This window comes from Lepidochelys kempii, chromosome 9 (genome assembly GCF_965140265.1).
Source record: "Lepidochelys kempii isolate rLepKem1 chromosome 9, rLepKem1.hap2, whole genome shotgun sequence".
NCBI lineage: Eukaryota > Metazoa > Chordata > Testudines > Cheloniidae > Lepidochelys > Lepidochelys kempii.
In genome coordinates this window covers 23,056,358-23,128,446 of record NC_133264.1, presented here as the reverse complement: position 1 = coordinate 23,128,446, position 72,089 = coordinate 23,056,358, and the positions used below count along the sequence as shown (strand labels likewise).

General features: G+C 39.5%; 2 protein-coding genes across 6 annotated transcripts; one reads left to right on the top strand and one right to left on the bottom strand.

Moving 5' to 3' along the window:
* The first annotated feature begins 16,947 nt into the window (after positions 1-16,947).
* On the top strand, positions 16,948-52,501 carry MFSD1 (major facilitator superfamily domain containing 1). Of its 5 annotated transcripts, XM_073359546.1 has the most exons (17): positions 16,949-17,196; positions 20,694-20,746; positions 23,608-23,720; positions 26,942-26,984; positions 28,309-28,376; positions 29,409-29,517; positions 30,715-30,817; positions 31,849-31,947; positions 32,945-33,056; positions 33,996-34,052; positions 34,953-35,109; positions 37,681-37,778; positions 38,539-38,651; positions 39,214-39,261; positions 40,549-40,609; positions 45,005-45,116; positions 45,401-46,991. In XM_073359546.1, exons 1-17 carry the CDS (start codon positions 17,046-17,048, stop codon positions 45,458-45,460), a joined length of 1,557 nt encoding a protein of 518 aa, XP_073215647.1. In that variant the 5' UTR covers positions 16,949-17,045; the 3' UTR covers positions 45,461-46,991. The 5 variants fall into 5 exon arrangements, with proteins under 5 accessions (XP_073215648.1, XP_073215651.1, XP_073215647.1 ...); XM_073359549.1 differs by lacking the exons at positions 45,005-45,116; positions 45,401-46,991 and adding an exon at positions 43,919-44,035 and having other exon boundaries at positions 16,951-17,196; XM_073359548.1 differs by lacking the exon at positions 16,949-17,196 and adding an exon at positions 19,228-19,800 and having other exon boundaries at positions 45,005-46,997.
* Positions 52,502-53,140: 639 nt separating this feature from the next.
* LOC140916989 (P2Y purinoceptor 3-like) lies at positions 53,141-54,148 on the bottom strand. Its single transcript, XM_073358885.1, has one exon. It carries the CDS (start codon positions 54,146-54,148, stop codon positions 53,141-53,143), a length of 1,008 nt encoding a protein of 335 aa, XP_073214986.1.
* Between the last annotated feature and the right edge of the window lie 17,941 nt (positions 54,149-72,089).

Here is a 72,089-nt window from a genome sequence, read left to right as displayed (position 1 = left end):
CACGTCAGTAGTGTTACTTTCATAATATCAGGAAATACTAGTCTCTCATCGCTGTTTGTTCAAAGTTTGTTATTAACTTTTCCTTTTCAGTAGAAAAACCTGGATATACATCTGTTTTTTTTCTAATGCTGTAAGTAATACTTACAAATTTATTTGTACTTCTAAACCACAAGGTGATTAACATGAAGGTGTAAAAATGCAAAGCACTGTAATCTCTAAGGAATGAAATTTTGAAATCAGCTGCTGAGCAGGATGTTTTTAAGGGACAGAATATATTTTGTGACTTATTCTACTATTGTACCAATAAAATAAAAACCAGCAGGATCTTATTAAAGGGAAAAAGGCAAAATACCACATTTATTGTGAATACAGAAAGAATCATAGTAAGCAGTTAGTTATAGCTATAACATGCCATTCAATCTCATATTTAGTCACACATTCATTCATACAAACACACACACACACACACAGGTTCTGCAAGGTTGTTATCATAGTTACCAGCCTTAGAGTTGCTCATGCCAAGCCACTGGCCAGGTGGCCTGGACATGAGGAGGGAGCAGGGCCTTGTCAGATGCTCATCTGATGCTCCTGGAAGTTGGTTTGCAGAATCAGACCCCAAAGTTCTCACTTTTTAGAGTCTATTTTTATAGGAATTTCTTCCTATGCCAGTCTATGGGAATTGCTTCATCATGCTGTTGCTGAATCAATCAGCAGATAGCACATTCCTGACGGCTCCAAGATGTTATCTTGTTCTTTGGTTCTCCCATCCTTGAGGCTGTTGGGTGGATTCCAGTCTGCCCTCCGGGGGGGGGGGGGGTCCTCTGGTTATTTCCACTTGACGCCTTCTTCAGCCGATGGACACTGGATTCTTAGGCTGGCACCTCCCTGATCATTCAGTTATTATCCACACCAAGCATCCATCCACATACATCCTCTATCTCTATTTTAATCACAATTGTTAATACAACAAAAGGGCCGGGAGTCTCTGGGTGCTGTTTCTGTTGTGACAGAGTATTGCTTTGAGTCTCTCTCTCTTGTGAATTGCTTTGAGAATAGACTCTGTCTTAGAATGTACTAACACAATTAGCAGCTTGCAAGTTTCACACATAGAGGGAGAGAAACAGTACCAAAAACCAAGAGACCTCTTAATTAGTAATACCCTGGAATTTAAACTCTGGGGAATCAAACTCATTTGTGATTTTAATACAGAACTTCTTTAATATGATCCAACATAATCCCCCTTTTGACACTAAGATTTATAATCGTCAGTGTCACTTTCTATGTAGCCTATTCAAGAGAAAGTACTGTGAGGCAATTTGAGTTTGTGATTCCAATTCATGCCACATACATGATCCTAGTGATGTATCTTTACTACAAGGTTCTGGGGCAACAGGCAAGGTGAGGCACACCCACTTTTGAGGAGTCCATTCGGTACAACCTCTAGTGTCCAATAGCTTCCCTCCCTCCCCAGCCCACTGGCTCAAGGTCCAGGGTAGCCAAAAGGATCCCATGTGTAATATGGGGAGTGGGTTAACCTTCAATACCTTTGCCTCCAGGGACTGTTGGTGTGCAATTTTGACAACAATTTCTCCCATTAACAAGTCTGGTTTACAATAGTGGAAACATGTTGCATCCATTCATATTGATAAGTGTCAAACAATGATCTCTTTCTTTTTTAACAAATGCATCAAACCCTTAATATTTCCCAATATGACCCAGAACATTTTGTGTTCCAAAGTAGCTAGTGCAAGTATCTGCATTTCAGTGCATCCCATAGCTATGGCTGTGTAGTTTCCTATTTCTAATATTTTTTTTTTCTTATGGATAAGCCATATGGTAGTATTAAGCCATTACTAAAGATTCCATTGGCCTTTTAGGTTACCCAGACCAATTTAGACCAAGTCTACATTGGCATGTACTTGTTTTTGTATCAGGCTGTCCTGTAGCTGGGACAGAAAGCTTAATTTATTTTTAAGTTCCTGCAGGTCTTCTGTATTTTTTTTTTTAAACACACAACAGTGCTAGCAACAACACAAAACACAAGACAAAACATAGAACACAGAACACAATTTCTATTGTGACAGTAGATTCATGGTATTGGGTTGCTTTTCAGCTGGCAGCTTTTCCTGATTTTCTGAAAGACAAAAAAAACATGTTTCTACCCCTTCTGGGGTGGCAGATTATTGCTTAAAATATTTCTTTTACAAATACCCTTGCTGATTGCAGGTGTCATAAATATAAAGGGAAGGGTAAACCCCTTTGAAATCCCTCCTGGCCAGGGGAAAGCTCCTCTCACCTGTAAAGGGTTAAGAAGCTAAAGGTAACCTCGCTGGCACCTGACCAAAATGACCAATGAGGAGACAAGATACTTTCAAAAGCTGGGAGGAGGGAGAGAAACAAAGGGTCTGTGTCTGTCTGTAGTCGTCTTGGCCGGGGACAGAACAGGAATGGAGTCTTAGAACTTTTAGTAAGTAATCTAGCTAGGTATGTGTTAGATTATGATTTCTTTAAATGGCTGAGAAAAGAATTGTGCTGAATAGAATAACTATTTCTGTCTGTGTATCTTTTTTGTAACTTAAGGTTTTGCCTAGAGGGGTTCTCTATGTTTTTGAATCTAATTACCCTGTAAGATATATACCATCCTGATTTTACAGGGGGGATTTCTTTATTTCTATTTACTTCTATTTTTTATTAAAAGTCTTCTTGTAAAACACTGAATGCTTTTTCATTGTTCTCAGATCCAAGGGTTTGGGTTTGTGGTCACCTATGCAAATTGGTGAGGCTTTTTATCCAACATTTCCCAGGAAAGTGGGGGTGCAAGTGTTGGGAGGATTGTTCATTGTTCTTAAGATCCAAGGGTCTGGGTCTGTAGTCACCTAGGCAAATTGGTGAGGCTTTTTACCAAACCTTGTCCAGGAAGTGGGGTGCAAGGTTTTGGGAAGTATTTTGGGGGGAAGGACGCGTCCAAACAGCTCTTCCCCAGTAACCAGTATTAGTTTGGTGGTGGTAGCGGCCATTCCAAGGATAACGGGGGTAATATTTTGTACCTTGGGAAAGTTTTGACCTAAGCTGGTAAAGATAAGCTTAGGAGGTTTTTTCATGCAGGTCCCCACATCTGTACCCTAGAGTTCAGAGTGGGGGAGGAACCTTGACAGCAGGCAAAACAGAAAAATTGCCCCCATATTTTCCTGTTTTTGTTCTATAGGCAGGCCAGGTTTTAAAGGCTTTTATCTTTTAAGGGTTATGGGGAAATTATCCCACTGTTTAGTCATTAAATCCCTGAGTTTTCCTTCTTATACAGCAGACCAAGTTTATAATGTTTTTCCTGCTGTGTTAAGCTTTAAGTTTTATTTACAGGTAATAACTGAGAAGCATCATTACCATACGACCTTAAAGGATTTTTCCAAAAATCATACACACTATATGTTGTTACAGGGATACTTATTATCATTAAATTTATTAAAATTATCTTGTTATCCCATGCCTTTTATTTAGACAATTTGTTTGCTGACCAGGTATGTCCTTTATCTGCAGCTCCTTTGTGCTGCTAGTTCTTTCCTTCCTTTATCATTTAGGTAATTTGCATTTTCACAGAAACTTCCTGCTTTTGGATTTAAAGCCATCAGCAGCTCAGAGACTCTATCTTAAAAGGGACACAATCAACTTTCACCGGAGTTTTGATTACTTTTAACTTCTGCTTCCAAAACACACAGCAATCTGAAAAAGAAAACCCAACCTATTGTGGCTCCCTTTGGAGCCCTAATAGCATTTTAATTAAGTAGCATGGTATGTTTGCATTTCTTTTGCCCCTTCTACAATATACCCTGCACATGTTCTGGGGCAAATGCACATTCCTTCCATAGTTTAACTTCTATAACATTATCCAGATCCATTTTTACATAAGGTGTCACTATTTCTTTTTTTTGCTTACAGAGTTTTCATGTACCTTTATCAAAGTGACAGTTCTGATTACTCAGAGCCATTTTAAGACTCAGTATTTCTAACATTGCTTCTTTTTGTTTTGTGCACCTCACCCCTGCTGTTGCTTCAGAGAGGCACTGTCTTTTTTTAATTTTTTTTTTTACTACAACTCTCATCTGCTATTTTGTTACAAAAACAACCAACAAAAAACAAACAAAAAGAATCCAAATTTTTTTTTTATATTCTCCTGATTTTGACTGCCCTGCTGCAGCCACAACTTAAAAACATTTTAAATTTTGTAAAGCACTGAGTTACCTTTTAAGGGTTAAATGCCAAATCCCAAAGCCAAACAACACTAATTACCTGTGTCTAGCAAAAAAGGTCTGTCAGTTTTGCAACTTTGAATTAAAGAGTCAAATGGATTTTTAGTGGCATTATTTAAAACAAAAACAAAACTAACTGGTCCTTAGAACTTTACATATTTACACACACACAGACAGATACATACACATTTTCTTTTCCTTAACATCCCTTCCACACTGCTCTGTTTTTTACATCTTACATTCCCTTTATACATTTGAGGCAGTTAAGTTCCAATAGAACCCTCTTATGTTCTTTTAGCAAATTTGACTAAATTGTCCAGTCAAATTATTTTAATCAGATAGTTTATTTTTGCCTGGCTAATTTACAGACATTCCTTTGGAAAAGGGCCCATTTTTCTTTCAGAATGGCTGCAAAGAAACCAAGAATGCTCTAACACTTTTCCTTTTTAACATTTTCGGTTAAAAGTTGTTTGGGTGAAATACAAAGTTTAACTGCTTAATTCCCTCCAGGCTCTGCAGAGTTAACTTTTTTTTTTTTTTTTTTACTCTCTTTTCTCTTTGTAATTATGCCTGGTGGTGCCGTACATAGGACCTTCTCCCCCTTTACCTGCCTCCCTCCAGCCTCTGCAGAGTTAACTTTTTCACTCTTTTTGTATTCCTGGAGTGCCTCTTTCACTATTTTCAGCTGGCTTTGGGTATTTGTAGCCAGCACCTTCCAATTGTCTGCTCCCTTTTCCATTTGTGCCTTTTCCTCTTTACATGAAGACAAGCGGAGGGAAGAATCCTTACATGCCTCCCACAACAACCAAATTGCTGCTGCATCTCTTTTGGCAGCACTAGAAGGTTTGTATATGAGGATATACTGAGCCAATCTATCCTCTAGGTCCGAAATAGTGCAGACATCAGCTAGGGCTTGTTTAGTCCAAGGACTGTGCCCAAATTTTTGAAGGATTTGTTTAAAAGGTGTAATTTCTTTAACAAAAGGTGAGGTTGGAGTTCCTTCTGACTCCATTCCTCCCTCTAGTACTGGCTTACCCTGTTTTCTTTTAAACATCTTAACATGGATATTTCAATCTCTTTGTCACTGCTGGTATTACTTAGCAAGTGACACAGCTTAGATTCTGAAATCATAGCTTAATCTATGCGTTTTTCCCCTGCTACCTTCCCGGAGGCCAGCAGGTCCCCTGCTACCTTCCCGGAGGCCAGCAGGTCCCCTGCTACCTTCCCAGAGGCCAGCAGGTCCAGTTAACCTATTTCTCCCTGCTACCTTCTCGGAGGCCAGCAGGTCTGGTTAACCTGTTTCTCCCTGCTACCTTCTCGGAGGCCAGCAGGTCCGGTTAACCTGTTCTTCCCTGCTACCTTCTCGGAGGCCAGCAGGTCCCCTGCTACCTTCCCGGAGGCCAGCAAGTCTAGTTTAATCTGTTTTCCCTGCTACCTTCTCAGAGGCCAGCAGGTCTGGTTTAATCTGTTTTTCCTGCTACCTTCTCGGAGGCCAGCAGGTTCCCTGCTACCTTCTCGGAGGCCAGCAGGTCTGGTTAACCTAATAGAAATGCCTAGCTCAATAGAGCTGGCGGTGTGCACACCAATATTTACAATAACTGAGGTTTTTTACCAATATTCCCCCTTTCGCAATTCTCCACCAAAATGTTGTACCAATAAAATAAAAACCAGCAGGATCTTATTAAAGGGAAAAAGGCAAAATACCACATTTATTGTGAATACAGAAAGAATCATAGTAAGCAGTTAGTTATAGCTATAACATGCCATTCAATCTCATATTTAGTCACACATTCATTCATACAAACACACACACACACACACAGGTTCTGCAAGGTTGTTATCATAGTTACCAGCCTTAGAGTTGCTCATGCCAAGCCACTGGCCAGGTGGCCTGGACATGAGGAGGGAGCAGGGCCTTGTCAGATGCTCATCTGATGCTCCTGGAAGTTGGTTTGCAGAATCAGACCCCAAAGTTCTCACTTTTTAGAGTCTATTTTTATAGGAATTTCTTCCTATGCCAGTCTATGGGAATTGCTTCATCATGCTGTTGCTGAATCAATCAGCAGATAGCACATTCCTGACGGCTCCAAGATGTTATCTTGTTCTTTGGTTCTCCCATCCTTGAGGCTGTTGGGTGGATTCCAGTCTGCCCTCGGGGGGGGGGGGGGGGCGGGGGTCCTCTGGTTATTTCCACTTGACGCCTTCTTCAGCCGATGGACACTGGATTCTTAGGCTGGCACCTCCCTGATCATTCAGTTATTATCCACACCAAGCATCCATCCACATCCACAGCCTCAGAAACAACTCTGACATCATAATCAAAAAGGCTGACAAAGGAGGTGCTGTTGTCATCATGAATAGGTCGGAATATGAACAAGAGGCTGCTCGGCAGCTCTCCAACACGAGTTTCTACAAGCCATTACCCTATGATCCCACTGAGAGTTACCAAAAGCAACTACAGCATTTGCTCAAGAAACTTCCTGAAAAAGCACAAGATCAAATCCGCACAGACACACCCCTGGAACCCCGACCTGGGATATTCTATCTACTACCCAAGATCCATAAACCTGGAAATCCTGGGCGCCCCATCATCTCAGGCATTGGCACCCTGACAGCAGGATTGTCTGGCTATGTAGACTCCCTCCTCAGGCCCTACGCTACCAGCACTCCCAGCTACCTTCGAGACACCACTGACTTCCTGAGGAAACTTCAATCCATCGGTGATCTTCCTGATAACACCATCCTGGCTACTATGGATGTAGAAGCCCTCTACACCAACATTCCACACAAAGATGGACTACAAGCCGTCAAGAACACTATCCCCGATAATGTCACGGCTAACCTGGTGGCTGAACTTTGTGACTTTGTCCTTACCCATAACTATTTCACATTTGGGGACAATGTATACCTTCAGATCAGCGGCACTGCTATGGGTACCCGCATGGCCCCACAGTATGCCAACATTTTTATGGCTGATTTAGAACAACGCTTCCTCAGCTCTCGTCCCCTAAAGCCCCTACTCTACTTGCGCTATATTGATGACATCTTCATCATCTGGACCCATGGAAAAGAAGCCCTTGAGGAATTCCACCATGATTTCAACAATTTCCATCCCACCACCAACCTCAGCCTGGTCCAGTCCACACAAGAGATCCACTTCCTGGACACTACAGTGCTAATAAACAATGGCCACATAAACACCACCCTATACCGTAAACCTACTGACCGCTATTCCTACCTGCATGCCTCCAGCTTTCACCCTGACCACACCACACGATCCATCGTCTACAGCCAAGCTCTGCGATACAACCGCATTTGCTCCAACCCCTCAGACAGAGACAAACACCTACAAGATCTCTGTCAAGCTTTCTTACAACTACAATACCCACCTGCAGAAGTAAAGAAACAGATTGATAGAGCCAGAAGAGTTCCCAGAAGTTACCTACTACAGGACAGGCCTAACAAAGAAAATAACAGAACGCCACTAGCCGTCACCTTCAGCCCCCAACTAAAACCCCTCCAACGCATTATTAAGGATCTACAACCTATCCTGAAGGATGACCCAACACTCTCACAAGTCTTGGGAGACAGGCCAGTCCTTGCCTACAGACAGCCCCGCAACCTGAAGCAAATACTCACCAACAACCACATACCACACAACAGAACCACTAACCCAGGAACTTATCCTTGCAACAAAGCCCGTTGCCAATTGTGCCCACATATCTATTCAGGGGACACCATCACAGGGCCTAATAACATCAGCCACACTATCAGAGGCTCGTTCACCTGCACATCCACCAATGTGATCTATGCCATCATGTGCCAGCAATGCCCCTCTGCCATGTACATTGGTCAAACTGGACAGTCTCTACGTAAAAGAATAAATGGACACAAATCAGATGTCAAGAATTATAACATTCATAAACCAGTCGGAGAACACTTCAATCTCTCTGGTCACGCAATCACAGACATGAAGGTCGCTATCTTAAAACAAAAAAACTTCAAATCCAGACTCCAGCGAGAAACTGCTGAATTGGAATTCATTTGCAAATTGGATACTATTAATTTAGGCTTAAATAGAGACTGGGAGTGGCTAAGTCATTATGCAAGGTAGCCTGTTTCCTCTTGTTTTTTCCTACCCCCCCCCCCAGATGTTCTGGTTTAACTTGGATTTAAACCTGGAGAATGGTCAGTTTAGATGAGCTATTACCAGCAGGAGAGTGAGTTTGTGTGTGTATGGGGGTGGGGGGGATGTGAGAAAACCTTGATCTATGCAGGAAATAGCCCGACTTGATTATGTAAAGAGTTGTCACTTTGGATGGGCTAGCACCAACAGGAGAGTAAATTTGTGTGGGGGGGTGGAGGGTGAGAAAACCTGGATTTGTGCTGGAAATGGCCCACCTGTTGATCACTTTAGATAAGCTATTACCAGCAGGACAGTGGGGTGGGAGGAGGTATTGTTTCATGATTTCTGTGTGTATATAAAGTCTGCTGCAGTTTCCACGGTAAACATCTGATGAAGTGAGCTGTAGCTCACGAAAGCTCATGCTCAAATAAATTGGTTAGTCTCTAAGGTGCCACAAGTACTCCTTTTCTTTTTGCGAATACAGACTAACACGGCTGTTCCTCTGAAACCTATCTCTATTTTAATCACAATTGTTAATACAACAAAAGGGCGGGGAGTCTCTGGGTGCTGTTTCTGTTGTTAGAGTATTGCTTTGAGTCTCTCTCTCTGTGAATTGCTTTGAGAACAGACTCTGTCTTAGAATGTACTAACACAATTAGCAGCTTGCAAGTTTCACACATAGAGGGAGAGAAACAGTACCAAAAACCAAGAGACCTCTTAATTAGTAATACCCTGGAATTTAAACTCTGGGGAATCAAACTCATTTGTGATTTTAATACAGAACTTCTTTAATATGATCCAACACTACAAATGATTTTGTTGTGTGGTAAGAGAATTTTTCATTTATTCTTTCATGGAAAGCAAAAGTGAAAATTGTATACTTCAAAATTATAATTCCTCCTCTACCCCTCCTTAATAATTTAGTCTCAACGCTTGTCCCTTATTTAAAGTTTGAGCAATATTTTCTATTGTCAATTCTAACCCCTCCTCCAGGTGAATTTACTGCTAGTGTTCATTTCATTGCTCAGTAAGGAAACAATTAAACTCTTTTGTCTGAATGTCCAGCCTGTTTCTTCTGTGATTTCCCTGGTGCTCTGACTTTCATGAGGTCACATATTTTAGCACATGAAACCTTTCAAAGGTGCCAGCAAATGTACTCTATTACAAGAAAAGCTTTGTGTTGTATAGTCAGATACGCAAATTGGATACAAGGAGACAACTCAGCATAGGAATAACTGAAACCAGGTGGCACTGATTTTTTGCTCTGTGCTATATTCTGAAAAGTCACAGGCTAACCTGCTAGAATTGTTCAAAATAGTATAAAAATATACAGATGAGGGTAAAGCAATACATGTAAATTAGTAAGCTCTAGGAATTGATACAAATGTATGTTCTGGGACAGAGGATTTGCTAATGATAAGGGAATAGTATATCTGTAAAATGGGAGCAATAATTCCCTGCCTCACAGGGTGTTGTAATGATAAATTCCATTAATGATTATGAAACACTCAGATATTATAGTGATCAGGGCCACATAAGTATCTTGACAGATAGGATCTCAAGAAGGTTCAGGAGAGCAAGTAAAATTAAGGTAGAGACCTGAAAGAAACTACTGAAGGATGGGTCCTAAGGGCACAGGCATAGTTTGACTTCTATATTTGGGGGGTGGGGAGCTCTAGTCAGGCTAACAGGACTGCCGGTGGCTTGCAGTTTCCCCCGCCCCCACCCCCTGGCAAACTATGCCCATTCCTAATGGCGGTGGTGAGCAATAGCGCAAAGGTACAATGCATAGTAGCTGCAAGAAAAGCAAATAAAATGCTCAGATGTATAAACAAAGGAATTAGTTACAAAGCTCAGGAAATACTGGTGCCACTGAATAAGGCTCTTGTCAGGACTCACATGGAAAACTCTTTTCAGTCCTGGGCTCAATTCTAGGGAAAAAAAACGCATCAGTGTCTTGGAAACACTCCAGAAAAGAGCAACAACAATAACTTGTGAGTGGAAGGAATGTGTTATGTGAAACTGCTAAATGTGCATAAAATGCTCAGCCATGAGAAAAAAGAAAAGAAGGTTGAAAGAGAGTTGCTTTTGGTATACAAGTAATGAAGGGGGGTAAATAAAGCTTTAGAGAGGGAAACCATGAGGACTTAGGCTCTTAGTTAAGGATGGGGCAATTCCTTTTGAATTTTTAATGTATGATGATCAACTGTTGCAGTTACTGAACGGTATTAATAGAAATTAATTTAAGAACAGAATGGCTATCTGTATACATTATACCTTTACAGTGATGTCAAGGGTTCCGCTGTAAGGCAAGTGATGGTGTCACTGGGCACACAATTTCTTTCATCCATCCGTTTCTATGCTTCCATATGCTTTCATTTAAAAAGAATGAACCGTCTAGGCCTGGTTACAAAGACAGCCTTTAGACTGCTTTCATTTGGTCTTCAGCCAGACTGAGTAAAACAATGGCATTGACAGGGATGCGAATTTCCCCCATTCCCAAGGCATTTAGTCCAAAGCATAGCAGTGTGATGAGGAACTAACCTTTGAGCATGCTTATTCAAAATCAAAATTTCCTTCTTGAGTCACTAGATTTCATTAAATAGTCAGTAAACCTTTCAAAACAATTTTAAATGTTACCAAAATGCTTCTTTTTACAAACTAATTGCCATATAAATGTTTAGCATCAGTGTACACAGTGACATAATGCTATTCAGTGACCCACAGTCCTCCAATATTTCAATTATTTCCCTATTTACATTTTTGATTCACCAGGTGCCTGCAAAACATTTTTAAAAATTGATCATTGTTGCCTTATTGTTCTGTGGTTGTACAGTACCTAACACAATAAGATCTGTGCCTACGGCTCCAACGCACTATGGGAATACAAATAATAAATAAATAAATATGCTATGTACTATTCTACATAGTATAATATGAAACATGCATATTTTTGGGGAAACTTATGTAGATGCTAAAGTATGGTGACCAGATGTCCCAATTTTATACGGACAGTTCTGATTTTGGGGCTTTTTCTTATATAGGCTCCTATTACCTCCCACACCGGTCCCGATTTTTCACACTTGCTGTCTGGTCACCCTATACTAAAGGAAAGAGGTATGTTAAGCAATAGAAGTATGGCCAAGTGATCTGAGCACAGTACCTGCTGCCAGAAATTCTGGATTCTATCTCCAGCTCTGACATTGAGTTATTACAATGGCTCGAGACAGGTGACTTAACCTTTCTGTTAAAACACTCATAAAATGGGTATCATAATAACAGGGTTTAAGTGGGACTTAAGTGGGGCATATACCTTGTGCTAGCCCTCTGCCTAGGGGGGCATTTAATCCAATGTGCATGAAATGGAGAAGAATGCAGCCACTTTAATCTTCAGTATGGAAATGCAGCCTATAGAGATTGAAGGGCCAGTGTGCATGAATTGGGCTGCCTTCTTTCCTGGATCATGTTAGGGTTCCGCATACAGCAATTTGAAGTCTCTGTGGGCTTCACACTATAGTAAAGTTAAGACAGACTGTGCTGCATTCTAGTACCTCATGGGCTGTATTCCTGCTGAATAAAAAAAAAAATTGACATATTCTCCAGATCTGGTATATAAAACCACTAATATTTCAGACAGAAGAAGGAGGACACATCACAATCACAGAGCTATATAACAAAGCATTCCTTATTCTAATAGGATGGCTAATAAAGTGTTTGTTTCATTGTATAAAAAGGAGTTTTCATAATGGGGTGTGAATGCAGATAGGATCCAAGTACAAGAGCCTTTTACCAGAGAAAGTATAATAACAGAAAGCCTAATAAAGGTGATGTGTATTCAATAACATTAAATACAGCCCCTGCCTCACTGCTATGTTGTCATATTTTGAAACATTTTCACTGGAGACAGTAGTAATTTTTTTAAAAAAACTAAAATGTGAAAGCTAATCATTGATTCACATGAGTATTTACTATCCAGAATGTTCAGTGGACTTGATTGATCAGGGTAAAGCAAAACAGTGAGGCCACAAGCACTAGAATTTTATAGCACCTATAAAGTTCTGTATACAGTTTTTGCTCAATTTTATGCTGTTAAACTAAACATTTGGTATCATATGGCATTTTAAGAGTTTTGATTTATGTTAACACAGCAATTCCATCTGTAATAAACATTCCAAAGTATGGGTTTAAGAGTAATCTACAGTATTTATTTGTGACATAAACACTTACCTGCAATGCATTTGAGAATCATCTTAGATTTAACTCATACTGTACATTAAAGATATTATGCTTCAGACACAACAAGGTCATCCCCAAGGTGAAGACTGTAGTGATGGTTGGGGTAGGGGGGAGAGGGAAGCGCAAGTAGTATGGCAACAATTTTGGATTTAAAGGTGGAAAAATATCCTATATTTCTCCTAATAAATCTAGATAGCATAGTTTCTATATTAAATTATATTATAAAGTGTCTGTGTTCTGTTTAAAACAGTATCATTGCAATGCCATTGAATAATAATCTTAAAAACATGATCATGACAATAGCATAAAAAAGTGACATTTTTAAACGGATTTAGTCAAACTACATTCATTTCAGGTTTTCTCAGGCTCCCTCAAAGACACAAAGAAGAAACAGAAACTCTGTGGATAGATAGCTTTAGTCTCTGCAGTTGTCTGTCCTTAACCTACATTCACATTAAAATAAAATAAAAAATGTATTAGGAATTAATCTGCATTATATTTTTGAGTGGCAGTAGGCTGCTTCCTCTCTCCTGCAGTAAAACTTACAGGAGAGGAGATAGGGGAGGAAAATTCCATGAGGATCCCCTCATGGAGTTTGTCCCCATCATTCTGTCAGATGGACAGGGATCCATGTAGATGCTCTTTGCTCTGTGACAATTAATCATGTTACCTAAATCCCTTATCCTAATCTGCCTGGCCACAAATTACCCTCTAGCTCCCCCAAGTGGACCATTAAGATAGAAAGCTTTTTATGACAGGTTTCAGAGTAACAGCCGCGTTAGTCTGTATTTGCAAAAAGAAAAGGAGTACTTGTGGCACCTTAGAGACTAACCAATTTATTTGAGCATGAGCTTTCGTGAGCTACAGCTCACTTCATCAGATGCATACCGTGGAAACTGCAGCAGACTTTATATACACACAGAGAATATGAAACAATACCTCTTCCCACCCCACTGTCTTGCTTTTGCTATGAAATAGTGCACAGGAAAGGTCAGCTCCTCAGCTCATGTAAATTGACATGATTTACAACAGCTGAATATCTGGCTCAGAAATGTTGTTCTTTTCATTACTGTGTCTTGTACTTATGTATTAGACAAACCCGTTTTTTCTTAGCATATATAATATAAAAATAGAGATTTTTTTTAAGTGAAATTTTAGTACTCTTGGAAGTTGGCAGATCGACAGCTGGAAATGTTTGTACAATATTTATTGGCAGAACAGATACAGCACAAACAGTGTACAGTGGAGTATATTTAACAAACAGTAAGTATAAATAAAATGTGCTTTTAGGAAACAGGAAGTTATGTCCTCCACATAAACTGTGCCAAATTAATGCCCTGATTCCTAGTTTTCTGAAGCAAAGTTCTTCTGTCTATAAACTAATAGATAATTTGTAAAGGTATTGTCAAAAGCTATTATTACCATATTATTTCCTCCTTCAGTAGGAAGGAACGAATTCTGGTTAAGGTACTGGATTGTGACTCAGGAGATCTCTATTCAGTCCCGTGTCTGCAAAGAATTCTTTGTGAATTCAAATAAATCACTTAATCACTCTGGGCCTATCTTCTGTTGGTATGTCACATCCCTTTCTCACACCTGTTATCTGTCTGATCTATTTAGTTTGTAAATTCTACCAGGCAGCAATTGCTCTCTTACTGTGCTGCTATACAGTACCTGGGACAATGAGATCCCAATCTTAACTGTGACCTTTAAGTATTATACCGCAATTAATAATAATAACAATATATGTGGCCAGAGAAGCATTATTTATATTGATATATCCTGTTCAGGGGGTCTTATTAGTGGTAGATGAGGTAAGTTTTCAAAATGCAAAAATGTAAAAAAAAAAAAAACAAAAAAACCCCCTATGCCAGTAGCTAACAAATTAATCAGACTTGCAGTAACAATATCTCTCTGTGGACAGAAGCATTTGCGAGGGTTTAGTAGAAATATTTCAAACTGATCTTGCTGAAATCCAGACTCCATTCACAGTTCTGTAATATGATTTTGGTTTTATCAGTCATCTGCAATAATCCTCAATGGGCAAGTTTTCACTCCTTTTAAACTTGGCAAAGGCACATCCATCAAGGATATCCATCACAAACTGCTACTTAATTAAAAGACTGCTGAAACAATAGTCATGAGGACTAGACAGGCGTACCAATAATATTTCAACCTACAGAATTTCAGTGGAAGAAATTTCAACCTCTTTGCTCATTCCAGAATTATTTGAAAGTCTACCTCAATTTTCTTAAATGGCTGCTGACCTGGTTAATGAGAGAGATAAGGTAGGTGGGGGAGAGTAATCTGAAAGTGAACATTTTAGTTCACTGTGTACATGGCAAATTCAGCACCTTTAATTCCATCATGCTGAAAAGGTAGTTAAAGACTTTGGCATAAGCATTTCTGCCAATATAAAAACAAAATTTTAATTAAATGGCTCTAGCATAACATCTGCGTTTAGTGCCATATAGAGCCCAGTTTATTGCTGGTGTAAGAAGAAAGTGAAACTTCAGTGAAACCAAGAGAGGGGCACTCTCTTACACCGATGGAGAATGTGGCCAAAAGTTGGTCTGTTATGGGTAGTATATTTTGGGAAGCAATCAGTAAATTTACCTTAGTAAAATGGTTATAATACTGAAATGTAATACTTTATTATGACACATTGGTACTTTTATTGCTTTTAAATGAGGGCTGTGGGCAAATGTTACATGTTCTTTCACTCCCCTGTCAAAGTTTGGCCCTTAATATTTCTCTTTTTCACTGTGTAATTACTGGCAAGAGGAGTAAAGAAAACATTCAAGAAAAAATATTTAAAATTAAAAATAAAATCTGACCTTATGGAGGGAAAGCTTGTAAATGTGTAAAAGTGGTAAATAATGAAAAAGGACAGGTCACTGATTCAGAGCAATCTGGATCCCTTGATAAACCACCCCAGGCGGAAGCAAACAATATGCGTTTTAATACATTTAAATGTAAATGTATACATCTGGGAACAAAGAATGTGGGCCATATTGAAAGGATGGGAGAGACTATCCTGGGAAGCAGTGACTCTGTAAAAGATTTGGGGGTCGTGGTGGATAATCTGTGGAACATGAGACCCATTGTGACATGGTGGCCAAAAGAGCTAAGGTGACCCTGGGATGCGTAAACAGGAGAATCTCAAATAGGAGCAGAGTGATTATTTTACCTCTGTATCTGGCACTTGTGCAATCGCTGCTAGAATACAATTCAAGAAGGATGTTAATAAATTGGAGAGGGTTCAGAGAAGAGCCAAGAAAATGATTAAAGGATTAGAAAACATGCCTTGTAATGATAGACTCAAAGAGCTAAATCTGTTTAGTTTAACAAAGAGAAGGTTAAGGGTTGACTTGATTACTATATACAAATACCTTCAGGGGGAACAAATATTTAATAATGGATTTTTCAATCTAACACAGAAAGTGATAACATGATCCAATGGTTAGAAGTTGAAGCTAGACAAATTCAGATTGGAAATTAGGTGTACATTTTTAATAGAGTAATTAACCATTGGAACAATTTACCAAGGGTTGTGGTGGATTCTCCATCACTGACAATGTTTTAATCAAGATTTGATGTTTTTCTACAACATTTATGGCCTGTGTTGTATGGGAGATCAGACTAGATGATCACAATGGTCCCTTCTGACGCTATGAAAAGTAAGAAAGGGTGCCTGGAAAACATGGGGTATGTTATTTTAAATGGATGCTGCCCTGCAATGTTTTGCTTATGTATCTCTAACTTACAGTAGGATATCTTGTGTGAAAATGAAATAGGCCCATTATTTAGCTTCGCCACACACGTGGGGGAGGGATACCTGAGTGCTTTGAGCACTGGCCTGCTAAACCCAGGGTTGTGAGTTCAATCTTTGGGGTGGCCATTTAGAGATCTGGGGTAGAAATTGGGGATTGGTCCTGCTCTGAGCAGGGAGTTGGACTACATGACCTCCTGAAGTCCCTTCCAACCCTGATATTCTATGTCCCTGGAATAATGGATATTCCAGTACTTCCGGGAACAGCATGGGCCTGCCACTGCTGGTGTGACCCTGCTCCCAACAGCATAGCCTCACGTGCAAGCAGTGTGTGAGGTCACACTGCACTGAGAAGGGGACATTTTTAGAGGTGTGCGCCTCACCCCCATTAGGCTGCGAGAGCAGGCGGGAGGGAGGACAGAGAGAGCGGGGGCGGGGCCAAGGGTGTTCGCCCGAGCCCAGCGGCGCCACAGCAGGTGACGTAGGCGCCTGCGAAGAAGCCTGCTACTAGGCCGCACTGCATTGTGGGTCCGCTGGCCTGAGAGGCGGGCACCATGGGGTGTCCCCTTTGCCACGTGATAAGCTAGTTGACGGGGATCAGCTGACTGGTTCTCACGTGACCTGGTGCTGCTCGGAGCCTACACTGGGAAGCCGGGGCCCCGCCGCGATGGTGGAGCCGGGCGGCGAGGAGGAGCGGCCGCTGCTGGACTCGGCGCAGAATGACTGTCCCCCGCGCAAGGCGCTGCCGCCCCTGTGCGACCCGCGGCGGCTGGCCCACCGGCTGCTGGTCCTGGCCCTCATGTGCTTCCTGGGCTTCGGTAAGTCCCGCCTGTTGGAGCCGCCCCAGCGGCAGCCAGCCTCGTGCGCCCTCCCCCCGCGCCAGTTGTTGGCTGCGCACCTGCCCCCCAGTTCCTTAGAGGCCGGGCTGGGCCCGGGCTCCTCATCCGCCCATGGTTAGGAGGGCGGTGGAGCCTCCCACTGCCCCTCCCGCGCAGTTCCTTGCATCGGGTAACTCCACGAGCGTAGCCGCGGCGCTGCTGGGGCGGGGGCTCCCTGCAATATCTCTAACGTGTTGGTGGGAAAAACAAGGCCCGCAACCTCGGGCCCTGTCGCCACAACAGGGTCCTGGGGCCGGGTCCCTGTTATCCCCTGGCTTTGTTCCGTCTGCCTTCCTGCGACCAAACCGTGTCCCCGGCTGTCAACACTAAACCTACCGCCCTTCTCCAGCAGCCCTGTCCCGTCTGCACAGGCAGGAGCCAAGCCTGTTGCCATAGAGAGGATTAAAAGCCCTCCTGGAGATGAACCCTTACTTTTTATGGCAGGGCTTGTTAAAGTTTCGGAGGCTGATAGGTTTAGCATCTGTTCTTATTCTTCCATCTTAAGTTTTAAAAACTCTTCTACATCAACCTTCCGTCGTGTTTTATTTTCTTTCAAATTTGAGATGTAACACTTCCCTCACATGAATTTTGCTGTATAGGCAGGTGCTAAGTTGATTTTCTTTTGGCCTTCCTTGTTTTTCACCACACTGTGCCAAAACAAACAAACCCATTATTGATGTAAATGTGTTTTTCTTGAGTTTGAAGGTTCCATACATTCTGAACAAGAAAATCCTGGCTGTGTCTGGTCTATTTGCCTGCATGGAAATTATCACTGCACACCAAAATCACTGTCTACCTTTCAGTTAGTATAAACCAGGGGTCAGCAACCTTTCAGAAGTGGTGTGCTGAGTCTTCATTTATTCACTTTAATTTAAGGTTTCGCGTGCCAGTAATACATTTTAATGTTTTTTAAAAGGTCTCTCTCTATAAGTCTATATATTATATAAATAAACTATTGTCATATGTAAAGTAAACAAGGTTTTCAAAATGTTTAAGAAGCTTCATTTAAAATTAAATTAAAATGCTGCTCTTATGCTGCCAGCCTGGGGTTCCGTTCACCTAGGCCGGCAGTAGGCTGAGCGGGGCCGGCAGCCAGGACCACTGAGCGGCTCAGCCCGCTGCCGGTCTGGGGTTCCGTCCGCCGGTTCCTGCCAGCCAGGGTCCCGGCTGCTGGCCCCATTCAGCCCGCTGCTGGTCTGGGATCCGCGCCCTGCCCACATAGAATGGGTACCTACTTTCTCCCTGGTTCTAGCGCATTCTCCTCCCCCCCCCCCGCACTGAGCTGAGGGTGGGAATGCACTGAACACAGGGCTGGGGGTGAAGGAGCAGACTGGGGGTTGGGGTGTAGGGTCTGGCCAGGAGCTAGAGTGAGGGAGGGGGCTCAAGGTTGGGGCAGGAGGTTTGGGTGTGGAGTGCTTACCAGGGCTGCTCCCATTTGGTGTGAGGGGTACAGGTGGGAATATGTGTGTGTGGGGAGGGGGGGGTTGCAGGACCTCCCGTTTGGTGCTCAGGTGGGGATGTGGGGGGTGCAAAAGTCAGGGCATGGAGTGTGGGGGTGCTGGGTATGTGTGGGGTGTGCAGGAGTCAGGGCTGGGGTATGTGAGAGGGGTGCAGGGGTCAGGGCAGAGGGCTGGGAGTGTGTGTGAGGGGGGGTGCAGGGGTTGGGGCTGGGGGGTGTGGGCTAGGGTCGTGGGAGTGCTCACAGCCCCGTGCCCAGAGTGGCTCACAGCAGGGGGCTGGAGGGGATATGCCCTGATTCCACCCCCAAGGCCCTGTCCCCACCTCTTCTCCGCCTCCTCCCCGGAGCGGCGCTGCTTCTCCCCCTCCCTCTGCTTCTCCCCCTCCCTCGCAAGGGCCATCAGCTGATGAGTGGCAGGGAGGAGGAGGGGCAGGAACCCAGCATGCTGGGGGAAGAGGCAGGGGAGGGGGGACCTTGCCTGCCCTGCAGCAGCAGCCGGGAGGACCAAGCTTCTTCACCCTGCCCCTGCGGGGGGAGGGGGGACGGAGAAGATCGGGCTGGGGCGGACAGGATTTTTAATGGCACGCTACTGCCTGCCGGGGTCCCGGCCGCTGGTCTGGGTTTGGCAGCGGGCTGAGCGGGGCTGGCGGCTGGGACCTGGCAGGCAGCAGCATGCCATTAAAAATCCGCTCACGTGCCATACGTTGCCGACCCCTGGTATAAACTCTCACAGCTTGTGATTGTGATATGACTGTCCTCAGAGTTGAGAAGTTTCATTCCAAATGATCAAGGGTTAAAACATGTTTAGATATGTGTTAATAATAGTGGTCATTGTGCACTGAACTTGATGCTAACAGTATGAAGAGAGACATTCAAGTTAAATCTTACTTTACTAATGATTTGAGTTACTAAAAGCTTAATTCACTTTTCTCTTTTTGTACTTTTATTTTCCTTGCCCAGGTTGGATGGAGTAGTCCCTTTTGTTTTTCAGTCTGACTTTCTGGTGCAGTGCTACAATGTTTAAATTGTGAACACTGCACAGGAATATATGAATCCAAACACCCTTTCACTGAGGAGTTTTAAAAGTAATTAAAACATTTGCAGTCGGTTATACAGACATTTCACAAAAGTAAAACCTGTCAGAAGCATGGACACCTTCAGTTTAAAGAACCACATTTTAATCAAATGCCATTTTATGTGATTTTTGAAGGTTCATTGCTTATTCAGTACAGTTATGAGCAGATTCCTAAGAGCAGGAAGGGGCTCCCTTTATCAAAAAAAAAAATTGGCTCCTTTATGAGCACTGGCACGTCTTGTATTTTTGCAGTAACAAAGTTTGGGTGTGGTTAGTGTAAATGCAGAACAATAAGATGTTCCAGCCGGGCAGTAATGGTTAAGATAAGTGTTTCTCTGTTCAAGGGCCCCATTTATACCTTAATGATGCTGTGGTATAAAACAAATTTAAAAGAAAAACCCTTCCAAAAAGTTATATCTTGCATTAACATGAAAGAGAACTTGCTTTATTCACAAGATTAGTTACTGTTTAAGTATGTGAATACTTTATATTATCTGCTTAATTTACCTCCTAGCAGTTTGGTAAACAAACTGAAGATGAATGTCACTGGCTGGATTTTTTTTTTTTTTAAGTTTAGGAAGACTTTTTTTTTAACTGGAAAGAATAATAGTTTTAAAGCTGTTAAAATAGCACTGTAAATATACCATTGCTGTTTTATTTGTAAATTTATCACAAACGTTTGCAATATTCTTCATTAAGTTCTGAGAGAAATGAACTTAATAGACAGAAATGGAAGCAACTTCTATTATCTATGAGATGACTTCTTGCAAATGTCATTAAAATGCAATCCAATGTGATTGTACAAAGTAGCTAGATTGTCTCTATTAAGATAATCTTAGTTTTGTATTCAGTATGTCTAAATAGTGTATCTAAGCTTATTTAGTATCTTCATTCTCCTTGTAGGTAGCTATTTTTGCTATGACAATCCAGCAGCTCTGCAGACTCAGGTTCAAAGGGTAAGTGGCGAAAATTCCTTATATATAATAACCGACTCTTCTGGGGGGATTGTTTTCAGTAATAAGCTTACTTTTGAATAACCTATCAAGAGAACTTTAACCATGCATTAGTGGAATGGGGAAATCACCCATGTAATTTAGTTAACCAGTGGGTTGATTACTTATCTTTATAACAAGAGCATTGTCAAGTACTGTAGTTTAGGTTTTAAATCTAAAACTACTGTACATGTGCAATACCTGACCTTCCTTATCAAGGTGAGAGCTCATGAACTGGAGTAATACACTCTGTGTACATGCAAATAACTGGATACTCACGAGTGTGACTTTCTTGTGACCCTTCACAGTGTTCTCCACATGAGCTGCAACCTGCTTATCTGGAATAGCACATTTGCATGTCCGTTTGGCAGCGGTCAGTTGCACCTGCCAGCCCCTTTTTATTTTAAAAAGGGGTGATGGGGAGGAGTAGAACTATGACTGAGACTTTAAGTGCTGATTTTTCCCAAAGGAACCATAACTCTCCCATGCTGCATGTATTAAAGGCATTAAGATGATGTCTACACTACGGACCTTACAGCGGCACAGCTGTACTGCTGCAGCTGCGCTGCTGTAAGGTCTCCTGTGTAGCCGCTCTGTGGCAGCAGGAAAGAGCTCTCCTACCAGCATAATTAAACCACCCCAACAAGTGGTGGTAGCTGTCTGCTGCTGACATAGTGCTATCCACACAGGTGCTTTGGTTGGTGAGATTTATGTCGCTCAGGGGTGGGTGTTGTGTTTTTTCCCCACACCCCCTAACAAAAAAACTTTTGCGGACAAAGTGCTAGTGTAGACAAAGCCTAAAGCTAGTGTCATATGCCGGAATAACACACAAATATTGCGTATATTGAAAGTAGCGGAGTTAGAGTTGCTTTGGGAATCATATTTTTATTCAATGACTTTTTACTTTTGAAATCTCAACGACTATATAACATTCAAGTAGCGTTCTGTATGTAGTTATAGATGAGCTTGTGGAATAATGCTGCATAAAATCTACCAGATTCTTCTTTATGTGATTGCAGTAAGCATACAAATGGCCTCTTGCTTTAAAATCAAGGGTGAAAAATGACTGAAATGTCACATTCAGATGGCTCTCTAATTGAAGTTCTCAAACTCTAGAGAAGTAATGACCATCTGAAAATGTATTGATTATGTTGCAAGGAAGAAGTCGAGTATATGCAAAAAGTCTGGGTCATTATTCTGTAACTGGTGATTCTATCTAATTTCTTATACTGTGCTTATCACCATAGTACCTGATCACCTTCCTACAGTGTATTAAGCAGTGTGATTAACATCCATGACCCTTACTCTCACTGAGTAGTATCTGTGCACAAATAATCCCACTCACTTAGTTGGGGCTAGTCATGTGGGTAAATGCTACTCATTAAAAGTAAAAATTGCATAGTTGGGCTCTTAGTAAACCAAAACGAAGAGGAAATAATTACACTCGTGTAGTTTACTCAAAGACAAATTGATATGCAAAATCCACTGGTATTTTGCATGTTGAAGGCTCTCCATTTAAACAGTGTTTATATACCTGTCAAAATTTTGCTTATTTCTTGTTATCTTAACCCTAATTTTAACACTGAACCATGTTGTCTTTCAAGAGATTATAGAAATCAGCTTGGAGGTTAGTTTAATTTTAACATTCTGTAAGAATACAGTCCGCATCTGACTGTTTTAGGGTATTTGCCTTTTGTGTTGCTTGGCACCATTCTTTTGCATGTTGGCAATAAGACTTCTCCTCCTCTATATCCAGGCTTCACTTGTGCTTAGGGTTTGGGGTATGACTGAAATCTTCCAAAAATTGTAGATGTAAAAGCAGTTTTAGGGGCAAATCTAAGGGCTTGTCTACACTACTGCTTAAATCAATGTAACTTACATCGTTCAGGGATGTGAAAAAGCCACCTCTCCAAGTGATGCAAGTTACATCGATCTAGCGCTGGTATGGACAATGCTTAAGTTGGGGGGAGACACTGACATATCTTCCACCTCTCGTTGAGGTAGAATAATTAAGCCAATAGGAGAGCGCTCAGCATAGCGTGTCTTCACCAGACGTGCTACAGGCTGCGCCAATGTAGCACGGTAGTGTAGACTAGCCCTAAGACTGTGCAGGGGAGGAGGAGGCGGAGGCAAGATTTGGGGATCCCAAAGAGAAGGCTTGCATTTGCTGCATCCCATGGAGCCATGCTCTGGGTGGGATCTCCTCTGCATCTCTGGAGGCAAAGCAAGGACCTCGGGATTTCTAGCTAAGACTGAAGTACAGTGACCCCAGGGAAGAGATGCTTTCCACCACCCCTCTCATATTTTCTCTGTCTTTTCTTTTCCTTGTTTTCTCCTGGATGAGCTCCCCAGCATATGAATGATATGTCTGGATTAGAATTTGAACCTCGGGTGGTTAAAATCTCTCATTTCAGACTCTGTCTGCATTGGTTACATTTGCGTCACATTTGGAATGGTTTCTTCACAGCAAGAGCTAGAAACTGGTTTAAAACTAACTAACTTGGGGGGATTTTAAGAGGCAAAAAGGGCAGTTAAGGACCCAACATTCCCTTTGACTTCCTTTTAAAAATCTTCCCATTCAAATTCTACAGAGGCTTTATAGGCAAGGGTTATGCTTTGCCCTTGGAAGTTTTCTGCTTATCTATGGCAATTGAATTTATCAAGACTTGCCTTTGGATTTCTAAACACCTGGTGACAGTTTCTCTTAAAAGGAAGGGTGCGATTTTAATGTTTTAATTATTAGATGCTGTCTTAGAAATTGTCACCTGTCACTGTAATTAAAGTAGTGTTAACTGACACTTTTTGTAAATTTTGCATATTTTTAGGATATGAAGGTGAACACAGCTACGTTCATGGCATTGTATGCCTGGTATTCCTGGCCTAATGTGGTTCTCTGTTTCTTTGGAGGCTTTCTGATAGACAGAGTATTTGGAATAAGGTAAGGATGACAACACTGTCATCTACACTGAAAATGTAGATGAGATTTTTCTGGACATTTATCTACCCTTCTAATGACTTGATCCTTTGAAGTGTGACATTCTACCAGCTTTCACTGAGTTTCTTTGAATGTTTAAATCTGAATAGGCTGCAAAATCTGTTTATAGAAAAATACATTTGTGAAAGAGGGTGAATAATATGTTTGATTCATTTAAAAAAACCCCTTAAAATCAGGGTGATATGTGGTTTTTTTTTTTTAACTTAATTGCATTAAAAAACAACAACCCTGTTTAAAATGAGACTTGAAATTGAAAACTTATGTTAAGGCCTACATTTACTATAATACAGCACAATAATTTAAATAAAAATCTGCTGCATCAGTGAGCAATCCTCAAATTTTAATGTGTTAAAGGGTGATGTAGCTTTTTAAATTATGTACAAAATCAGGGTAAAATATCTTTATATTTTGAAGTCAACTCAAGGTTTATAAGCATCCCAAAGTCATGTACTGTGTGAAGTATTCATATTACAATGGAGCGAATGCTGATACTTTTCATAATGTAAGTACTTTTAGTTGTGCTGAAAATCTTGTGCCTTAATTACTTTTGGGTTTCAGTATCAAGTGTGGAGAGAGTTTTCTTCATGTGGACTATTTTATTCAAAGTTGAGAAACTAACTGGAAGATGAAAAAGCAGGAAAGTTTTTCCTCCTCCAATCTAGGATTAAAAACTAGTTATGGAGAGGATGAGATCTAGTTTTGAGAAGGCAGGCCAGATTTAGGTGCCTAGTGGGATTCAAAAGTGTCTTAGCTCAGTAAGCACATTTACTTTAGAAATTCTGGTCCATAGTGATCTGAAATGATCAGTCAATTTGTGAACTACAGCTGATACTTCCATTCTGCTTAATTACTTTTGGTAAAGTTTTTTATATATCGGCACATGTAAGGTGGCTTCATAAAGTACAAAAATGCATTTTAAAATACACCTTTTAATTGAATTTCAATTTCTATCCAATTGACACAAATACTAAGTGAAATACAGTAATCTAGCAAATCAGAAGTGTGTCATGCCATTTTCTAACATAACAAAATGTAAAAATTAAGAATCTGGACAAATATGTTAGTTTATATAACTGCTTAAATAAACGTTTATAGATTTAGTGTATTCTTCAGGCTAACAAAGTACTAAATTTAGTGGAAGGGCTATATTTGTTGCTAATCAATGTGTTTGAATGGTTCATTCTCAGTCTTAGCTGTTTTCCTAAAGAAAGACTACATCAAATAATATGTGTACACTTGAATCTAGGGATATGATTCCCCGCTCAAGGAGACACACCTGCGCTAGCTCTGATTTAGCTAGCATGCTTAAAAATAGATTGTAACTGTGGAGGCACCAGTAGCAGGATGGACAAGCTGCCCCAAGTATGTACCCATCAGAGACCCTCGGCATGTACTTGGTGATGGCTAGCCCTTCCTGTGGCTCATGCTGCCATACCTGTGCTCTGTGTTTAGCACACTAGATCAGAGCTAGCACAAATGACTCCTCAGGTAGGAAATTACACCCTAACTCTATATGTAGACATACCCCAGGTACAAATATAAAACAAGAATAACACTTTTAAATCAAGGTTACCTGCTTGTTGATTTAAGCATGATTTGAATTCAGTGATTTAAATCAATTCACCTTGATCGGAAATATTTCACAACTTTAGTTTTATGGTTTGTGTACTAAGGTATACTATATACTTATTTACTGAGAAACTGTTCCAAAGTTCCAAACTGTTCAAAGGTAGGCAGATAGATTCCCATATTTAATACAGGCTTATTTAAAGAGGAGTAGTGTCTTAAAAGCTGTACTTCAAAAATAGTACTGTGGTGTTTTTTAAACTTCTGGGTATATGAATCTCTTGTACATTCAGTAATAGTATGAGAGAGTCTGCAAGTGGAAAAACTGCATAGGAGCTTTGATTCCTCCAACCTCTGAAGTAAATATTCACTCACTCGCTACAGAGCAAAATGATTAGATTTAGTGGGAATTTTGACTACAAAGTGCTGAATGGTGCTCATACATTGTGGAAAGAATACATTTTCAGTTTTTTAAAAGTAATAACTGAATCCCGTTAAAAATGAGGCATATGTGTCCTTTGCTCTGATGCTTCCTTTGGGCTTGGGTGCCGACCAACCCCCTGCTCTGCCCCTGCCCTGCCTCTTCTTGCCCAGTTCTGCTGCTCCTCTGAGTGCGCCCTGTCCCCGCTCCTCCCCTCGCCCCACATCTTGTGGAGCATGCTGTGGAACAGCTGATGGCGGTGGGTGGGTGGTGCTGGGAGGAAGGGGCAGGAGCTGATCAGTGGGGCTGCCTGTGGACAGGAGACCTGTGGGGTGGGAGGGAAGCTGGCTGCTGGTTGGTGCTAAGTTCCCATGGAGTCAGCGCCTATGGTGTAATGTTTTCACTATATTCTAGTTATGTCACTTCATTGTTAGAAGGAAGGCGGTATGACACATAACATGAAGATTAAAGTTACAGGTTTTAATGTATTGGAAACTGATCATGGTACTTGAAAACCAGAACATGTGCACTTCTGTTTCTCAAATCTGTTAGATACATGTCTGGGGTGATATGAACACCAAACCTAGTATAAAACAAAGGATCAGTTATTGTTTGTAAAGTATAATCCTAGAATAATAGAATCGTAAGACTAGAAGGGACCTCCAGAGATCATCTAGTCCAGTCCCCTCAATATGTTTACACATTCAATTTTAAAGTTTTGGGGATGGAAGTATGGCATTTCTAATACAATTAGTGCAACAGATGCATCAGTAACACAAAGAAAGCTTGTATGAAGAGTGCCAGACTTTTTTTTTTACTGCTAATGATCAGATAAGCAATATTTAGCCAGAGAGAGCTCTAGCATGTCCATGTAATAGGGAGTTTTCTGATGTAAATTCTCTTAAATAGAGCTAGAAGTCCCGAGCCATGCACTGAACATATGTACTCTTCCAAATAACATTTCTGTTTGTCACAGACAATAGCAGTTTCCTCATCCTGGAGCACATAGTTAGTAACAGGTAGAAAAGTGATCTCTGGGCAGTTTGATGTAAATCTCCAAACCTAAGAACGCTTCAGAAGCACTTCTGTTTTTAATGTGTAGTAGTGTTAAATATTTTCAATGTACTCTATTATCTCTGGCTTTAAAGTTTTAAATATCTCAAATTTTCGTTGACAGGTTGGGCACCATAATATTTAGCTCCTTTGTTTGTGTTGGACAGGTAAGTGCAAACAAAAGGGGGCACAACAGGCTGTCTCATGATGTTGAAGGGTTTGCTGAACAAAATGCATAATCTGTGCTAGCTAATATGCATTATGCCTTTCCATAACAGTGTGCATTTCAGATAGAGGGTTGCAGGCAAAAACCCGGCTAGGATTAACAATTGTGGAGTTGCCTTAAGAAACCCGTAGAGGTATTTTCTAAGATATATCTGCCTATATTTTGTTCAAATTAAAATTCCTTATTATTGCAAAGCAGTTATTTACAGGTTTCAGAGTAACAGTTATTTACAGTTTACAGTGTGTATTTGGGGCTGGAGTTGTATAAAGACTTGCTGTTGCCCACATTTCTCCAGGATGGTTATTGTTAGTGCATTCACCTGTACTTGGTTTTTGAGGTGAATCGTGTGCCTTGTTAACAGTTGTCCTGATTCTTCCCTTCTACCTGAAAGCTGCACGGCCTCAGAACATAGAGCACATCTGGTGCATATGTTCTGTAGTAGTTCTGATTGCCTTATGTAGTGATAAAGTACAGTGCCCTGTAAACATCCTTCCTCCCTTGTGGCCTTGCAGTAACTTTTGTCCATCTTCCTGTGGTGAGGGGTAATCAGATAACATGGCCAATAATTAAGCTCCTTTAAAGCTAGGCAAAACTATTTCACAGATTTATATTTCCTATATTTTTAGTTACGGGAATACTGCATGTACATAAACTTCTGTAGGTTTGGGTACAATTAACTAGGCTTTGCAAACAATATTTTTGTAAGGATTTTGTAGCAGTTTTCAAGCTTATTAGCTTGTTTATATTTATTGAAACTAAAGTAACTGGGTAATGCATTAATCCATATTCTCTGCATGATAACACATTAGTGATAGGAACTGACTATAATTAGTAATTATAAAAAAAACCCTTTCCACAGGTTCAAATGTTCATTCACATTTTTGGGTGCCTTCAGCAGCTAGTATGAAGAATACATCTACAGAGAGACTTTCTTCTTATGTTTTTAAACTTAAATGCTTGAACAGAAATTCATTTTGCATCAGTTAACAACTGGATATTAGTCAGTAGGCATTTGATTAAATTTACTAGGTAGTGTTGTGCATACTTACAAACGTGTATTTAATGTGCTAATGAGCATTTAAGCATTAAAATGTTGCGAAGTTCCATGTTTGCTAGCTTTCAGGAAAAAAAATCACCAAGCAAAAACCAGCTTCTTAGCTCGCATGGTATGTGATTTGTGTAGTTTGATGTTCCAGAATCATTTTAGTTTAAAGTTGGGTTATTAAAAGTTTGGTGTTTTTTGTTTACATGTTACTATTTTACAGGTGATCTTTGCGATGGGAGCTCTACTTAATGCTTTTTGGCTAATGGAAGCTGGCAGATTCGTATTTGGGTAAGTCTAGGTAAAAGGTCAACATCAGATTATATGCACTTAGAGGCATGGCCACCTTTTTCTGTGTTCTACAAAGTGCTTGGCGTACTTGTGCTCCCACAGTCTACATATATCTTCAGGGAGGTCTGTGGACGGTTGCAATTGCATTCCTAAATTTATTAAAGAATTAGAAATGACTTTCTAATGTTTCAGTACTGTGTTTAATAAATGTCTTCATTGAATTTAAACAATAATGAAACCATACATAACCAGCAGGCCATGCAGTCATCTGAATTGCACTCTGGTGCTGGTGCTCCTTGTCTCTAGTTGTAAAAGTTATGTTTTATAGCATTTAATACAATTTAACATGTAAATAATTGCTGTAGTTCCCTTAGGGATGTTGCAGGATCACAAATGAAAAGAGGTGGGCTATAAGATACCTTTATTAAGGTTACAGGTTTCAGCGTGGTAGCCATGTTAGTCTGTATCAGCAAAAACAACGAGGAGCCCTTGTGGCACCTTAGAGACTAACCTTTATTTGGGCATAAAAGCTTTCGTGGGCTAGAACCTACTTCATCAGATGCATCTGATCGACAGTATGAAAAAGTTTGACAATCCATGACATACTATGGATGAGCAACAATAAACACATACTTTAGTTTTGTGAAATCTTGGCTCTGTTAACTTCAGTCATCACCCGTTGGCTCTTACACTATTCCATCTCAGCTAAGAAGGTGCTGCAGTCTCACTTACTTCACTTTTGCCTCTGCTTTCTTCACATTGCGCTTTGCACAACCAAAGGCAATTGTAATCCATTTTCATAGACTTCAGGTTATTCTTTCCCACTTTTTGCTATCGTCTTCAAAATGCAAAACCTGTCTTTCCTACATGTTTCTATTAGTTATGATTCCTGTTACATTAGATGTGTGTATGTAAAATTCAAGTGAACCTACACAGCACTACACAAACTGAAGTCAATTCATTGTACTGACTTGTTATCTCACAACAGGTGTTCAGATTACATTTTTACATATTTCTCTTTTCCCTATTTAGAATTGGTGGGGAATCCTTAGCAGTAGCACAAAACACCTATGCTGTCAGTTGGTTTAAAGGCAAGGAATTAAACCTCGTGTTTGGATTACAACTTAGCATGGCCAGAATTGTAAGTATGAAGACCTATAAGACTATTTTTATATAATCATATGTTTAAAATTTGACTTTGTACTTCTTGGAAGAGGGAACTGTGTGGTAAGGTCAGGATGCACTAATGAAAAATTGCCAAAACACCATTTACGAAGACTCTCATAAGAGAGCATTTTAAACTCCAACATGGATGTTGTGCATTACAGCTTGCATGATGTAACCACCAGGACACAACAGTTTCTTGAGGTTTTAACTGTCAAACTTCTGAAGAGGCCCTGGTATAAACTAATATTGCATACAAAGGCAGGGCAGGAACGTCTGCCTTCTTCAAGGGTGAATTTTTAAAATGTACAACAGACTTTACTGATGCAGTGTACACCATGTACATCAATTGATTTGGGACCTGAGCTTCTAACTGTGCTTACTCTGCAACATAGCTGTTCAGTATGGAAGTGTTACAAGAGTATTTTATGGACTTTATATAAATATATCTGACCTGCCATCCAATGATAGGCCTGCTATTCATTTTGTTTGGGCTAGGAAATAAGAATCGGCTGTATTAAGAACGGCCATACTGGATCAGACCAAAGGTCCATCTAGCTCAGTATCTTGACTTCCAACTGTGGCCAATGACAGGTGCCCCAGAGGGAATGAGAACAGAACAGGTAATCCCTGCGTGATCAATTCCCTGTTGCCCATTCCCAGCTTCTGGCAAAAAATTCAGTTTTCTTTTTCCTTTTCTAGCCTTCCCTTAACAGATCATTAGAATATCTCTTGTTCTGGGAGGGCTATCTTCTGCTCTAGTTAGACATGTCCTCCTGAAGTCTGCTACTTGGTTTAAAGTATGGGTTAAACAAATCATACATATAACACATAAGCCATTGCAGTATTTAATGTAGAGTTCATGGTGATATTGCTGCTAGTGCAGAAAGATTTAGCATGGGTTTCTTCTGAAACTTTGTATGTGACTGGATTCTTATCTTTGTAATCTTGAACCTATTCAGTTCTTGTACTAGTTGCAATTTTAATTTTATACCTTCGGATGCATAAATCAAGCTTACTTTGTAGATCCATTCTTTTTCAGATGGCTTTTCTTAGACACCTGATATTTATTGGGCATTTGGTGAGACTTAAACAGTTCACCTCAGCTGATCCTTTTAAAACTATAATAGAATTGTAAACTGCAATATTCTTCATGACCATCCTTTCTGTCTAGGGGAGCACTGTGAATATGAATATCATGGGATGGATATACTCCAGAGTTCAGGATCTGCTTGGCTCTACAGGTCACAGTACACTTGGATTTACACTCATGATAGGTTAGTAAATATTTTTTTAAAAAAAGTCATCAATGATACATGTATGAAAATCCTGAATGCTACATGACATAAGCAACAAACATTGAACATTTTAAATGATATGCATGAACTAGAAAAAGCTAAATGAGTGATAAGTTACTATGAGTTCTTCAGTTGAAAATTTGCTTGATAATGTTGAAAATAAACTGTAGATGAGTCTGAGAGCAGTAGTATAACTGGCAAGGCAAGTCTTTATGGCCTGCAATAAGTTCAAACTTTAAGTAAAGTCAACGTATGGGAAGTTATCACATTTGATTGACAGTTAGTGGTGTGTTATGGTGTGTATAAACCAGCAACTGAAATCAAAGTTAGTCTTCATTATGGGGATGTATAATGGCCTTCATGTCTTGCATATGCTTGGAAATCATGGGCAGATTTTTAACTTCCACTGAACTATGTGCATTCTTTGTCCTCAAAAAGGCAGTATGTCAAAGTTCTTGTACATGTTTATTCATTTGTACTCTGAAGAGAGAGAAAATTTCCACTTGAGTGAGGTCTTTCCTCCCCACAAAACCAAACCAGGGGTATTAAGACATTGCTCCTGCTTACATCTGGGCTTGAGCTTTGCTTCTGATATTCCAAGTACAGCTAACCTTTGGTGCAGAATTGCTCACACATTACACTCACTATCCTGTAACTGCTGATTTGTGCGTGTAGTCAGGGAACTATATTTCTAGATAAGTGCAATTATCTGTAATCAAATACAGGCACAATTGTACTTTCAACACTTGTTTTTGAAAATAAAAGGTAAAAGATTTTAAGGTGGTGTCTGTATAAGGTGGTGTTTAGTAAGCCGAAATATCTTTACATTCTTTAAAGACTTTGAAGTAGTCCATTATTTAGTTTTATAATGCCAGCAACTGGTGTTCATAGTATACTCTGCGATTGTTAGACTGGTCTGGTCTGTTTAGAGATGTATGATAAAACATGCATATTCTAAGAGCTAGGTCTTTCTGGAGTTACTACTGTACAGTGAACGTCTCCTCTTCCAGGTGGTGTAACATGTATCTTTTCACTAAGCTGTGCATTGTTTCTTGCTTATCTGGACAAGAGAGCAGAAAAAATCCTTTGTAAAGAGCAAGGAAAAACTGGTGAGTGATAACAATAGTTAAAACGCTCAGTTTGCTTAGTATGTTCATCTATAGTACTATATCAGTTATTTAAAGTGTGTATATAACCTGGACTCGTATCTTTCACTCTAGAACAAAATAACTGGAATTTAATTTTAAAGGGTATCTGTCCATTAGTCATATCAGGCTCCCAGTGCTCTGATTTTACCACCCCTCATCCTCTTCTTGCTGCAAAATCCTTGATTTTAATAAAAAAACAAACCCTGCTTCTAGCTGTCATGATTGGAAAACATGAGTGAAAACTGGATGCAATGGCTCTCGAGCCTACAGAAAGGACAGTTCATGCCCCATGTTTTACCCTGAAATCAAGACCATATAAATGTAAGCCGTAGCTGTTTAATAACTGCTTACTATTAATAGAAACATCCAGCTAATATGCATCCTGCAACCTCAAAAGCCTCCTGTGCTCTCTAGGTTTGAAGAGTCCAACTTTCTTTTACACAAGTGCCAAAGTATAGATTTCCCCCAACAATCTGTAGTGATGTGTTGTCTATACAAAAATCTGAGGCATACTGGAAATAGTTTGTTTTGCTCCGTTCCCATATTTAATCACTTCTCCATAGTTCGGGGTTGCAGCAAAATTTCACTTTTCAATTGACAACTTCTTTATTTAAATAGAAGTCTTTGCAGATGTTCCACTCTGCTGCTCCCAGACTGTCTCTGACTCTAGGGACCGTGCCACAGAATTTATGTCCAGCTTGCCATGGAATACATTGGACTTTAGTCTTCAGTTTTGGCAATTCTATAGCATTAAGATAGGATCAAGAAAATGCTGGTTTAAACTTGTCATTAGCTCCCTCTTGCACAATTTATGATACAGTGAGACTATATCATACAAAATCTAACTACATGAACGCTCAATTCTACAATGCATTATTTAGTTTTATTCAGTGTTTAAAAATATTAAACTTACCTATAGATAACTTGCATTGATCCCAATATTTCTTTCTTTCTGAAGGTGAAGTGATTAAATTAACTGATGTGAAAGACTTCTCGTTGTCCTTGTGGCTCATATTTATAATCTGTGTTTGTTATTATGCGGCTGTGTTTCCTTTCATTGGACTTGGGAAGTAAGTGTCTCTCTTTTTCCCTCCCTTCCTCCCATCCCCCCTTTTTAAAAATGAAATATAAAAAAAAGCTGCACCAGAAACATCACTTCCTAATGTACCATACCAGTTTGTCTCTACAAGTAGTTTTGTCCATTAACTTTGTGCCAATGTAAATTTTTAAAGATATATTTAAAATGAAAAATTTTTATTTTTCAAAAAATTATTAGGAAAAGTTTTTGTAGCAGTTCTGCATGTTAGTCTGCTTTTGATGTCTCTTCAGTGACATTGCTTGTGCCATCTCTTACCGTTTGAGAGTTGTGATGTGGATTTTCTTATCTGTTGCACTTTCTAGAAAATACACTTTAGGTTTTAGCACTGGTTGAGTTGGCGTAATGCATGTTACATTTGTTACCTAAAACTTGGAATTGGGTTACTTAAAACTTGCAATTTTAATGCAGCAAGAGCCATGGAAGGCTGCCATTTTGTGTCCTCTGCTGTCCTGTTAAGTGGAGATTTGACTAAGCATCATTAACCATCAGACTTCTCCACACTAAGATAGTTGTCCGGCTTTTCCATTTTGCTTATGCATTCTGTCCAAAAGGTCCTGCTTTGGCTGGTCTAATACAGTGGCTTGGTCCTTCCTGTCCCATCACTAGGTTAGCCACCAGTGAGTTGTGCTTTTGATGACTTACTTACTTCTGATGTAGAAGAAAACATTTTTAGAACCTTCCATCATAGAAGTCCATCTCCTAAATACCTTTGATACCTCATATAGAATTTCTTTGTTCTCTGGAGGATTTCATTTTCTGTAACATGCATTCTTATGTTTATGTCAAAAACTGTTTAAAAAACTAAGTAAATATGATTTTTTCCTATTTTCACTGTCAAATTTAAGCTAAAACGATAACATTTTAAATGGGTAAAAAATATTCTAAAACTCCTCTATGGATTTTACTTTAGGGTTTTCTTCATTGAGAAATTCAAATTTTCTTCTCAAGAAGCAAGTGCAATTAACAGGTACTCCTGCAAATTTACTTGATTAAAGGATTTTATGTAAGAGCGTGTCAGTCACTATGGTCTGTTAGTCTAGGGAGAGAGTAGAGAGTCTTTCTCAAAAATCTTGTCTTCAGACATATTTGTGTTGTGCTGTATGACTAATGCATTCCCGGGGGTATGCATAGGCTATCCTATCAAGGAGCATCAGTCCCTCCCTTGTGGGAAGTCCAAACTATAGAAATGAATCATGAAACTTCGTTTAGACAAGGAAAGATCTGTTTTGTGACCACTGTTAGAAGAGTCATGTACTGAGAAGCACTCCTTTCCCCAGCAGAGCTTATTAAGGTAGACTAATTATGCTTTGTAGCTATATAGTACTCAGCAGTCAACTAACTAAAGTATAATAACAAATCTGTGAGGTAGACTGAGGAAACGGAGGGTGAATGAGTTGCTCAACATCATACAAGTGACTGTTAGTGCCAGAAACAGAATCCATCGCTCGTAAATCATTCCTGTGTACTAACCAGTAGACTACACCGCTGGCTACCTAGGCATCTTGGTCTCTGGGATGATGCCCTTCTGACTTCTACAAATGGCTAATTGCCTTTCTGCGATATAAGTGGGCTAGATTTTCTTCTCTTGAGGCTGATCCCTGAATTGTCAGGTAGTAAATGCTAAATTTGCCCCTCACCCCACAACTACCAGATACTAATTATGCTGTTTTGATATTTATTTATTGGAGATGGAATGTATTTGTTATGCCCTCAAGCATCCCAGAACAATTCAAGCGTGGGGCTCCACAGTGAGAGGGAATTTGGTGTTTTAGATAGTGATGCTTCATGATGGAAAGACAGAAGTTGCCTTATGATTTAAAATGTAGACTAAATGTGTTTTCAAACTCTCCTTATCACTTCTTTGTAGCATTGTATATATCATATCAGCACCCATGTCCCCTGTCTTTGGATTCCTGGTGGATAAACTTGGAAGAAATATTATCTGGGTTATGTTTGCTATACTGGCAACCCTTGCTTCTCACATTATGTTGGCCTTTACTTTCTGGAACCCTTGGATTGCTATGGTAAATCTTGCTGGTAACAATGACTTTAATTGTGTACATATGTGATCTTATCTAATAGCCATATGATAAATTGTATTTATCATGCTCTTTTGACCATATTGCTGGCACTGCGCCCACTAGTCCACCACCATGGAGATAGAGAATAATGAATGGCGTAGAGAAAGTTAATCAGGCACTCCTGTTTACTCTCTTTGAATACAAGAACAGGGAACGCTACATGAAACAGAAATTAAAAGTGAAGTTAGGGAATATTTTACACAACATGATTATCTGCTTGAAGTTATGGCTACGTCTACACTACCTTGGTAAGCTGATCTAAGTTAGGCTACATTAGCTACATGAATAACATAGCTGGAGTCGACGTAGTTTAGGTAATCTTATTGTGGTGTCTACATCATGTTGGGTCGACGGGAGACAGTCTCCTGTTGACTTACCTTATTCATCTCGTTCCTGGTGGAGAGCTGGAGTTGACCAGAGAGCGCTGTGCTGTAGATTTAGTGGGTCTTAACTAGACCTGCTAAATTGAACCCTGGTGCATCAATCGCAGTAGCATCGCTCTCTTAGTAGTGTAGACATAGACAGCTTAATAGGACTTAAAACTGTATTAGACACTCGTGGCTAATGAGCACCCCAGTTACATTAGTTAAGCAAACTTTTATAAAGATTATAAGCCTTTATGCTTCAGGGTACAAGCCAACTACTGGGGGTTGGAGAGGTTAGCAGGACACTTCCCCTATTGGTAAGTCATTAACTCAGGTCTAATCCATTAGAGTAATTCCTGTGCTCCTTTGGAATCTGGTAGAGGGCAGAGGGTGGGTTGTAAGACTGCAATTCTGCAGCCACCTCCTCCTACTTACAAACAGCTGGCGGCTATAGGAAGAAGCTCCCAGGCTCTGAGGCTTTCCACAGTCTGCCCCTGGAACATACTTGCATTTTCCTTTGGTATTGGGCACTGGCAAATGAGATAATGGGCTGGATGTAATGCTATTGCCCCCCAAAAAAAAAAAAAAACAACCCAAACATCATTCTGGGATGTATTAGCAGGAGTGTCGTAAGCAAGACACGAGAAGTAATTCTTCCACTCTACTCCGTGCTGATTAGGCCTCAGTTGGAGTATTGTGTCCAGTTCTGGGCACCACGCTTCAGGAAGGATGTGGGCAAATTGGAGAGAGTTCAGAGAAGAGCAACAAAAATGATTAAAGGTCTAGAAAACATGACCTATGAGGGAAGACTGAAAAAATTGGGTTTGTTTAGTCTGGAAAAGAGAGGACATAACAATTTTCAAGTATGAGAAGGAAGAAAAATTGTTTTTCTTAACCTCTGAGGATAGGACAAGAAGCAATGGGCTTAAATTGCAGCAAGGGAGGTTTAGTTAGACATTAGGAAAAACTTCCTAACTGACAGGGTGGCTAAGCACTGGAATAAATTGCATAGGGAGGTTGTGGAATATCCATCATTGGAGACTTTTAAAAGCCCGTTAGACAAACACCTGTCAGGAATGGTCTAGATAATTAGCCCTGCCACAAGTGAAGGGGACTGGACTAGATGACCTCTTGAGGTCCCTTCCAGTTCTGTGATCGGCTGTTTTCTGTTCTGGCAGTTGTGTACAAATACTTGAAACCCCTAAACAGCTTCACACATCCATTTTATTGACGTGTGTGTGTGTGTGTGTGTGTGTGTGTGAGGAGCCTGCCAGAAAACCCCTACCTTCTGTCCGTACCACGTTCCCAAGACATACTACTTGAGACCCCAAAAAGTCAGCCCTAAAGCACTGACAGACTGAAGATCAATACCTAACAACCCATCAGGGCTAGCAGTGTGTCTTCCTGCTTTCCAGTGTGACACAGTACTTGTTTTGATAGCATTACAATTTTAAGGTCTGACAGCTATGTGCTGAAAAGCTATTTCATCTAACTTAGATATCATTAAAACATAATTAAAATGTTCACTCCTCCGATGGCCTGTACAGTGGACTTTTACTAAGGCACCTGGCTTTCCAGGTGGTAGGAGAGGGAAGAGTTTTTGTAATTCTTTTCTTATTGGTATGAAGATATGCCACATTTTACAGGAAGCTTTTAGACTATGTGGTGATTGGTGTAAAGGTTTCATTGGTGCTTGATTGTACTGTTCAGAAACCCATGAGTTTTTTAATATTAATTCCCCAATTGAGAGCTTCCACTATGAGTTGTTGAAGATCCCTACAATGGTACCAGGTTATCCCGAATCATACCTGGTACAATTTAACCACTCAGCTTGTTTTTTTAAAATAAATTGGCTTTTCTATGTATTATATACTTAAACTTTTTTCCTAATTGGCTTGTTCTGCTTATGCAAAGCTCATCCAGAAGCTTGTTGCCAAAATACCATTACTTTGCTTATGCTCATATGTTTATTGAGTCTGACATTTCTGTTGAGGAAACTGTTGACAGAAATGTCATCCTTTTATTAAAATCTATACCAAGTACTATATTTTAGTACTTGTAGAGTTAGTTGTATTTAACACCAGCCTCTCTCTCTCTCTCTATATATATATATTTTAGAATATATTTATTCTAATCTTGTTTTCAACAGTGTATATTAGGAGTAGCCTATTCACTGCTTGCCTGTGCTTTGTGGCCAATGGTAGCTTTTGTGGTTCCAGAACATCAGCTGGGAACTGCTTATGGCTTGTAAGTATTCATATATTTGTCTCCCAGGGGAGGTCTACAGCGGGTACTTCCAAATACAGAAGAACCATTTAAATTTTGAGTATCTTATTCCAGAGTGGTTGCTAATATGTTCGTTGCAATGAAATTATCTTATAAAATTACTCAAGCTAGGAACAGTCCTCAAATTCTTCAAGATATGCTTGTTTTGATATCAAACAAATCTAATACGTTTTCATTCTTCTGAAATTACCGTCTCCAAAATAGCTTTTGCTTTTCACATTTAAAGGATTACTGGCAGAATTAACAGGTCACAAATATAGAACTTGATTCTGTCCTCAGATTTGTGGGTACAGTTTGTACAATCTGAAAATGTACCTGTTGCATATCTGCCTCTGTATGCCTTGATGCAACTTGTGACCGTGTACAGAGTCTTTCGTGTAGCTGACAGGTTTCAGAGTAGCAGCCGTGTTAGTCTGTATTTGCAAAAAGAAAAGGAGTACTTGTGGCACCTTAGAGACTAACCCATTTATTTGAGCATAAGCATCCGATGAAGTGAGCTGTAGCTCACGAAAGCTTATGCTCAAATAAATTTGTTAGTCTCTAAGGTGCCACAAGTACTCTTTTTTTTCTTCTTGTAGCTGTATTTTATAAATGCAAATAAGGAAACTCTAGGTACTCTTCATAACTTAAGCATGTTGGCGTCTTTAAAAATAATAAAAGTAAATAATAAAAAAATTCCTCATGTAATGTGGATAACCAGATTGTTTACCCTGTGTTTTAGTATGCAGTCTATCCAAAATCTGGGTCTGGCAATTATTGCCATAGCAGCTGGTACAATACTGGATTCTCGAGGGTATCTGTTTCTAGAAGTCTTCTTCAGTGCTTGTGTTTGCTGTAAGTACATTACTGTGGGAACTTACAGCTCCTGAATATACGGGAGCTCACATGACATATTTTCCTTAATACTCAGTGTGTTTGTAGCCACATCAGTGAATATTTTCTGTTGTGTAGATTGATAGTTGGGTGCTTGTTTTATAAACTGATGTTGAAAGTAATCAGTTCTCACTGGAGTATTGATCATTTACCCTGAAGTGGACTTTATACTGGGTACTGAAGAAATTTTTGAGGGGGAAAATGAGGTCAGATGGTTATTAAGTATAGTCAGAACCTTTGTAAAAGGGGATCTTCAGGGAAAGATTTTTTTTCCATGTTAAGTGACCATTTTCCTGATCTTGCTTAAATGTTCTAGGTGGAGTTTTCAAAGTGTCTAAGTGAGTTAGGAGCATAAGTCAATAGGACATGCTCCTAATTCACTTAGCTGATTTTTAAATCCCAACTTCTGTCAACACTGCTACCTAAAAGATTTGACTGTTGCTTAATTGCATTTCAGGGTAAGAGTTGGTTTTCTTTCCCTCACAGTAACCTTGCTGACTATAACTCTCTTCTGCTTTTCTAGTGTCACTAATAGCTGTAGTCATGCTGTATTTTGTGAATCACCTTACTGGTAAGTGCATGTTTATATTGTCTCTTTACATATTTTCTGTTTGAGTCAGTAATTTTAGTTACAACAATGATCTAAATCTTTCCTCTGTAACTAGTATTACACAGGGTGACGAAGCTGTTCTGGCTCAACTCTGTGGATTAAAAATTTTACCCTCTTAATGGAGGGTAATGGAGACATTTCTAAATCGCCTCAATATAAAAGTTTCCTTTGCCAATTACCATGAAAATTCCCTCAACCTTATCAATATGCTGAATACTCCCAATATCCCAGGGTAAGCCGGGGGTTCCGAACCTATCCTTTGAACTAACTTGAGCACTAGTTTTAACACACCTGGTACTTAATATCGTGAGATCAACCTTAGTAAAGGAATACAGTACAGCTGCACATGGATATCTGATTTGGTCATTTATACTAGGCTTTGAGTAAGACACTGACCATTTCCCTATCCCTGTTTGGAAAAATTTCAGATTGCTTTTGTCGACCTCCTAGTAACTGTTGAAGTGCTATGTGTTCGCATATGTAAAAGTTGCATTGGCTCTTCAGAAAGCAAATTATCTTAGTTCCCCCATGATTGTTTTTGTACATCTAATTGTATTTTCAACATTGGGGTTGGATAACGATGGAGCCAGAGAAAAGCTGCTACATTCAGTCCATTTTATTGCTAATATTGGGTTGTTTCTATCAAGGACATGCTAGCATTTTATCCTGTATACGTGTAAATGCCCCAAGCTTTGTAGGGCTTCCACCACTTTCCTTGGTTTAAAATATTTTTCACTCAAGAAAGCTGTTCCTGATGTTCAGTCTAAAACTTCACTTTTTCTTTACTACATGCTGTTAATCCTAGCTCTATCATCCTAAATTCCTCTCCTTCTTGGGTAATTATCCCTTTAAATTTTTGTTCCTATCATATTATAACTTAGGTGAGGTGATAGCTAAATAGTTAACTTTCTAAAAATCTTTAAGTAATTTCTTCTAGCACTTATCAATGTTCTTCTCTGAACTTAGCTTGTTACTTAGAACTGAATTCACTCTAATAAACTCTAGACCAATTGCTCTTGCTCTGACGTCTATTTATGCAGCCTAGAAATGCATTGACATTTAGGTGCCATATCGAATTGTAGTCTTCTGTCCATTTGCTGTCTTGTCTTATCCCAAGGTCTCTCAATATTATTAATTTCCATATGTATATTGACTTTCATTTTCTCAAGTTAGAGATGTTTCTAGTTGTGTATATCATACAAAGACACATTTCAGAAGGTCCTAAATAAATATAACTTCTGTTTGTAGGAGGTGATCTTAACTGGTCTGCAAAGAAAAGGGAAAAACTGCAAAAGCTAGCTGCGGCTGAGTAAGTATATAAAGCTGAGAATTGATGTCCTTTTAAAAGCTTTATTAACTTGGAAATCTTTTTTTCTTTCTTTCTTTTTTAAACATACACATAGTATATTGCAAAATAAATTGACTACAAAAGTGTGGTTAAGGGGAGATTGTGCCAAAAGTCTAGAATCAGGTATGGCATTGAACTCTCAGGAATGAATGAGGCAAGAATAACTTTTCACAACTTCATTCTGCAAAAAGTTGAAGCCAACTGGAGTTGAAGATGCTCAGTACCTATGAAAAAGAGACCATCTACTGGTAACTGAAGTTGGGTGCCCAGAATTCGCACTGTAGTGCGTGCTGGCGTTCTCCTTTAAAATACACAACTTTTTGCAGTTCTCTATTTGAGAGACAGGGTGGGAATATCTTTTATTGGACCAACTCCTGTTGGTGAAGGACAAGCTTTCAAGTTACATAGAGCTGATCTTCAGTCAAAATTTAGTCTGCTGTGTGGCTCGTGGCTTTCTCCCTCTCTGAATTACGTGCTCCTGCCTCCTCTGATTGAGTAAAGCAAAAGCTGTCTATGTCTACTGCCCAGGCATCATATCTTGCTGGTCCTAACTCTTGAAAACATACCTTTATATTAAAGAAGAAAATAGAGTTCCTTCCAGCTGAATGAAAGTTCTAAGGCCTGACCTCCACTAGGAAATTATCTTTTGTTTAAGTACATTGTTCAGGGATGTGAAAAAACCACCCCTCTGTGTGACCCAGCTAAACTGGCTTAACCCCCAGAGAATGCTTCTGTTGACCTAGCTACTGCCTATTGGGGAGCTAGAGCACCAATGCCACCAGGAGAACCCTTACCATTGGCATAGGTCGTGTTTCTACTGATATGAGTGTAGACAAGCCCAAGTATATTTTAAAAAAACCTATTAGCACTGCTCACTTCTGAACTAAAACTGCTTGCTGGTGACCTTTTTATGTAGGTGTGACTAGCTAAGAAAAGACAAGTAGCATGTTGTTGTTCTATAGTCAGGCTTTTGGGTAATGGCATACTTTTTTAAATTGCCATTGCAAAGTAAAATATAGAGCAGAGTATATCTGGGGCCACTTATGAGTCAAGTAAGACCTGGGTTTAAAATCAGAAGCAAGACAAATGAAGACTCCGTTTTTTTCAAAATAGGATCTTAAAGTTAGGCTTCTAACAGGTGCCTAAATATGGCTTTAGAAGCCTAATAATTTAAGAGTGCTGAGCACTCACAGCTTCCACTACCCTTCAGGTTACTGAAGAGTTGAACTTAAGGGTCCTATTTCTGAAAATCTTGGCTTTTAGTTGTGAATGGGAAGCTATCAAAACATTTCTGTAATTCGTATCCATTCTTATCTAGTGCAATGGATGTTGAAAAGTTTCCTGCTTCTAGTTATTAGAAGAAAAAGTGGGCATAACTGAACACACACGTTTTAAATGTTTGCATGTCCATCAGCTGCTGACTTTGTGCACTCTAGACAGCTTTGGTATCATGCATATAATTGCCTCCTGTCAAGACACAGGGTTTATTTCAAGTTTATTTTGACTGTCATTGACGATCTGAGTTTAATGGAAGGTAACTTCCCTAACTTAAGGATTTAGACCGAAGGTATGTCTACACACAAACAGCTACAGCTGCACTGCAGCAGCAGTGCCATGGTAATGCTTCAGTGAAGACAGTACCGATGCCAATGGGAGACTCTCTCCTGTCAGTGACGGTACTTCAGCTCCCCAAGAGGCGGTAGCTAGGTCGACAGGTGACTTCTCCCATCAACCTAGCACTGTCTACACCACAGGCTTAACTGTATCTCTCAGGGGGTGTGGATTTTTCACACGCTTGAGCAATGTAGTTATATCGACCTAATGTCCTGGTGTAGACTAGGACTTAGTAGAGTGTGACCAAAAGGGCATTAACAACACTACAGTGAAGTTGAACTTTGATGCATAACATAAACTTGTTTAGGATTTTATTCTACAAATGTAGAAATCCAGCATGGCTGGAAAATACAACCCACTTGTAAACTCCCCTGCCTGCCAAAAGAAAAGCTGCCTGCTTTTAGATATTTTTTTCCTAAAAACTTATAATTATGTCCTTCTAAATAGGACATTAGACTAAGACTAAAATCTACTTGAGTTCAATTCCTGGCTCAATCACAGACTTCCTATGTAATCTTGAATAAGTTACTCAATTCCTCAGCTATGAAATGGGGTGGTTAATACTTCCTTGTCTCAGGGGTGTTGTGAGGATAAAATCTAGTAATGACTAAGGTGTTCAGATAATATGGAGATGACTATAGAAGTAGATATAACTGGCTTCAGAGTCCGGCCCTTTTTTGAAGCGGACACTTAAAGGATGGGACAGTTATAAAGCTCTAAGGTCCATTCTTTCCGGGTTTTTTTCCACAGATAATTTATCTTAATTAAACGTTGTGAAATGTATTTAATGTGTTCTGTATTAGTATGTTTTAATGTCATGATAAACTAGTCAACAGAATTCTAAATTAGCTAGGTATTATGACTACTTCATTCAGATAACTTACAAGTGAACCAGATGAATATTTTTATTTGATACTTCTTGTTGTGAACAGTAAAACACCTTTACCCTCTCAATGCTGCTGCTTAGGTATCTAGTTGTATGTTACAGAAATTAACTTACAATAAATTGTCTTCTGCCTGAACTACAATGCTTTTGTTCGTGTAAGTGTTAAAATGTGAAGTGCTAAACTTGCATATGTAATCTGTCTGTAGTGAATTGCAAATAGACACTTTTTTAGTTCTGTAGCAGTGGCTACAGAACTAAATATAGTTTTTCTGTAAAGTGCTAGTATATTTCTGTATGTATTGTCTATATAAAAACACTTTTACAACATCTTACACATGCATGACTTCAAAATGAAATCTCCCAACCAAAACCATCTCTCCCACAGTGGCTGGTGGTAGTGGTGGTTTCATACTGGCATGTGGCAGACTTGGGTTGGGTCTAAGATCCCACTTCAGCAACATAACTTGTTCAAACTTGATGAAAACTTGGTTCCAAAAGATAATGACTAAGATGTGAAGCTGTTTTGGGTGGTAAAGGAGCAGTAGAAGAGGCTATGTAAGGCTCTTGTCAGGATGTGGCACGCATTCCGTCACCAGAAGCAGATACACATTTTTACTTGACTTGCCAATTTTTCTGGTCAATGCAAGATGTGTGCAGTGTTTCCAATATATAATTCAAAAATATAACATTTTGTGTTTGATAAAGCACCCTGAATGTCAGGGTTCCTTGTAGCATGTTTTCAATAATTCTCACTACAATGTTTTTTGCAGAAAAGAAATTTGACTAGCAAATATCATCCAGAAGTGGGGAGCATTTGATCAGCAACTTAACAACTTGAAGAATTATAGTGTATTTAGAGCTCGATGCTTAGCACTGGACAATACAGTTGATTGGAAAACATACTAACATGCCGAGGATTTTACAGTAAACTATTTTACGATGACACGAATGTTTGGTAGCTATTAAAAATTGTTACAAAGCATACATCTTTCTCAGAGCAGTTACACTGTGTTGGGTCATAGCATTTTAAACTGAACTGAAGTTTCACGTAATTGCAAAACGTTTCCTTTTCAACCTGAAGCAAACATTCTTGCAATATAAACTAGATCAAGTGTCTCACTTACAGAAGCAGCACTTTAGTATCTCTTTGGTTGGTGTCAAGAGCTTGTGCCTAATAATGGTTTTAAGCAATTATTTGACTTGTATTTTATGTGCTGAAAAGATCATTGCCTTCCCAAACTTGTTAACAGGTCTCTGTTAATGTGGGTTTTGTCACATTCTTCATGCAAAACCCTATCATATGTAGCAGTAAAACACAGTTCAGTCTTCCAAGACTTTTTTACTCTTTACGGAAAGGGCTTAAGTTGAAAATAAGTGGGAGTGGGGAGCTGTCTCTAACAAGTACTGTATGGTCAAATACTGAATCTTTATTCTGTGATAAAACCAAATCCTGATTGCTATTAACTCTGTAAGACTGCTGAGCAGTCTTTTTAGTACAATTTTTTGTCACTTCTCTTTTTTGTGCTATCATCTTAATATATTTTAAGGGATCAAATCTTGTTTAACTGATAAATGCATAGTCTGAATTTTGTTTAAAATGTGAGTTAGCATGTTGTAACTTTCCAATAAAGTTCTAAATGCTAAATAAAAAAAAAATTGCAGAAAATAGTCTGTTTTTCTTGAATATCAAGTTAGCGTGACTTGCCACATGTTTGTCTCTTAGCTTTTTGTTAACCTGCAGTTTTATACCTGTAAACATTATAAACTGTTTGTTAATTTTACTTCTAGTAACTATCAGATTAACAGAACAGATTCTTGTTTGCACATCTCTTAATTTAATCCATTTTGTTTTACAGAGCAGAAAAACGAGAAAAACTCAGACGTCAAAAGGAAGATGACTTGGTCAAATTACAGCCAAAGAATGACTTTAGTTTAAGGAATAGGTATCTCTCCAAACTAGGAGCTCAGGTATTAGTAGCAAAGCAGTATTTCCCTGCAGATGACAGGGCAATAAAAATAAATAAATAAATAAAAATCTACATCTGATGTGTGTCTTCACCTAGGCAGTATATTGGTTTTTATGAAGGAACTAAATTTATCCCGTAGCTATTAGAAATGAATCTCGCCTACAATTTAAAAAAATAAAAACCAAACTGAAGGGGTAGAATCAATAGTTTTAACTTGAAAGACAGATAAGGTGAAGAATAGTTATCAATAAGATTCATCATTCTTTCAAACTTACTTTTTTGCAGCTGCCTGATAATTACTCTTCCTACTTATCTGCATTGGCACACAGAAGTGTGCTGAAATAGCATCACTCTGCACAAGTTTGTCAAGAGATGGAAGTGCTCTGAAGTTTATGCAGACAGAAACTTGCTCCCACTAGTCAAGAACTACACCTAGAACAAAAGCAGAATAATGCACCATGTTCTATATTTGAATCCTCATGCTGTCATCAGGAACCACCTTACCTTAAAAAACGTAGTGTCAACAAGTGGCTCCTATTGTAATGTGAAACATTAGTTCAGATTTGAAGCATTAGGTGAGGTTTGACTTCTGTGTGCCATACAAAACCAAATATGAAACTTAAAAGCTTTGGGAAACAATAACCTGTTAGCCATTCTACATATTCTTGATGTAGGCATTAGTCTGGTCAGACTACATTTTTATGGTGGACATCCTTGTTAACTTCCTGCAGTAACTCAGTTTTACTTTCTTTCTTTATGGAAAATGTAACAATAGAAATGACTGCCTTTTTAAATTCTGTCAAATCGAGATTTTATTTTTTTTACAAAAACTTGGCTGTTTCATTTAAAAAAACCAAACACAGTATATTCATTAAAGCTAGACTTGGAAGTTGCACTAGTACATGGTAATGGTGTTAATCAAAGCTGAGCTATTTTCCTGTGGAAATGACACTTGATACAGTTTTTATAACTATCAAATCGTTAACTGTAATATATAACTTTCAATCAGTGTAATATTTATACAAATATAGTGTGGAGTATCTACTAGTTTTAAATGTTATCTGCGATAAGAAGAATGGCTTTAGGACCAACTTTATCCCAAAGATGTGTGGGCTCCCATGCTTGCAATGTAAGCAGAACTGGACCCTAAAATCTCATACAACATGTATATTTCTTACTAAGTGGATAGTAGAAAACTGAAAAAGTAGACTAATTTTGACTGAATTTTCAGTCTTTTAAAGTGTGGTCTTAATCTGAGCTAAATTATTATACTCTGACCTTTTATTGCTTAAAATTTATCTTAACTGCACAGGAAAGCCAGTATTTTTTTCAAATAGGTTGTTACCCTAACAGTTATATTAATTGAATACATCAGAAATAACTTGAGGAATGTTGACACTTCTATCTGGAACTTGTGGTTCTATTAAGAATTTTGTATATGCAAATGTACTTTTTTTTGGAAGTGAGTTACTTTTCTATGACTTGTTCAGTATTCTACAAACTTTATCAAAGATAGTATTCTGAATTGCGTAGAACTGCCATAGTCTGGCCTCATGAAATCCATCCAGGAAGATTAGTACAAAACGTGGTACTTTTATGTATTACTGTTGAAGATTGCATTTACACATGGTAGTGCTAAACCTTTTTTTTTTTTTTTACTGTGCTGCATTTAGGAAGAAAGCAGCATAAACTATCTGTGGATGGATTATGTACAGTTGATTTGCTTATAAGCTTATAGATGCTGATCTTTTTTTAGTAAATAAAACTAAATGGATAAGGCCCCTTGGCTCTTTGTGTTTAATGCTTAATTGCTTTTTAAGCAGTGTTGTATAGTGTTTAGTGCACATGACTGCTGTGTTTTGGGGAGGGAGGGCTTCAGGGCAGGATAACTTGAGGAAACTTCTCCAGAGGAAGTGGAGTTCTGCAGTTGGTAGTCAAGGAGGGTAGAGCTGTGTTCTCCCTCTAAAGAAGGAAGCAAGGTATTCTTGTTTTGACCCTGCCCCCCCCTCCCCCTCCCCCCCCCACCGATCTCATGGCTCTCTGCTATCCATGGCAGTACTGTACAGGTAGAGCATGGGCCAAGAAATAATTTCACAACTGACATGGTAATCTGTACAAATGTGTATGTTAATATTGGCATCCTGTCCACATTCCCTGTGGTCTTAAACGTTTGCTGTATTTAAATGGGTGAACAGATTAGTATGCAGAGGCCTTACTCCTCATGGGGTATGTCTACAGTGCAATCAGGTGTGAGTGCAGCTAGGGTAAGCACACCCATGTTAGCTATTATCTAGGCTAAAAATAATGAAATAGCATCTTAATAAAATGTTAAAAGGATGTTTAATGCTGTGCTTGTCATGGTACTAAGCAGGCTGAGGTCTCTATACTAAACCCCGAACAGTGTTTACCACTGTTGAATGAGGGGGACAGAGAAGCAATATGCACTAATGCTCCATAATAAAGTGATATAGAAAGGTCAGAAAAAGCCATTGAACTGAGAACAGAAATAGGAAAGCTGGAGTTTTGAGTTGAGGCAACATTACCTAGTGCATGAGAGCACTCTAATGGTATGTCCACACAACAATCAAAGGTATGACTGCACCTTAGGTCAGCACACCTGTGCTAGCTTTAATCTAATGAGCATAACAGTTAAGACCCAGTGGCCTGGGCTTCAGCACAGGCTAGCAATGTGACTGGTAAGATTGAGTACTGTGCCTACATTTTTCAGCATTGAGGTTACAAGTTAGAGTGATGATCAGAGACAAACTGCATTCACTCTAAAAGAAAAGGAGTACTTGTGGCACCTTAGAGACTAACCAATTTATCTGAGCATAAGCTTTCGTGAGCTACAGCTCACTTCACCACTGAATGCATTCAGTGCAATCTTACCAGCCACTTTGAGACCAGAGACATTCTGTTTGACTCTAGGGCATTGCACTTTGCTGCTCTTCTGGTCAAAGGCTTACAGCAGTGTTGCAGACTAAGCCAAACTCATAAGAGGGATTGCAAAGAAGAAATAAACTGGGGAAGGAAGAGGACAGTGGGTGGTGTGCCAGTCTGACATCCCAGTTGGTGTTCAGGATTGAGCTGATGGAGGTGGTGATGGGACCTGTGTCCCTCTGGTCTGGGCGGGATCTCTCTCACCCAGGATGGAGAAAGGTGGTGGTGGTGGTAACAGCGATGATGGTGAAGCTTACTCCTTCCCTGTTTTTCAGTCAGCCAGTGTAGCAGTACCCTGCTTTGTCCCTCCAAAGTCTCTTTGAGGACCCCAGAAAGACAAGGTATGCAGCCCATCACAAACTACTCACATTTTTTGTCCAACAATTAGGCCTTCCTTGTTTACCAGGCATGATCTTAACACAGTCCTTGAAATTATATCCATAGACCTTTTCATTTGGACTAATTCAGTCTTTCCATCTTTTTTGAGTCTTGTCCCATGAACATTTGTTATAGGTTATTGTGACATCTCATTCACATTCACTCACTTTTTACAGCTGAGTTCACAATTAGGCTAATTTTTAGGACCAATTATCACAACACACCTCACATGCTGGCCGGAGCACGAGTGCTTCAACCTTTCGTATGTGCTTGTTCCAGTTACAATTTGATGTCTTTGTCAGCAGAGGCTTTCATATTCCCTCTCTCAAGGTGGGTATAGTCCGGCAGCTGCAACAAATGAATGGGCTATGGCCCTTCGCCACTGAGGTGACTGTAGTGATTCTTCAAGTGCTGTTGGGGTGTACTTTGGCAGCATTTGTATCTATATAGTTTAAAATTCCTTGGAATGATTTGTTTCTTTTCATTGGAGGCGGGGGATCAGGGGACTGTTGTGATCATCTAGTCTAACCTCTGGTATAAACCAGCCAGAGGACTTTCCCGAATTACTTCCTGTTTGAACTAGAGCTGAAAGGTTCTGTATAAATGAAAACAGTTGTACGTATTTGCTTTAGATTTTGTTCTCTTAAGAACAAAGGCTATGCCGGTAGCATGTAACTGTTCACAGAAATTTTTTACATGTACTAAGGCTTTTTAGTACCTGGACTTCCCTCAGAGCTGCAGTGCTGCACTAGAAGAGGTATTATCAGTGAAGAGGCACACTCGTTTACAATGCCTATGCAAGGCTGTATAGAAGAGCTAACATGGGAAAGAAATAACTTACTAAATGCACGTTTTACAATGTTGTTTACTATTTCCCCAAACAGTCTTTGTTGCTATTGCATAATGCAAGTTTAATTCAAACAAAACAACTGGTGAGCCACAATTTCTAATATAAGTGTTATAAAAGTCTCCTCTCCTACTTCTTTTCTTCTTCTTAGAACAGGTCAGATTGTGCAGCTCTTTCCTATTACTCCTGCTGTCCCACCTGATTTTTCTAGGTGCAACTCTTCCTCCCTTTTTGATAAAAGGGGCCCTACTTCCCACTGTGGGATGTTCTGTTGTCCTTTCTTCCTCAGTTGCTTTTATCATTAGATACAGATACCGGTGAGAATATTGCCATAGCCTCTTATCTGATTTCTAAGTAGTTTACAAATATTTACAAATTAAATGTCTTCACCACTAGGAGATAGCGGAATACTACTCCCTATGTTACAGATGTGTAAGCAAACTTGTGTGCCAAGTTGGGAGGAATTTTCAGATTTGCTGAGTTCCAGTTCTCTCTGTGCTCATCTCTAAACTTTGGTAATATTACTAACCATAATCCAACTGAGACTATATGCTGTACTCCATTGGGTGGGATAAGAGTGTCAATGCATGACAAAGGCCAATCCCAGGTTTTACTGAATATTTTATATAGTGTATCGTGTAAACAACATTTTAAAAATCAATGTCCGACATGATTAGACTAATATTCTGTCAATATTTAAACATAGTATATTTCTAAAATATGAAAACCATTTCAAACATTCAAATAATATTGAGTACCTGGCTCCCTGGGAAAGTTGGGAAATTAAACCTCAGCCTGGCAGGCTAATCTGCCCTTATCTTGTATTTTTCTCGAGTGTTTCAGATTTTGTGGTGCTCTCCAGGTAGAAGAGTCTGCCAGCAGTTATATATAACATTGGTCAGTAAGGATAGTGCTGTCTGAGGGTAAAGAGAGTGCTACTGAAAATGCTTGCCATTCGCTGAGAATTAGAAGCCTTTATTCACAATAGGAAAAACAGTGAAGACTTCTTCACATTTAACCCTGTACTTTAGCCTTGAAGTGTGCCTCTAGCAGTAAGAATCTATTTCAACTGCCAGGCCCCTTCAATCATTGGCCTCTATGGAAAATGCCAAGAGTGGTGATTTTGTTTGATAGCGACACCATCTACCAGGAGCTGGACTGAGACCAACTCACTTGAACCACTAAATGGCTGTCAGATAGTGGTAACTCCAGGCAGCTTCCAACCTGGGCTCAATTTGAACAAACATATTGGAGATTAAAGGCTCTATATCCAGGATGACCAGATGGCAAATGTGAAGAATTGGGACTGGGGTGGGGGGTAATTAGTGCCTATATAAGAAAAAGCCCCAAATATCGGGACTGTCCCTATAAAATTGGGACATCTGGTCACCCTATCCATATCCCATTCCTGATCCTGAGTCATTCAGTTACTAAACACTGGAGAAAAAGAAATAGTAACATCTTTAAGTATTTACTTATTCAATAGCTCAATCCAGACACTAATAGTCTAATGTAGTTGGTCTCCTAATTACAGGACACCCCTTGATCTTCACTTCCAATTCCATGAGGAATGTAAGAATGCATACAATTCCCCCAGAGAGTTCTTCTCCAAGTAGGCACACTTCAAAAGCTGTTTATTGGATAGGTGTTTTGGTAAATGTTGGGGGAGGGGTGTTGATAGAGAAGAGGATATGGAAAGGAGCTTTTTTTAGTAGTTGACTCACTGGTTGAATAACTTGCTCAAATGAAATGTTTGTTTCAGTTCTGCTGGCCGTATTATTCTCTTTTAACATTGGGTCAGGTGAATAGGTGTCTTATTTTTAAAAATTACTTAAGTCTAAACTAGGGGAAACTACAAATAATGTTAAAATTCAAACTGATGATAGCCTTGTGTAACTGTTGTTCTCTGTCTGGTGGGACACTTTCTGTTCCATAATGCATGTGCTGTTTTGAGTCAAACATACAATTAGGAGTTGTATCTGTTGTGGGATGAAAAGTCTCTCATGAGATATGGAATGTCATATGTTATGGGTGCTACTGGCTAATGAAATCTTACTGCAATATGCCTATTTGGTTTCTCTCCCATCTGTGATGGACAAACAGGATGTTGGGCTGAGGGCACTGTACAAGCTTATCACTGTTTTTATTTCCCACTAAGGATCCCTATAAGGGTTTCATCATACCAGGCACTGTCCAAATGAATAAAATATCACTGTCCCAGAGAGCTCACAATCTAACTTTTAGCCAAGCTTCAAGCTTTTTTTGGTGACTTGGTTATTGCCTAGAGCTGTCTTTGCAATGGGGCATTGAAGAGTTTGGAAACAAGACTTTAATTGCTGCATGTGCTGTACAGTGTATGTCACTAACTTGCAATTATAAGCAACTTCAATATATAAAATGTGTTCATATTTGTAATTTTCTCTTTTTAGAGACAACTTTTCAGGGACAACATCCAACTGGAAATAGATCAACAATCTCTGCCCGAGACATTGGCCAGATTTTTGGCCTAATATAATCAAATCCATGGTGTTTTATAGAGCAGTGAGTCTCAACATTTTCCAGACTACTGTAGCCCTTTCAGGAGTCTGATTTGTCTTGTGTACACCAAGTTTCACCTCACCTAAAAACTACTTGTTTACAAAATCAGACAAAAATTTAAAACTATCACAGTATATGGTTACTGAAAAATTGCTTGCTTTCTCATTTTATCTGTATTAAATTTTAGTTTGTACTGATGGCACTAGGTTTTTTATGTAGCCTGTTGTAAAACTAGGCAAATATCTAAATGACTTGATGTACCCCTTGGAAAACCTCTGTGTACTTCCCGGGGGTATGCATACCCCTTGTTGAGAACCACTGCTGTAGAGCTTCTGTGCTTTCTGCCTAGTCATCCAACTATGTGACTTTTTTTTAAGTCAGTAGCACTCCAGTGGCTGCTGGAATTTTTTTTTTTAAAGGCAAACAATTGCTCTTACAGAACTGTAGTAATGTAGGGCTGGAAGGGACCTCAAGAGGTCATCTACTCTTCTCCCCCTCGCCCCCAACGTGCTGAAGCAGGATCCAAGTATAATTAGATCATCCCTGACCGGTGTTTATCTGAGCTGTTCTTAAAAATTCCAGTGACAGAGTTTCCACAGCCTCCCTACATAATCTGTTCTGGTACTTAACTATCCTATAGTGCTTTTCATCTCAAAACTCTTGTGTATCAAGATTCTAATGAAAGAACATTGAAAAAATTAAAATGTTAAATAATGAAAATCTACTAGATGAGCCAGAATCTTCTCTGAAAAGATGGCCATTCTCACTCTGTAGTAGTAGGTCCAATCACTGAAACAGCAACAGGAATTCCTGAAAATGGCTTTGGAAATGTAGTGTATATTAAGAAGCTTTAAAATTATATGAACTGCTACGTGACAAATGACTGGAAGTTCTACCACCTCTCGACTTCAATGTGAGTCTTTCTCAGCTATACTTATTCCTCTCCATATGTGTGTATAGTTTCCCTTTCCGTTGAGAAAAGAATAGTGAGTAGTGGAGAGCTGGGGTTTGTTTCTTTTTGGAGGAGGTGCAGTTTAGTTTTATTTCTCAACTGCTGCTGCTGTTGCTTGACATGAAATGCTAACAACTTGCCTTCTGGTCCTTCGTAAAATATTTAGTCTTCACTCCTAGCCTCTCTTTACCAAAGCTTGTCTCAGCATTAGGGGAATTGCCATTATATGGTATCTCTTTTATCAGTGCAGGTGAGTCTTTTACAACTCCTCTGAAAGGCATGCATGCAGTAATTTTAACTGCTACGGTCTCTCTTCATTGGAATAAATCTGCCATGAAGGGAAGTTCTCAGAGATCACTTTCCTTAGGCTTCATTCCACAGCAAGGGGAGGAGTCCCCCTGGGTGCCACTGACTCCTTACCCTTCACTGTAGGCCTAGGAAGGGGATCCACTTTATGCAGTCTCCGTTCCAGAATCTGTTTGACTGTGTTGATTTGGCCAGAAAGAAAATACAATGGTGGGGAAAAGCAACTGTTAAGCGTGCTCCAAATCTTGTAAAATAGGGTAGCTCCTTGTAAGAGATGGCAGTCAGCTTTCCAATGGACCCGGACGTAAAGGTAGATGGTATGAGTGATATGGAAAGGAACTAAGCAAACTGCAAAAAGCCCACAGACTAGTAGGATGGTCCAGATTGATTTAGCCTGGCCAGCGCTGCTTGTGAGGATGGTATTACCAGTGCTTTGAATCAAGCTTCTGATGATCAAACAGTAGCAGATTAAGATGATAAGAAAAGGACAGAGGAAACCAGACATGGTTAGAACCACACCATAGAGGTAATAGTTGCTGAAATTATCAGGGCTAGTCAGATCATAGCAGACTGTACGGTTATTGATGAAGCCAGTGCGAGCATAGATCAAGCTGGGCAAGAGTTGGAGTACCAGTATATAGCAGTGCCAATGACAGCTAGTCTTGGTCTTATAAGCCAGTGACCGGATGGGGTAGCAAATCCCCAGAAAGCGGTGAACACTTATGCAAGTCAGCAGCAAGATGCTGCCATACAGATAGTTGTAAAATAAGAAACGTACCATTTTGCAGAGCAGCTCTCCAAAGAGCCAGATGTCCTCCATGGCATAATTGATGATGAGCAGGGGCAGAGAGAAAATGTAGAGCAGATCAGCCCCAGCCAGGTTCACCAGGTAGATAGTGGTGCACGTCCATTCCTTGGTGTGGCAGCAGCCCAGCCACAGCATAGCACCATTTAGGAGAAGCCCCAGCACAAACACAACGCTGTATGCAAAGGGGAGTAAGATGTGCTTATAGCTCCCTTCTAGGGGGCACAGGACTTCTTCCGATGCATTATTCACTGTTTTGTTCAGCATCTTCCTGGTGGATGCAGCCTCAGTCACCAGTCACTGCTTTACTGCGGCTTTAAAGCCACGTCCTTCCCCTGCCAGAAACAGAAACAAGCGTACACAATCACAATTGCTATCCTTGTCTCTTGCCCTCTCAGAACCGCCTCGGAGTCTTCATTACTGTTTGTAAAGTGCCCAGAATATGTAAGAAGCTATGGAAATTATACATATTCTCTTTATTACTTGAGTTCAAAGTAAGCAGCAACTGCTGCAAAATAAGCTTGCAAGTCACAAGCAGACACTACTAGTATTTGGTCAAGACAATTAAATAAAACTTGCAACAAATCTAGACATTGAAACAACAAGCAAACATTGAAGAAAGGGGCTTCTTTTTGGACCTTGCGCATGAGTTGAGGATCTACTTACAAGCACCTCTGCTGCTCAGAGTCCATGTAGTATAGTCAGCTACAGTGCTAGTCACAAAACTCTTCTGATGGCAAGAGGAGTCCTTTTCTTTGTGTAGAGATGGGAATTCTTTACACAGCTAACTATGCTGAAGGCATACTCGGGACTGGAGTGCACCCAGGTGGTGTTGATATCTGGTGACTCTGCCCTGCTGCAATACATTACAATGGAACTGTTACAGGGGAAGCACAGATTTTGCATAGAGTGCTGTTTGCAATTTCTGATTTGTGTTTGGTTTAGTATTATAGGTAGTTTATTTGAAATAGGAGGCAAATTTTCAGCCTAACCATAACAACAGCTTGACATAGAAAGAAAACCATGCTGATTGATAGCCACAGGTGGAAGTGGTTACTAATGTAGAAATAGATCCAAAGAGCTGAGGGATGGATAGGGTTTCATTATGGTTTGGAAATATATGTTCTGATACCAAAAGGTCGGAAAGAGACTTATTCCTACTTTCCAGTTTCTTCATGGTCACTCTTCTTTGAAAATATTCAAGATTAATTAGGAAAATTAAGAAAACCTATAATGTTTTAGACCCAATTTAGCATTAGCTGTGGAATATCATAAAACAGCAAAAATTTCAATGATCCAGGAAACATGCATACCATCCTCATTATTTGAAACTGATCTAAAGCAGAGAGATGATAAAAATGACATATTATCTTTTAGTTCCTCAAAAGTTTAGGATAAAGCTCATTCAGTTTCCAGTACTGATCAGCAAGGCCAAAATTATCCTTCTCCTTGCAGTGGTAGTTGCGTTTCAATGCATGAACGGTATGGTTTGTTGTGAGTGTGCACAATGGACACTACATGTGATATACACTAATTCTGTAAGTCTGGGATGGTGGTTTTGGGGGGCTGAATGTTCCATAGAGGTCCTGGCACTCCACAGGGCTCAGCAAAGGGACACATTTAAACTCTGCAGGTATTTGTATTAGCGCTGTGCTAAATGCAGCACTTTCACTTGAAAGTTTTGTGCAACCATTTTATATGATTTCAGTGTGTGTGTGTTTTATCCTAGATATTGTCAAAACATCTACAGATCCATTTTCTTGTCATTGCCAGCTGAGCCATACAATCCTTTTATCAAATGTAGAGTAGGAACCTTAGGGTTAGGGTCCTTAGATTTTACTCTCTGTCATTAAAAATCTTACCTAGTCTGTTATCTAAGCTCTGTGTTTACACAAGGAACACAATCATTTTGGGGTATAACCGTTATCAAAACTGTGTAAGCAATTACTGGCACAATGGCAACATCTTTTAGTTGTGTGTTTGTACAGCTAATAGCACAATGGAGTCCTTCTCCAGGACTGGACTCAGAAGAGCTACCACAATACAAACAATAATAATCTACCTCCCTGACGTCCCAGACAAACACATTGTCCCCTTCCACTCAGTTCAAATTATAGCCACCAAGGCATCTTCCTTCCCCATTCATGTGATCATGTTGCTCCCTTCTTTGAATCCCTCTACTAGATCCTCATCTGCTATAGTATCAAATTTAAGTTTCTTGTCACCACCTTCAAAATTCTATATAACTCTGCCCCTTCCTACTTCTACTTCCTTAGTGAGCTTCAAGTTGCCCCCGTATGCCTTCCACTCTGCTAGTGTTCTATTCGTGCCCTCTTTTGCCTATTTGTCAGCTTCTCACTCTGTCTCCTCTGAGCACTATTCTATGCATCATATTGACCTCCGTAAGCTCATCTGCAAAGCACCATCCTGTACCTATTCAAATCCCTCTTAATGAATCACTTCTGCCATCTGCCCACAGCAAACTTAGCCAACTTAAATAAGAAGTCCCTCTTTGTTGCTCCTTTTCCCCTAACTTCTCTCTGCCTGTTTGACTGTCCTTAGACTGTAAATCCTCAAGGTAGGGACTGCTCTCTTGAATGGCTAGAAAGTAGCTAGTACATAATAGGTGCAACCATGTGTAATAATATAAATGTGTCTTTGGTTGTTAATTTTTAGATACCAAAATAATAACTTGCCAATAAAGATGTTACAATATTTGCTTTAAGACTGGCATTGTTACTTTGTTCCACTCAACACCGTAATAAGGAGATGGTAGCACAATGAATAGAGTATTGGAAATCAATAATTTACTTTTCAGCTTTTGAGATATGTACTGAGTCTTCTCTAACTTGTTTTCTTTAATCTAAGTGACAAAATGTGTTTACAACCTCAACTTTCATTTCTCAGGCCAACATTTTCCTCTGATCACTTCCACTATTCTATCCACTGAGACATAATTTTGAATGATAAAGAATTCCCCTGCTACTATCCCTAACATAAAATATAAACAGACCAGTAATTAGACATATGATATAACAGATGGAGTTTGCCCATTTCATAAGGCAGTTGAGACTGAGTCTGGTTCTAGACTAGCAGATTTAATTATAATGGAAGATCTCAGAGAGACAGGTTATTCTAGTGTATACCAATGTGTTCTATGACTTACCAGCCACTGGATGTCACTGATGGCCCATTAATATACAGAAAATAGTTTTTCTGCATTAATGACAGAATTCTTACTGGAATCTATAACAATAGTTACATTTTCTAAAGCTGTAGTTGCTGCAATGGATAAAGGCTCCATGCACTTAAACAGTGTAATTTTTTTTACATGTTATCAGAAGTGTGGTCCTGAAGTCTCAATATTAGCACCAATAATATTCAACAGCTGTAGGTTTTTAATTCTTCTGATGCAAAGAAAAGCAGGGGGGGACAATAAACCAACCAAACTTCTTCTAGCTGCTTCTGAGCTTGTTTTGTCAATTAGTAGTTTAGTGGTGTGAAAATTTAAATAGGTTCTGACTGTAATTTCCAGGCCCAGGACACAGGCTTGAAAGTTAGACGGCTCCAGAAATAATTACAACTGACTCACTTCAATAAAGCAGAAAGATGCATGTAAAATACAATACTTGCTATTAATCATGTTGCATATAAAATATTTTCTAACTTCTCATTTACTATTTACTGTCTCATTCTATTTCACTAAAAATACCCAGCTAAGGGACAATGAATGATACCAAAGAACTCCTGGGAATGGTTTGATCTCTTTTAGAATGAATAGCAGTGTTTCCTACTGCTTTCTGTTTCACTGTCAATTTTGTTAATAGTGTTGCTTCATAGCGGGAGATTGTGTTCAGGCCTGTACTGAACTTCATGTTCAATAAGGTATTAGAGCTGTTGATTAATCGCAGTTAACTTAAGCGATTAACTCTCAAAATTAATTGCACAGATAAGCAATAGAATACAAATGGAAATTTATTAAATATTTTGATGTTTTTCTACATTTGTAAATATTCATTTTCAATTACAACACAGAATAAAAAGTACAGTGCTTCCTTTATATTTATTTTTATTACAAATATTTGCAGTGTAAAAATGATAAAAGAAATGGTATTTTTCAGTTCACCTCATACAAGTACTGTAGTGCAATCTCTTTATCATGAAAGCGCAACTTACAAATGTAGATTTTTTTTAGTTACATAACTGCACTCAAAAATAAAACAAATATAAAACTTCAGAGTCTACAAGTCCACTCAGGCAGCCTTATAAACAAGAAAACCTCACTATATCATCCTTGCGTAGAAGCTGGCTGATGTTACTGAACGCGTGGCTGGTATAAACAAGGGAAAAAATCATTGAAAATTCCCATGTAAATATTGTTAGCGACATTCATTTATGTGGTTTTCTCCTAATGTACAGACCCATCCTGGTACCAGTAGATACTTAAAAACTCCCACAGGCTTCATTCAGCAGGGACTTTATTTGCAAAATGATAGCAGGAAGCAGCCCTTCCAAATCTGGAATGAAAATAAGTTTGGACCAGATCCTGTAGCTATTCTACACATGGGACTCTCACTGAAGTCAGTAGGAGTTGTGGTAGGGAGCATTCCACAGAATGCAGGACCTTTTGTCATCAATCCTGACAGGTTTACATGTGCAATACTTGCAAATATGCCCCTGAACTTGGAAGGATTCAAAAGCACCAAATATTTTTGAGATAATAGACTAAGTGTTTACTTTCACTTAAAAGATTTGATCCTGCAGATAACAGTTGTGAGATTAACATTTAGCCATCAGCAGGGCAGGTGAGCATGGGGCTTAATTACTTCCCCTTACTGGATCATGTGTAAGAGTAGGGGAGCAGGCTGGCAATAACACTGTGCTTTGCATACATCAGGAGGCATTGACTACTTGGCTGTGTTTCTTAAAACTTCTTTCAGCTGCTGGTGGGATTGAGTCCAAATTGTTGAATGATGACATGTAACTATTAAGGGCCCACACCAGTGAAGTCAGTGAGCAGGACTGTAAATCAGTGGCTGCTGAGGGCACTTACAACTTATCAGATCAGCCTCTACAACCTTCCCCAACCTTTTCCTAAATGGAATTATCAGTTTGGTAAGTGATTCTTGTTTGTCTGAAAACCCCTGAGTTATGTTTATTTTTGGGGCAAGCAGAAATGTACTATATGAACTGATGATAGTATTGCTAATCAAATATTGAACATGTGTTCATTGAAACAAACTGAAGTACATAAAAAGTAAGTGCTATTGGTACCATTTGTTAAGAGTATATTACATAAAGGTGTCCTCTATTTCTTTACAGCTGTGAAGAGACAGTATGGTCTTTCACAATAACGTAAATTAAATGAATCCATCCCATGGGCATAGATGCATTAACACTGAAATACAGAAGATGTGAAAGGTCTTTTCCAAGTTGTCTTTAAATTTAGAGTTTATCAAGGCAATAATTTAAACTTTCTGCTACTTAAACTGAACAGTGTTTTTGCCCTTTAGCTTGAGATTAACTGTAAATTTTCACTTTCAGTGTAGCGCCAATAGAAATTTATATTAAGTAAAGGAGGGCTGAAAAAGAGCATATTTCCAGTCTTTATAAGCAAGAATTAGTGAGAATAGGTTTTGATGTCATGATCTGTGAAACCTGTCAGAAATGATATATTTGAGAGGCAGAGTGAAATATGAAGAAAAGACATGGGATTGTAGAGTTTTTAATTTAAATACAAGGCTTATACTTTTGATTTATTGATTTATTTTTATGCCAATAAATTCTGACAAACACACTGACCTATTCATATTATTTTAAAGGTGACTACAGAAAAAAATTTCATTGTTAGTACAGATATGTTATGCTCTGTTTCATTGAAGGAACCCTCTTGAAAATTTGGTCAAAAGTTAACCTCTTTCTTCCCACCCACTGTGAATGTATTTTTAAGGAATTTCACAATATTCAAAATGAACAACAGAGGTGATCTTTTCTTGGCTGTGAGCCATATATCCTAAAGTTGTCAAAGGATTTTAAGTGTTATAGCATACCATGAATAGGCTAGCTCATCATAAAACTAATTGTCAGGCAAAAGTTTTCATTAAAGTGGTTCAGGTTGAGACACCATATTAGTAACATATGGGTAAATATTCCACGAATGTTATAGGAAGCCACCCCCCCCCATCCAAAACCCCACAGCTATTAAAAACCAGGATATTTGAAGTTAACTTAACTTTCAAGAAACCCAAACATTTGACTGTGTTCAGGATTCATAATTAAGGAATCTTATCTCTTCTAACTCTGCCCTTTTAGTAATTCCAACTTCCTTATTTCGTAACGTACGTTTTTGTTTCAAGAGCTTTTTGCCAAGCTTGTGAGGGCCTTTTATTCAACTCAACAGCATTTCTGTGTTTGTCTGTCTGTGTTTACGTAACATAACTTTTGAACATTGAATCTGATCAATTCCAAAATTTCAGGAAATGTTCTGCACATCAATGTCCATACCCCTATTGATTTTGGGGAAAATTTGGAAAACGGAAAGAGGGGAAAATGGGAGACATATGAAGCCTCATTCAGCTGTTTAGAACAGCCACAACTTCATGCTCCTCTGCACTTGTTTCGATCAAACTGATTGATGGCATCCATTAACAACTTCCAACATAACAATACTTCTATCTCATCTCTGCCTACTTTCCCCACAGAGTTTAACATGTTGATACCAGGAATGACTCTTCACCCAGATAGAACAGGGCACACAGAACTCCTGGCAGAAAGGGAAACTGGGGTGGGAGACCCTGATAATGGGGGGGGGGAGGAATACAGAGCCCCTGGCATTAGGGGAATGGGACACACAGAACCCCCATCAATGGAAAGATTAGAGGAGTTGCAGGGAGTCTCTGAAATACAGGTGAATGGGAAAGGGGTGCGTTACATGGGGAGTGTGTGTTGGGGAACTGGAATGTACAATAAGCTCATCTTCTACAAACTACAAAGTGTGCAACCCCTAACTTAAGTTTTTAAGAAATCCACATCTTACCAATTACATTTTGATTAACCAATATACTTATACAGCTTTGCAAGCAAGCATGGAAAATGTGCGTCACTGAGCACTGGTTTGTAATTGGTTTCATGTCTCCACTGGAGAGCAAGCTGGTTCTGAGTGAGTCTTCTGTTGACAGATAGCATCATAGAAGCGGAGTACCTCCTCCAAGGTTCTGAACACCCTTAGCACATCTAAGGACTTGGATGAAATCTTAGCAAAAGTCCCATTGATTTCAATGTGGTAAGAATTTCACCCTTGGACCTCCTTAACGAGTGAAAGGGAATAATTCCTTTTATTGTGCTATTTGTCCATTAAGGATTTGAAAAGTAGCTTTCTCCCCCCTGTATATCTTGTGACACTAAGGCAGCTGGAGCTGTAGGATGAACAAGCCTCCTATGGCTCATGGGGTGCGGAAAAGTTCAAAAATAAGCCTCACATATTGATCAATTCAATTACCCATGTTACTCTCAGCTGCATTCTAGTTTTTGAGGTAACTTATAGGCTAAAAAGATGGATAAAGGAATCTGAGTTTCCAAGGGCAGAGGTAAAGTACTTTGCCGACTTTCAAATATTTAATTCTTGCAAATTTAATCCCTTAATTCTGAATGTCATAGCTTTTTAGTAATTGTGTTTTTCCCCATCACAGCATTCATGTAACAAATTTTACTGGTAAAAGACTGAGAGATACTCTCAACCTTACCTTAACAAAGTATTTAGTCTGAGAATTTCCTTAGGATTTTAAGAGTTTTAATGTGTGCCTGGTCTTTGCTTTGTTTTTGCTTGTCTGCCTTTTTCTTTATTTTCTGCTCCAAGTTTTGGGTGGTGACACTTTTGAAGTTAGCTGTTCCTGTACTTAGTGTTGCATGCTCAACTCAGGTTGGTTCCAGCCATTAGGAAAGTGATGAAAATTTTGCCAAAAATGGGACTGCACCTCTCCCTTCCCACTCTTCTTTGGATGCCCATTTAACCTGTAGACGCCAATCCATTTCCCACCCAGCTTTTTAGCTGTCTGCTCACATACTAGCCTGCCTTTTCCTCCTAATCGTCTGTATCTTCTCTCCTCCCACCCAAAGTAGGGCTCCATTAAAAGTGCGTGGCTGTGTTCAGCTGACTCTGCTAGACTGTGGGCCCCTGAATTAATGTATCACAGATGTTTGAGCTTGACTATGCACACTGGAGCATGTGGAAATGAATGGTGATGCCAAGGACCAAGAGGCTGCTGGACCCCATAAGACATTTCTAATGTGTTGGCGAGAACCAGCACTGGTGCGAGGAGGTCACAGTGGTGGAAAGATGTCAACAAACATGAGAAAAACAGGAGCTGACAGAGATCAAAAGGAATAGTTTTTTTTTAACTGATCCTCTCTAAGACAACCTACACTAATTTAATTGTTTCCACATTTTTATTTTTCTTCTCTCCATTCTCCTCATCTCTTCCTTTTGCAGCCCAGGCATCTCTCCTAAAAATTATTCCATAAGATTAATACAGATTTATGGAAATGGATGTAGCTTACTGTTTAGTGCAATGGGTTGAGAAGCAGGGTTCCTACTGCTGGGTTCTATTCTTGACACTGCTGATGAGTCACTGTTTCACCTTGGACAAGTCACTTAAATCAAAGTTTTCCAAAGTGGCCATTTAATTTTTAGTTCCTCAGATTTTGTATGCCCATCTTGAAACACCGGGGCTTGATTTATTGAGGTACTGAGCACCTACTATTGTAGTTGATATACTTGGGAGTTACAGGTGCTCAGCAGCACCTCTGAAAAATCAGTGCTAGGTATCTCAAATTGGGCATCCAGAACTAGTGGACATTTTAAAGAAATGTTAGCCTTAACTTCTTATTGTTTCAATTTACTCATCCTCAAAATGGGGATACTGATAATTATGAGAATATAGAGTACCACTTGTAGTGCTCATGTTTGTAAGTTGCTTTGAGGTTCTCAGATGAAGGGTGCTATATATGTGCAACTTATTTACCTTTGTGTGAGAGAGTTTTGTCAAAGGACCTTATTTTCTCCTATTTTTTTCCACTGTCACCTTATTTGGGCTAAAGATAATGAAGAATTTATTCGTGGTGTTAACTTAATTATTGTCTTTGGAAGCAAATAATGTTGCTACAGTGAATATCCTTTTGAAATCCATCATCTGAATAATGCCTAATAAAGTTACTAAATGGACTCAAAATGAACCAAATTGACTTGATGTCTTGTCTAGCAAAGAATGTGCTTTCTTTCCAGTGGCAAACGACGCTTTAAATCTTTTATCCGTTGCTTTAATATGGGCTAAAAATTTGTGGCTTTTCCATCCCAAGATAGCAATTGTTTGGGTTTAAAGTAATACAACATTTACAAAGTTGAGTGAATTTATATGAAAACTGCCTTACCTTTGAAACTGGCAGTTTACTGGGAAAATTTTTTAGTTTCACCTTGAGTAGATCAGCTAAGATATTTGTCATCAGTAACCAAAATGAGTGCATAGAGTTGCAAGGCTATAAAGTATGAATGAAAGTGCCTTCATAAATTTTACATGCCTGACACAAAGGTAATACATTTTTCATATAAGATATTCTCTTTGGCGTAAAGTATGCCCTGTAGAGGTAATTAAAGAAAATCAATATATGATGGTGGACTGTAATTTGACTTCAGAACACATTCCCCAAAGCCTTAGCAATGCATTTCTATTGGCTTGATCCCTACCTGTTATGGCTAATATAAATATTCTCTTTATTTTTGATAGTGGTTCAATATTGTCAAATATCTGCATTTTTTTTGTCCTGGGTTGGGGGTTATGACCAACATTCTTTCTGTTAGTAGTTTGAAACCGAGTCTTACTACTTCATACTTAGCTTGCTGGAACTACAAGGATGCCAACATTGTATGCTGAGGGCCACTCTGCCACTTCCATACCTCTTCAGTGTCCAAAAGTCTGTTCAGAGTGAGCTCTGGCTCAGTAAGTACCTGATACAAAGCCCATTGAAGTCCCCTGAAAGACTCAAAGACTCCCATTGATTGGTTCAGGAACAGACCTAGAACTCCGAAACCTGATGGAAGAACACTGTTGCATAATTTGGCTCTTGATCAAAGTTCTCAAACTCTCATGTGATTGCTAGTTAGTAAAATCTGGCATAAAAGTCAATGTCTCACTTGAGTCCTGTCTTGGAACTTGCCTGAAGACAAATGTTTCAGACCCCAGTTTTTTCTCTATTTTTAAGAGAAGTGGTCAGTAAAAACAAAGACCCCTTGGAAAAAGCATTTAATCTCTAACACATGCATTGTTGGGCAGTGAATCATAAATGCCATTTTCTCTCACACACTATTCAGCAGAAATGTAACCTCTCTTTCTAGGCTTCCAGGGCAAATTAACCCAACAAATTGCTGAATCTACTCGTTCCTTTCTTCCATTGCTGAACACCTGTTCCATCTTGTGGCTGTTAAATTGTGGGACTTTAAATAGCATATTTGAGTTTTGATTTTTTTTAAATTTGTTTTTATAAATACTCTAAAATAATTGTAATCTTATCATATACTTTTGTACCTTGGAAAAAAAATAGTTTCAAGAAAACCACAAGAAAATGTACTTTTTTCCATTGAGTGCAAAATCTGAAATTAAATACTGATTATACTTTATTTACAGAAGGGGAAATCATTATTCCAGTTACTTTTTAAATAGCTTGCTGGGTTTGGAAAGAGTATTTATATTAATAGTAGATTGGGCATCATTACATATTAATGGGGTCCATCTGATTTAATGACATTATTTCTGGCAATTAGCCTTTGCAGCAGCGTATTATGTCTGACCACAATGTTTTTCCCCACTATTGAGTAGCAGAATATGGATTAATCCCAATGAGAGAGTCTGCATGTCAACATAATAGGATCTTGCATCATTTTAATGGTGAGTTATGGACCGACAAAAAGGATATTTGGACCCAATAACTTTCTGACAACTATAGGAGACATAAATGAAAGTATATATTGTCGTTAAGCTGCCAGAGAAGCAGATCTCACCAGATGCCATTATACTGCATGAATCTTTTTCTGTGAATTTTTTTGTAATTACAATTTTTTTCTAGCTTCAATAACACTTATATATAAAATTGATCCAATTGAATTCTAACACTGAATATTACATTTAATATTTACTTGCAAGAGTCACTTTGGGATGCCTAATTTGTTCTCAAGAACAAGGTTTTCCGCTTAGACTGCAAAATGTTGCAATAAAAATCTATGATTGAGGTTTATTATCAGAATGAATGACTTAGCTGTGTGGACCCAAGTTATAAATTACAGTAACCCTAGTGGTGAGCAGCCACTAGCAATCTTTCTTAGTCTACCAGTTTTTAATGAAATCACATATTTTTAAGTCTTTACACTATCAACTTTTGAGGTTTATTGAAACTGTGTTTAAAATAATAACCCACCAGGTGTCAAATGTATTGGATGTGTTCTGGAATTGCTTAGCCAAATATCCAAAAGGAGAAAACTTTGAAATACTCTAGAGTTAAAAGTTATATCTTGATTCCTATAAAAAAATTGAAATTAGGTCTGCGAACTCAAGAAAGAAGCCATTTAGTTGAGGCTAAAGTTGACTTACTGTCCTTGATATGGTAGCTTCTTAATGTTTTCGGTTTTCTTTAGTTGCTTACTATAATAGGGTGATCTGACCCTTTATGTCAGGAGCAACCAACCCTGTTCAAAGGCAGACCCCTTTAAGAACAAGTGTGTGGGCCTGGTACAGGAGATTATCAGACCCAGCTGAGAAGGGGCTAGGTGATTACAATAAAGGGCTGAAAGAGATTAGTTGAAGGGAGGAGTACCAGGGCCTGGGAGATGCCTTTGAGCCTTCTGCACCCTATCTTGGTCAGGGGAATAGCTTTGTTTGGGTGTAATTTAGTGAGTTTTTTTGTTTTAAAGAATAAATAGTTCCCTGAAGGAAGGGACTAAAGAATCAGGGTGTGGTCTTTAATCTTTCCTGTGCTGGGGAAACAACCAGGCCAGCAGCCTATATGTGGTGGAAAGTGTAGGTAAGTAATGTGACCTGGAACTGAGGGAAAATTGAAGCAGCTGCAGAAAAGACAGTGGCATATGTGATAGTTGGTGGGGGTTTGTGTAGTGCCTTGCCACTGACCCCACTGGGTTTTTTTTAAAATTATTATTATGAAGGAAAAAGATGGAGGATTTTTTGTTGTTGTCTACTGGCAGAACAGCAGCAACAGACCAAGGCAGTTCTCCTGTAGAGTCAACAGAAGCAGCAGTAGGTGCAGCTTGCCAGTTGTCAGCAGTGGGAGGAGCCCCAGCAATAGGAATGGCTACTGAAAAGCCTAAAGAAGTGGACACCGGGGAATCTTACTGGACCTGGACAGGGTCCTCGGGGAAGAAGTTAGGGTCATCTGGCCCCTGAGTTCTTCTCTATGCTTTTGGGTGGGCAACCACTGCAGCCAGTCAGGAAGGATAAACTTGGGTGGCACCATGTTTGACAGGAGAGGCCCAAGCAGTGTAATGAGCCTGGCAACAAGCAGTCTGGCTCATATCCTGAGGTAAAAGTTGTGTGGTGGTTTTTGTTTGTTTGTTTTCTTTTAAGCCAATGGGGGACTGAGTCCGGAGGCATATTATCACTGGTTCTGGGTCAAAATAATTCCACCCAGAAAAGGAGAGAAATATCCTAATTGAAACGGTTTTATTTTGTAAACAGAAGTCTTCATTCTTTAATCATGGAGAACGTTTCTGATGGGAAACATTTTACAGAAAATATTATTTCTAACATATTTACACTTAATGTTTCTCCAATGCTGAAGATGGCATAAGCTTCTTACAAAATATTTGTCAATATACATTTTACATCTGAAAGCAAGCCTTCATATAATAACTGCCTGATATTGTTATGTGAATAGTGAAATGTTTTATGTACAAATATAGCAAGGTCATTTGATGGTAAGCTAAACTAGTGTAAGAGGCAGTATAAGTATAGAATATATATATTAATGAGGAATTAATTACTGGTAGTGCACAAGCAAATTCTCAATCAATCCAGGAAGACCCCCCCCCCCAAATAATCATGTAGAGTCAACAACTGAAACTAAACGCTTTCTAAAAGTAATTTAATTTTAAAAGACTGTTTTGAGAACTAAAATTCACAGTAATTTGGGGAAACGATATATTTTGGTCTTAACTTACCAAAAGAAAAGCAACTGCAAGAGGTGGTTCACTCCCAAAGGTGTAAACTCTGTTCAAGCTCCCCACCGAGAGACATACAGACAAGATTATAATGGAATTTACCACTTGTATTCTGCCGTTTTGTGTTTTTGTTTAGCTTTTTCTTTTCCTTTTTTATAATAAATTACCCATGTTAATAGTAGTGGTTATTTTGCTTGGTCTTGTTATGGTGCCCCCTAAGGTAGGTGAAGAGCCCCTGTGACTAAATACTGGGGGAGACACCCCTAAGGTGTTAGCGAGAGGAAACAATTAGTAAGAGCTGGCCTATGACTTCTTGTTTCTCCAAACTAAATATTGTAGTAATTTTAGAATAAATTACTTCCAACAATTTAAAACTACCCCTTTCAACATCACAGGAGCTGGCATTTCAGCCCTATTATATACCTGTGTTAGGGTCAGATTCTGATCTCAGGTAATCTTGCAAATATATTACTGCATTTCCACTTGGTTCCTGCACCCAGCTACTTTAAAAGGCACAGTATAAAGTGATAGACATCACAGAAAAGGAATGCTGAAAATTATCGTGCATGCAGATTAAAAAAAGATAATGATTTTGCTCTAAAACTATTTGAAAATAATCAAAGAATATCTAAGGTTCAATAGCATTCAGTATCCCATTAGGTAGTAGGATGAAAGTTACATTTGGTTACTTGCTATGAGAATTTCAGTGAAATCTTAACTGTATGACCATTAATTGCAAATATTGTTTTGTGGCATCAAAAACAAACCATTGTCTTTCTGTCTCCAGGGCATTCTTTGCCTTGAATGAAATGAATGGTTTTCTAAACACAGATTTTTTTTTTAATTAAAAAAAAAAGTAGTCCTTTATCCTTGTAGCTTCACTTATCCTTCTGACTAAGCAGTTTAGTTCAAAAGAATTAATGCTGCATAGTCATTTGGAATACTGGAATCAGTACTACAAATGATGTTTTTTCTAAGTCTATTACCGCTGCACAGTTGGTGGATCAGTTTCAAATCCATTTTCTTCCCCTGCCTCCCCCTACATCAGAAGGTAGGATAGTCTTTCCTATGCATTGGGAAGGTGTGTGTTTTACAGAAGTAATAAAATAATTATAGTACTTTACAAGCATTGATTGACAGTCTCACAACACCCTTGTGTGATAGGTTTGGTATGTATTATTCCCATTTTTTGCCGATGCCACAAAGAGGTTAAATTACTTTCCCAAAGTTACTGATGTCATAAGTACAATTAAAACCCAGACTGTCTGTCTCCCAGTCTTGTTATCTAACTGCTAGATGACACTGCATGCGGTGTCTTTCTAGCATCTGCTAGGACAGTGCCATGGAATAAAGAAATTCTTGGTGTAATCTTAATGGGTTTACATGCAGGACAAAGTTGGCCCTTTATGCAGGTGTCAAACCTCTTCACTTTTTTTTCTGTATGACAAAATGAGCAACTAAATGAAAACACTCAACTAAAGGTAAAACTAGAGTATGTATCACAGAGCTTCAGGTAGCAACTGCCCTTCATTAGCAGCTTGCACCTTCATCATGTAGTTTTTAATAGAAACTGTCATCATGAGTAAAAGTCATTTTTAAGTAGTTGTACCTTTTTCTCTGCAAATCCTGCGGGGAACATAATTAAATTTCATAAAAGCTTGTTGAATTTGTAACTCCTCAGTGTGATAATTAAATATAACAATAGAAACAGTGGCTGTTAAGCAAGTATGTATATGGTTTCTTTTTGGACATGTTTGGTTTCTTTTTGGAAGAAAAGTGGGGAAGATTTGTCCCCAGGACAATAGTGAAGGCTGTCCTGTTTCATCTTCTATCTTTCAGACCTCATAGGTGAGACTGTTATATTGTCTGAGCTTTACAGAATATCCTTCTTTGCTCAACAGCTGGAGAAAGGAATTGGTGATGTCCCCCAAGATTTCCTCTGGTGGCAAAATCCAGGGTCCAGAAACTAACCAGTTATTGCTGTGGGTAACACCACCTCAGTTACACTCAGGCTGTGTCTACAACTAGAGCGAGGAGAGTGATTCCACTCTTGAGTAGGTAGACTTGCATTCCCTCCATTTGAGTTAGTGTACTAAAAACAGTAGCGTAGCTGTAGTAGCATAGGCAGCAGCAGCGGCACTGTCTAGCTACCTTGATACGAACCTACCCAGACTCTTTGGGTACGTACACGGGGTGGGTAGGCTGTGCTACCACAGCCATACAGTTGCTTTGCTGCACTCTCCCACAAGCTAACCTATTCCAGGCCAAATATTCAGAGGCATCCTAAAGGTTGTTCAGAGGGTTGTGTGGTGATTCTTGGGGACACAGTCTACACTGAAATGACTCATTTCCGAGGGTGTGTGATAAGTGGAAGGGAGGAGGACTTAGGGTGTGATCAACGAAGCGACTTTGGTGCCTAAACTCCAGAGTTAGTCCTAAGTCCCTGTGAGCAGCTCCACTGCGGTCCATGAAACTTCTACTCGGCTGCCACCTAACTCTGTAGGAGGCTAAACTCACTCTGCGTCTAACTTCCTACGGCAAAAGTTCTCTAGGTGCCTAAGTTTTAGGTATGGGCACTTCTGCTTCCCTCTAGGGGCCTGGATACCTTTCTCCCACCTAAGCCCCAGAACAATTCATGAAAGATGGGCATTCAGCCACCTAAATCATGGGCGGGGCGTCACCCAGAAGCTGCCTCTGAGCACAACTACTGGATGGGGTCCCATTCCAAATTTTACTCTCTCTCACTCCCAATGACTGTTTAAGTATTTATACACAGAGGAAAGTCACTGGGCCCGAGAAAGTGAGAGAATATGATTCTGTAGCCTACCAGTTAAGGCTCCCGGTGGGAGACTCTGGGTCTGGTAGCCCTGCTCCAACCAGTCTCATTATTTATTTGTAGTAGAGCAGCTTCAAGAGGAGAGACGGAAGGAGTCCCATATCAGAATAGCCCATAGCTCAAGTATTCTTCAGAGAGGTGAGAGACCTCTGGTAGAGGGGGAATTGAGCCTGGGTCTCCCACATCCTAAGCATGTGCTGTAACCAATGGCCTAAAAGCTATAATGTGGGCATTACCACCATCTACTGTTTCTGCTTGTTTTGCATGGAGCTGCTGCCGCCTCTCCTTTTTGTGTGGAGCACGGCAGGCACGTAACTCATTCCCCTAAGAAATGGCTAAGCTGCAACAAGTTCCCATTTGTGGCTTACTAGCTGAGATAGGGGCTTCCCTATCTCCATGAGAGGGATAGGGCTTAGTATACACTTCTCTTGCCTGGATCTCCCATTGGCTAGCTGAGGCAGCTCCATACCTACGTGCTGGCTTTCGTAGTTTGCATTTTAAGGCAATGCCTGTTCACTACATGGGGCATGTGGGTGCCTAACTGGGCTTTGTAGATCACAGTATTACTGTGATGTTCCTGTGATTTTTCTAGCTGCTTAAAAGGTGCCATGACACTGTGTTGCAACACCTAAGTCTCTTTGTGGATCCCATCATTAGCTCCCACGCCCCTAGCCTCCTGACCAGATGTGCATTCCTTTTAATCCTAGTGAAACACATGCATTGGCAGAGTGGCTCTGTCTCCTTCTGGTGGTTGGACCACATAGCTCAAGGCTGTAGCAGACTCAAACTTGTAACAGGCAGAGTCCTGAGGTTGGTCCGTGCTGCTGACTACCCACTCATTTGCAAGGAAAAGGACTAAAAACTTCCCTTGGGGGAAAAAAAATAAAACTGAGATTCTCCTGTACATTTCTAGTTTTCCCATATCCGTTTGGAAGACAGTTGGTGGTGGCCAGAGGGTGGCTCTGAATGAAAGGGAAAATGAGACATAGTGAACTATTTTCTCTAACTAAAAGTGTGGTCCAAGGACCTGCTCATGCCTCCACTGAAGTCAATGTGAACGTTTCCATTTACCTTGCTGTGCTTTGGATCAGGCCTTCAGAATCTTTGTCCGCCTATAGCCCTCCGCTGACCTTTCTGTGCTGAGAGTTTTTAGCAACCTCTGACTAGATGACACCGCTTTATCTGTGACAGACAACATTGTGGGCTGTATCTTTGTAATGAAGTTGCTGCCTTTTAAACACTTACCATAGGCTTTGCATTCTGAACAGCTATACTGAATTAATAACATTAAAAAATATTTTATGGGTGCATTCCAAAAGCAATATACACTTTCTTCAAGGTTCCATCAGAATGAAATAAAATACCAAAATTAACCTAATAAATTATAGTAATTGTGCCTGGTAGCATGCAGTAATTTAAATGAGATTAATTTAACAGTCTTTAAATATGAATAAATAAACATGCATGAATTGGGAACTGCATTCTACTTAATTCTGAATGAATATTAACTACTGCTCATAAACCTAGTGTTACATAGAGCAAAAATAGATCTATGTGTAGAAACAGGAAGTTAACTAACATAGCAAGTTGTTTTATAGAACCCAGTTGAATATTTTGCCTATTAAAGTTGCATCAGGATGCCACTGAAGTCAAGGGCAAGACTCCCATTAATTCACCAGGATAAGGGCCAGGCTCTAGGCTGGTACCTGTACTGGGGCATCTGATATCCTATGTTCACTAGGAAGTTTGCATTGCTGATTCAGCATTGCATTGCATTGTTGGTTCAGCTGTGTTAGAAAACAACCATCAAGTGGTCTAATCAGAACATGATGGGAACCTCTACAAAGAAAGAATGGAGAAAGAATGATAGCCCTTATTGTGCCATTTGAATCATCTGCTGAGCAAGCAGAACACTTCATTAGTATCACCCCATTGTACAGAAGGTTCTCCACGCAACATGTCTGCATATTTATTGAATATTTCTGTCATACTCCTTTTGAGCGTAATATCTCTTTATAATCTCCATCTCTGAGAGAAAGTGAATAAGGAAAAGTTACTTACTCATTCCCATAATAGAAGAACTAAGGGCTACCAAATGAAGTTAATGGGCTGCAGGCTTAAAACAAATAAAAGGAAGTTCTTCGGGTTTAAAAGAG

Coding starts and splice junctions, on each gene's coding strand:
- MFSD1 (XM_073359546.1), top strand. CDS start 17,046: ATGGTGGAGCCGGGCGGCGAGGAGGAGCGGCCGCTGCTGGACTCGGCG. Junction 23,721..26,941: donor GACAGAGTATTTGGAATAAG/GTAAGGATGACA, acceptor TTTCGTTGACAG/GTTGGGCACCATAATATTTA. Junction 34,053..34,952: donor GAAGCAAGTGCAATTAACAG/GTACTCCTGCAA, acceptor ACTTCTTTGTAG/CATTGTATATATCATATCAG.
- LOC140916989 (XM_073358885.1), bottom strand. CDS start 54,148: ATGCTGAACAAAACAGTGAATAATGCATCGGAAGAAGTCCTGTGCCCC.